Genomic DNA, 56,184 nt, shown 5'->3' on the forward strand with positions numbered 1-56,184 from the left:
AGAGTCACTGGCCTCATAGGGATTCTCATCCCTCCCTCTACGAAAGCGACTATCGGGATCACGACTTCACCCTCTCTCCTCCTAATGTACCACTCCCCTTCTTCACAGTACTTCAAACTCACATTATTGGGTATCCCATAGTCAATCATAAATTTGTTCATCATCTCGACGGACTCAACCAACTTCTTAAACTTACCCATCCCCTAAGGACGACTAAAAATTCCAGAAGAAGAAAAGAAGGAATAGAACCAAGGAAAATTTGGGGTTACTGGAAGAAGAAGACTTATAGAATTATGACGACGCTCTTCAGATAGTGTGCAAGTTGAACCAGACTCAAATCATATGCATCAATGGTTGTAAGCGCGAAAATGAGGAAACCAGGCGGTTCAAACAGGTACTTATACTCCCCCTTAGGTTCCCCAAATGTAACTGTTTGCCCATAAAAGCAGGAGATCCCCACCGAACAATTACCATCATACCGTTGAAAGTGGGAAATGTGGTGTCGCCAAAATTTAATGTGGGCACACATTAAGTCTTGAAACGCCAAAAACGCGCATCGGGCAGTCGAAAAGTCGCCAGCATTAACACGAACCGAAGTGGGGCGACTCGTCTAGAGGGCCCGCAGGTATCAAAACCCTCCTCCCCGTCCGAGGGAACATGCAGCAGGGTTTTGAGGGGCTATTGTGGGGCCCGTGGGCCTGATAGCCTCGGCCCATCGTGTAGCAGGCCCAAGGCCCACGCCGAGGAAGACTGACCATTCAAGACTAAATTGGGGAAAGCCTCTTTTCCAGATCCACGCCGAGGACCTCCTCGTCCTCGGCATGCCAAGGATGATTTTGGGAAAGACCAGGCCCAAAGTAAGCTGTCACCCTCACACTTAATGCATTCACCTAACCCCTCTGGCCGCATTAATGAGAATATAACCCCTTAGCAGGGCAACGTTGATCAGAGTGAACCACTTGAGTACTGATAAGACCTCTGAGGGGACGGACGGCCAGGAGAAAGGCGAATGGATGATCAACAGATGGAAGAACAAGATAGGACGATGAAGACTATATAAGAAAAGCGAGTAAAGTAAGGCAAGGGGGGGGGAAAGGGAGAAGAAAAAGGGCTCCTCGGACACGGGCCGAGGAGCATCCCCCCAGTTGTAAAAAAGTTCTAAGTATTTTTTAATAAAAGAATAGAGTTCATGCTTGGTGAACGACGGCCAGTGCCTAAACCTTCAATCCACTCTCTACAAATTTATTGTTTGGGCTTGTTAGGCTGAAAACTCATTCATACTCAGGGTCAAATCCAAATTGAGTCCCTACATCTTATAAAATAATTTATTTTAGTTTTTATATTTTTAGGTTTGTGTCAAAAAAATAGTTTTACCCTTAAATGTTGGATGAAAAAAAGGTAACGTGGAGGTTTATTTGAGTGAGCAAGAAGGCTTGAGATATACTATTTATTAGATTATTTTATTTTAGGATAAATTACAAAATTAGTCTAGGTTTGCTTGAGTGAGCAAGAAGGTTTGAGATATACTATTTATTAGATTATTTTATATTAGGATAAATTACAAAATTAGTCTTTGTCATTTATGTGATCTTTCAGTTTTATCTGTAACCTTCTAATTATGTTAATTTAATCCCTAACATTTTTTAGTGCAATGTCGATTTTTACAAGAATAAACGAGGGAAGAAAATGTGGTTCTGAACTATAAAGTCTAGCACAATTTAATTTATGTGCCATATCAATGGAAGAATGGATAATTTTCTCAAACAGGAAGGCAAACGAATAAAACCATTTTCAAATTCAATCTGACTTAATAGTAAGAATAGAATAAGGGTTGGCAGTTGGAGGATTCAAACTTTGAGAGAAGGGTAGTAAAGCTTGCCTTGGTGAAGCTTCCTGAGGGTGTCATCAACTTCTCATTTGTAGACTTGCTTGTGGCTCTAAACACCTTTCCAAATAGTTTATCAGTTTATCTTTTTTTTTTTTTTCTTTTTTTTTTTTTCTTTTTTCAGAGATGTGGTCTTTTGCTCATGGATGCATACCATTTTCCCAATAAATCTTTCACCAGATCAGTATGAGTGAGTTTGTATGAACAGTGCATGAGATCTAGATGAACTTAATTCATCTCCATTGTAGATGAACTTAATGTCAATCACTTAAATCCATATGTTTTTGTGTCTATTGTTTTTCAAAAATTTTGTTTGAAAGTTCAAAGTGAGGACATAATAAGAGAAGGAAGAGGAGAAAAAAAAATAGTTATCTGTATTTCTTTTTTGAAATTTGATGCTTCCTATATATCCTTCAAAACAAAAATTCTTTCTACATGCAAAATTCATCACTAACCTTAGCTTCAGGCCAGAGAACCTAATTGAAGTGTCCTTCGCACGTGTATGTGTATGTTTTTGTTTCTTCATTGCATGGGTTTCAAGAGTAATGTACAGTTGATTTAAAGTCAAGCTAATGTGCAAAAGGGAGAAAAAGCTTAAAATAACATTAATGAAAGTAATAAAAAAGAGCATATTAATTAAAGAGCTGAAAGAGATTATGGCTTTAAATACACTTGACCTACCATAATTATTAATTATCATTTTTTTTTTTAGTAAACAGTAATACTTATTAGAACATACACGAAAATAATAATACTTAGTGTTTTAAACCGGGTTTATAATATATTACATAACCAGAGTATAACTACAAAAGGACATAACCTTTATAGTTGTAGACTGGGGTTATAAACAGCAGACACTAAATACACACAACCAATGTGAGATAAACATCCCTATTTTTTTATTTTTAGTAAACAGTAATATTTATTAGAACACACACAAAAATAATAATACTTAATGTTTTAAACCGAGTTTATCAGTTATCTTAAAAGTTTAAACGGTTAGAAAATAATGAATTTAATCATTTAATTAAGTAGATGCCAAAGTTTTTAGAAAGGAGACAAGACTGTTATTGTTGTTTATACAACTGTTGCTACATGTGATTTGATATGTGAAAGAACAATACATGCAATAGCCAATAGCTTGTCTTTTGGCAATTTAAGTCATGCCCACAGGCTACCAAGTTTAGGTGTTTTATTTGATTTGTTTTATATGCCTTTATAAGGTGTTGTATTTGATAGTTGAGTGAACAAATCAGCCACAGGACTTGCATTTAATTTGGAAAAATTTGTCACTTAGTCTTTATAGCTTTGCCTAGATAGGTACTATTATAAACCTTTTTTTTTTTTTTTTTCTTTCTTGTGTTTTCCTTTCCACAAGTTGTGTCCTTTGTGTCGATGAAGTTTCACATAGATGATAGATGTCGTCTACTCGTCTTCGGTGTTAGTAGATAGAATTTCATTGGGCTGAATTGTTTCTTATTCTCAATATAATTGAGATCCCCACCAAATTTTTAAGTGCCTGAAAAAAGCGTCTGATAATTTTTTTTATTTTTTATAGACTTTCAACCTATGATGTTCGATTTTGATGATTGTAATCTTTACTATCAAACCAAGACATCAATCAAATTTTTGTGTAGATAGGAATTGAATCTCAGATATCTTATTCAACTATAAAAAACTTTACCAATTGAGCTATTTTAATTCTTATAAATGTATGTTTGCCATGTTGTAGCCCTAAATCGGAGGAAAATATAGAGATATTTAACGTACATAAACCTTTGTAGTAAAATTAGTAGTAACTTTTGTGACAAATTTAAAACAGTCAAAGAAATAAAGCGCACATTTTGCCATTGTTATTCAAGTAATTTATAGAGAAAAACCCACTGCTGATTACTTTATTAGAAGAAACGCTTATACGATTCTCACCCAAAAAAAAATGCTTCTAGTCTATGGCCTACACCTTGAAAACCTCTTTAATGGGCTTCTTTGTAAGGTTAGACTAGGAACCCATTCAATTTAACGGTGGTTTCCTTTATAAAGTCCTTCCATAAAAGAGTTTTATTGATGGTTATTTTTAAGTGATTGTTCAATGAATAAAATTTCACGAAAAACCTGTTCACAAATAGGGTCCTAATATGCTTATCAAACCAAAAAAAAAAAAAAAAAAAAGACTCTCAATATTATGAGTTTTATCTATCACTCTTATTATTATGAAACAAAATAAATCTAAATATATACTAATAAAAAAATTAGGATAATCTCTATATGAGCCACGTTAAATATCTTAATAAAGATAATCTTACATTTTCTCACTTGGCCTACATTGAAATTAAATAATTTAGTGAGTGATAGTGACTATGATGTGGTTATAATATTAGGGGTGTGTTTATCAAATAGTAGTGATTTCAGTTTAAAACATGTGTGTGTAAGTTTGTGTGTGTTAATATGTGTAAGAGTCATTTTTCATAATATTAACATGTATTGGTTTAGTTGGTAAAGCTTGAACATTTCGCCCAAAAGGCCTAAGTTCGTTGCAATGAGAAGCTGTCTTGGCCTTGGCTACGTGCCTTGGCCTTGGCTGCTTGCCCATGGAGGCTGCGTTGGCCTTGGCTGCATGCCCTAGCTTTAGAGCATGCTTATGGGAGGCTACCTTAACCTTGGCAACATGCCTTGGCCTTAGCTACTTGCCTATGGGGCTGCCTTGGCCTTGGCAGCGTGCCTTGGCCTTGGTGGCTTGCCATGAGAGGCTGCCTTGGCATTGGCAGTGTGCCTTGACCTTGGTTGCTTGCCATGAGAGGTGGGGCATCGATAGGACCTCAAAGCCATCCTCATGTCCCACGCGTGCCTTGTGGTCTCCGCATTGTCGCTGTGGACCACGTGGGTGTGCTTGTGGCCTCAGATGCAAAACATTATGTGGGTATGGGGCCTTTGGCCCCTTTGCCAACATACCAAGGGAGCATCATCACTCTACCTCGCACGATTGTTGCGCCTGTTTGCGCCCTTCCTTGTCCCTTGGGTGAGCCATGGCCTCCAGGCGACGTTGACATTGACGAGGAATGCAACCTGGTTGATCTTGCTAGTAGAGTTTCGCTGCTAGTAATCCTCCTTGGTGGGTGACCTATAAGTCTAATGTAAATCCTCTTTGAGGCTTGCAGTTTACCCTAACCATGATATAGGGTAGCCTCCTATCACCTAAACTTTTTTTTTTTAAACATATATCAACTAGTTGTGAAATGGACCCCACCAACATCAAGGGATTGGCTGGATACCCTCGCTAACAATAACATGTCAACAACAAAAATTGTGCTCGCCCATGCCTATATAAATATTTTGTTGCGTGCTTTGTTAAGCATTGCTCAAAAAATTTATAGAAATTTCTCTTTCTATTGTATTTCTTGAGACCCAACGAAAATCGGGTGAGCATTTTTGAAATAGAAGATGGTACAAATGGAGAAACTCTTTGTCTATTGGTTAGGAATTTTTTTTATTAGGAGATAAGAAAACTTAGCTCTTTTTGTTCACATACTTCTTGTATCCGTTATAAACTCAGCTCTCAATCGCAACAAATACTCGTATTTTCACTTCTAAATTATGTATGGATTGTAAGCTGCTAGTTTTCAAATTTTAAACTGTTGGATTATATATTGACCTTAGATAATTAACCAATTATCCAAATTGATTAATTAGATCAAATTACATGCATTTACCTGATTGCTAAATACGTTCATGATGTACTCTACTAATTACATGTTCTGGAATAGTAAGCAAAAGAATATGCTTTTTCTTTTTTGGGGGGGCGGGGGGGGGGGGGTATTTACTTAGTAGAAGTAAATTTAAGTAAATCAAGAAGATGGCAATGACAACGACAAAGTTTTTGATCCTCAATAAGACTAATTATCAAGATCAAGACACGGTAGAAGCCTAGTTTAAGATTCAATGTATGAATTGAGAAGTAGAAAGAGACTTTTTTTTGGGTGTTCCAGAAAGTCATGAGAGGGTATTATGATTATCTTTATTCCTATTCAAAAGTGGAGAATGTATTATGACTACTCATCTCTTAGGGCCCTTTAACAGCTGTCTACAGTTATTGCAACCCAAGGCTGCTTTGTTTTATTCCTCACATTCTCCCCAGCTCTTGCACATTGTGTCTCTCCTACTTCCCTCAATTATAGCCGTGTTTATGTGTGTGTAATAGTCTTCTAGTACTTATAAGTTATCAATAAGTCTAAAGACACAAAAATTTTCACGATTTTATTCACAATTGCTGAGATGACATGTTGTGATTAGTGCTAATAAAAGCGGTTTTAGTAGTGGATACGTGTGAAATATATGTTGCTTCAATCATTCTTTCCATGTCACTCAATACTAGTAGTAAAAAAATATTGTGAAAATTTGTGTGTCCCTAGCATTACTCATAAGGTATTACAAGCATTCTATATTTCTTTACATAAACACTTATTCATTTGACTTCAGTGCCTATTGCAAACAAAATCAAAGGTACAGCTGTTAGCAAATTGGTACTGATAAGGACCAAATAGGCAGCCAGCTTATCCTAGCATACATTACATTGGTTACAGACATTCACATGACCTTTTATTGTGTTTGTGTATTCACATCACTGACATCAGAATGATCAACAAAGATGAATCAAGTATAGCAGATTAAATATTGAGAAAAATCAAGAATGTGGCACACCAAATGAGTAACTTTGATGATATGTAGCAAGAGTGAATACCCATCACACATGATGGGCTGGCAATGCTTGCCATATCCTCCAAAGTAGCAATAAGTGAAGGGCAGTGATGTGATTTCACTCCCAACATACATACGAACATGTCTGTTACGGTTGAGATAATTGGAAATAGGAAAAAGAGGAGAGGACCCATGAAGCTGAAAAGAATTTCTCATTATTCATGTGAAGGCTCCTTCCATGACTACAAAGTGGCACTGCCTTTTTCAAGCGTTGCTTAATTAGAGGCCCACATATTGAACAGAAGAAACTCATCATGAAAAAGATGAAAAATTTGAATGATTGGATGAGCATGCAACACACATATACCAAAATTAATTCATTTCAACTGATAAAGTTTACAAACTTTTGGGTGTTTGTGATATCTGTTTTCCAAGAAAATTCTCCTCAGCATTTCCTTTTCCGGAATTTGATATTATAAAAAATGATTGATCAGAGTTCAAGGCTCTCTTACTTTCTCTAAATTTCATGAAAATAGTATCCATGTTGAAGGGAAACTATATTTCTTGATGTGGTGAATCTTGTTTGATTTGCTGACTATCGATATAATAGAGGAATCTGCAGATTGGTAAGAAACTATTTTAAATTTCATTCACATTCAACGAAAAAGTATTCTATTGACTCTTCCAAGTACTAATGCACAATTGCCATAACATTAATTTCTTGGCAATTTGAGAAACTTGACAAATGCTTCTGCAAAATGGTTTTAAGGTTCAAACTTATATATTTTTCTTAGCATCCAGTTTCAAATCTCACGTGGAGTAAAAGTTTACAAGTCAATTAAATTAGTTCACTGACTAATCTTCTCCATTACTAATCAACAGTACTCTGTATTGTTCTTGGTATTTTAACTTCTTTTTCTAAACTGATGCATATTCTACCAGAAACCGTACAAGCACAGTTGCAGAATCAATTAAAACCTTCTTAGACCAATGTGATTTATTGGTTCCCCAATGGCTAAGAAGAAGAGCTGGTTCGACATAGTGAAAAGGTTCTTTATTAGAGAGACAAACTCAAAGCCAGCAAAGGTAAAATGACTTGCTTCTTTGTTCAGTTTTGGTCTTTGATTCTGTTTCTCACTGCTAGAACTATTATCAGGATAGGAGAAGGAAATGGATTTTTGGAGGGCTTAAGATCAAAAGGTTAGCCTCACTCACTGCACCATCATCCTTAAATGAAAGAAGTATTGGTGAGGCAGAGGAAGAGCAGATCAAGCATGCTCTTACTGTGGCCCATACCTCCACTGCTGCTGATGAAGTGGCTGTTACAACCGCTCAAGTTGCTGCTGAGGTTGTTGAGTTCACTGGCAACCCTCAATCTGACTATCAATGTGAACATGAAGTGAAAGAGTTTTCAGACATTAGAGTTCAAGGTGAAGCAACTCAGTCCAACCATCAACGTGAGAGAGAAATCCTTGAATTTGCTGCTACTAGAATTCAGTCTGCCTTTCGGGGTTACCTTGTGAGTTTAAACAAGCACTCTCTATCTCATATCTCCTTTCTCAACTTTTATTTATTCTCTGCTAATTTACAAATGTCTGACGGTATATGATAAAGTATCAGGAATTTGGTATGGGCACAAATTAGACCTTTTTTTCTTTTTAGTTCTCACAGATTGCATAGTTTTAATCAACATATGCGGAGAGTTTTGCAGGCAAGGAAAGCATTGCAGGCATTGAGGGGAATTGTGAAACTCCAAGCTATTATTCGAGGCAGAGCTGTAAGACGCCAAACTATAACTACCCTAAAGTGCTTGCAGTCTATTGTAAATATTCAGTCACAGGCCAGCACAAGAAGATTTGGAACGGTGGAAGGCACTTGGAATTATGATGAAAGTAAAGAACTGCAGAATTGGAAAGACAAGATAACAAGGGTATGGAATGCAGAAAGAACTGATTCATTCTAATGTGAACAACATAACTCTGATAAAAAAGAAAAATCTGTATCCCATTCCTCTCTTTCTAGAACATTAGTCTTCTGCTGGTCTAATTAATAGCATTAGAATTATTCTGTCTTTAACATTTGGGTGGCAAAATGTTATGATCTTCAGATAGACACAAACAATCAAAGAAGGTGGAATGATAGTGTATTGTCAAAGGAAGAGGCAGATGCATTATTTATGAGTAAGAAAGAGGCCATAAATAAGAGAGAACGAATAAAGGAATACTGGTTTAGCCATCGGGTAAGCTCCTTCTGTTCTATAATCTTTTGATTATATATTTTTCGAGTTTTGGTTCAACTACTGATACTTTCAACTGAAAAATTATTCAGAAGTCAGCAGAAACGGATCGAAACAAGGTAAACGGAAGATGGAGATACTGGTTGGACCAATGGGTAGACACACAAATTACTAAAAGTAGAGAACTTGAAGATTTGGACTCAGTTTTGACTTCAAATCCAAGACAAACAGATGACTGCGGAAGAAGACAACTTAAGCTAAGAAATGTTAAGGGACAGAATAATTTTGAAGGATTGGATTCTCCAATATTTGTTCCCAAAAGATCAATTCATCATAGGAGGCAATGCTCATTGGGAGACCATAATACTTTGTCAAGCTCTCCTGTTCCAACTTACATGGCTGCAACTGAATCTGCAAAGGCAAAAGCGAGATCAATGAGCTCACCAAAAACACGGCTCGGGAATTTCGATACATGCTCTGAAAGCTATTCACCATATAAGAATAAGTTGTCTCTCATATCCTCTATTACTACTGAAGTGCCAAGTGGTGGCAGGATTGGCAAGACTAATGGTTACAAACAAAGATCTCCTAACTTGAAAGGCCTTCCAGGTCCTATAAAATCCAGACAGATGGTAAAGGATCTCAGCTTTAACTCAGAGTGCTCATTGCAGATTTGGGATAGACATGGTGGCTTCAGATAATTTTCAGATGTTTGGTGTAAGAAGAGATCTTGGTTAGTGTGTTAGGTTGGAGTGGAGAACATAGTCTGTAATTTAATAGAGTTTAATAGTTAAACAATGGGATGCTATTTCATCTCATCATTAAATGAGTAGCTCACAGTAATGCTACACAGTTGATTGACATACATAAAGTCTCTTTTCTTATCACAACTATAATTGAGCAAATTCTATGCTAACATGGATTAAAATTAAGGTTTTATCCATAGATGTGACTTTATGATTCTGTTTTAAGCCAGTTGTTCAGGACACTAGAGAATGGAGAAACAAAACAGCCATTGAACTAGTTGGAGGCAGGTTTAGTGACCGAAGTGAAAGTCATAACAAGGTAGCCGTACTAGAAGGTGTGGCTGGACACCTCTTTTTTAGGGAAAGCATTATACCAAACCTTTTACTACTTTATTTTATACTATTCTATATTTTCCACTAGACTTTGCACATAATGGAGCCTTGACCTTGATAAATTTTCAACTGTCTTAAAGTTTAAGATGCTAAAAAATGGTGAGTTCAATCATATAATCTAACAAATCTAATCAAATATTTCAGCATTATACCAATCCTTTTACTAACTTATTTTTTTACTATTCCATAATTTCCACTAGACTGCGCACATAATGGAGCGGAGCTTGACCTTGATGAATTATCTATTATCTCAAAAGTTAAGATGTTATAAAATGGTGAATTCTATCATTTAATCTAACGGACCTAATCAAATATTTTAGAATTATATCAAACTAGTTGGTTAGTCTAGTTTAGCAAATTTTAGTGATGCTTCCTTGTGTATATAAACGAAGCTAGTGATGGAATTAACACATATCAAATTTATCAATAATACAATAAGTTTACACACTATTTTTTTACAAGAACTTCCTACCAACATATTAATCAACTTAATCACTTTATCAGTTTATCTGATTCGAAAAGGTGGCATTAATCATGGTTGCATTTCAAAAGTCTTGAGCACTAATACCATTTGTGAATACTAATAAAGCAGTAGAACAAAGTAAGCCTCTTCAGAATTGTGCTGGAGATGGAACTAATTGATTCTTCAGTACACACAAACACCCCAACAAAACCCTTCTAACATTGACACCTCAAACCCTCTGCAACAAAAAGAAAACAAAGGAGGCCCAAACTTTGTAGAAGAAGACCCACTTGGTGGACCGGACCAGAGGGAATTGGGCCCAAATCTTTCAGAATATGCTACCAACATATTAAAGCTGATTCCATAACTGTTGAGCACTCAATAAAGCTACCAATAATGCAATCATACTCATTCTTGGCGTGGTCTGCTTTATCTTTCTTTATGTATTTGATTCCTTCCTATCAATAAAGCAGTCAAGATTGACGCCCTTTACTCTTTATGTAACTTTGGAAACTGTGAAGGGTGAAGAACACAGCCACACCACCAATTGAGAAATCACAAACACTATACCGATAACAAAGTTTTAATCTTTTCCCTCCTAACCCATTTTCTGAGGACTGTCTCTTTGTTTACTTCATTTCATTTCCCATATTTCCTTATTCCCACAAGTGAATCATGTCAGTAATTGGAGAGGCTGCTCTATCAGCTTTCTTTGAGGTGCTGTTTGACAAGTTAAGCTCCTCTGATTTGTTGAAGATCTTTCAGCAAGAGCAAGTTCATGCTGACCTCAAGAAGTGGAAGACAACGTTGCCGAAAATCCGTGCAGTTCTGGATGATGCAGAGGATAAGCAGATGACAAGCAAGTTCGTGAAGATCTGGCTGGATGACCTGGAAGACTTGGCTTATGATGTTGACGACATCTTGGACGAGTTTGCTACTGAAGCTTTGCGACGTAAGGTGAATGCAGAAGAACCCAGCTCAAGTAAGGTAAGGAAGTTCATCCCTGCTTGTTGTGTGGGTTTGAATCCAAGTTCTATCATGTTTGATGCCAATATGCGGTCCAAGATTAATGAAATCAATACAAGGTTGCAAGAAATTGTGAGACAGAAGAATGATCTGGAATTGAGAGAAAATACAGGCCTGGGAAGAACTGGAGCAACAAGATCAAGGGTGCCCACGACTTCTTTGGTGAATGAAGGTCATACTCATGGCAGAGAAGAAGATAAAAAGGCTATTGTCAAGTTGCTGTTGAGTGGTGAATCGAGTAATGCTCCACTCTCTGTGATTCCTATTCTTGGTATGGGGGGAATGGGTAAGACAACTCTTGCCCAACTAGTTTACAACGATGATGAGGTAAGCAATTATTTTGATGTGAAAGCATGGGGTTGTGTTTCTGAAGATTTTGATATTGTAAGGGTGACAAGAGAAATTCTACAATCTGTCACTCTTGAATCCTGCAACGATGATAATTTAGATTTACTACAAGTCAAATTGAAGGGGAAATTATCAGGCAAAAAGTTCTTGCTCGTTTTGGATGATGTATGGAATGAAAACTATAATGATTGGACTAGACTACGTTGTCCGTTTGAATTTGGGGCTCCAGGGAGTAAGATTATCATCACAACTCGGAATGATCGTGTTTCATCAATAATGGGCACTACTCAAGCTTACAAGTTGAAAGAGTTGTCAGATGAAGCTTGCTTGATTGTATTTATCCAAAACACATTGGGGACAACAAATTTTAGTGCATATCCAGAACTTCAAGAATTTGGTCCTAAAATTTTGGAAAGGTGTCAGGGATTGCCTTTGGCAGCAAAAACTCTTGCAGGCCTATTACGTACTATGCATTGTGATGAGTGGAAAAATGTGCTCAATAACAAGATATGGGAGATGTCAGAAGAAAATAGTGATGTTCTACCAACCCTTAGATTGAGCTATCTGTATCTCCCTTCACAGTTAAAGAGATGTTTTGCCTATTGTTCAATATTCCCAAAAGATTATGAATTTGAGGAACAAGAACTAGTCTTGTTATGGATGGCAGAAGGTTTGGTTCAAGAATCAGAAAAGCATAAGCCAATAGAAGATCTTGGTGTTGAGTATTTTCGTGATTTATATAAGCGATCACTTTTTCAACAATCAAGTAGGAAAAAATCACTCTTTGTCATGCACGACTTAATCAATGATTTAGCTCAATGGGCAGCGGGACGGTTGTGCTATTGGTTGGAAGATAAATCAGGTGGTAATATGCAACCCAAGATTTCTACAAAGGTACGTCATTTCTCCTATGCTCATTGTGCATATGATGGCATCACAAAATTTAAAGGCTTGACAAAAGATATGCATTTATGGACCTTCCTACCACTACCAACAAATAGCAAGAGCTACTTAACAAATTATGTTTTTAGTTGTCTATTGCCACAGTTTAGATGTTTAAGGGTATTATCATTATCTGGATATAAAATTTTTGAGTTACCAAGTTCAATCAGTGATTTGAAACATCTAAGATACCTCAACCTTTCTCAAACTTTGATTAGAAGTTTACCAGAATCAACAAGTTCTTTATACAATTTGCAAACTTTGATATTGAAATATTGTGGCTGTCTCACAAAGTTGCCGGAGAAAATTGGGAATCTAGTCAATCTTCGGCATCTTGATATTGAAGGGGTCCATTTAATCAAAGAGATGCCAATGGGAATAAAAGAATTAAAAAACCTACAAACATTGTCTAATTTTGTTGTGGGGAAGGAAACTGCATCTAAGATAGGAGACTTAATGAACTTGGAGTCTCTTAGGGGAACACTTTGCATTTCACGCTTGGAGAATGTGCTTAGTGTCGAGGATGCAGGAAGGGCCAAATTAAATAGTAAGAAGAATTTAGAAGCATTAGTGATGAAATGGAAACCTGAGCTTGAGGATTTACAAGATGCAAGAGCTGATCTGGATATTCTTGAGATGCTACGACCTTTCACAACGGTGAAAGAAATTTCAATTGATGGCTATGTTGGTGCCAAATTCCCAACTTGGTTTGGACATCCATCATTTTCTAATATTGTGCTTCTAAGGATTGAGAGGTGCAGAAAATGCACATTCTTACCTGCAATTGGACAATTATCATCCTTGAGAGACCTTGCCCTTGTAGGATTGTCTGCAGTGCAAACCGTTGGTCTTGAGTTTTATGGGGAAGATTGCCTGAAACCTTTTCCATCCTTAGAGACACTTTGCTTTAAGGATATGCAAGAATGGAAAGATTGGATTCCATGCAAAGTTGGGTACGAAGAATTCCCTCGCTTGCGCGAGCTTTCTATTTGTCAATGCCCTAAATTGCAAGGAAAATTGCCTCACCATGTTCCATTATTGGAAAAATTTTCTATTAATGAATGTGAGCAATTGGGCGTTTCAATTTCAAACTTCCCAAAGCTTCATGCGTTAGAAATTAAGGGATGTAAAGGGGTGGTGAGCAGAAGTACAGATGAGTTATGCTTTCCAAAGTCAACTATTCTCTCTATTCCACATGTGAAAAGCTTGACGGAGGAGTTCATGCATAGATTAGCTAAGGTAGAAAATCTTAAGATAGATCATTGTAAGGAGCTAACATCTTTGTGGCAGGATGAATTTGTATCCCTTATAACGCTGGATATAAGAGATTGCTCAAGCCTTGTCAACATCAGCTTGACATCTACATTAAGGACACTAAATATTGTGGGTTGCAGTGGTTTGAAATCCTTGTCAATCTCTAATTGTACATGTTTGGAAAAGGCAAGCATTATGAGATGTAATTCTTTAACGTTGATTTCAAGAGGTCAGTTGCCCCAAAATTTGAAAACGCTAGATATAAGAGATTGTGAGAATTTGCAGTTTTTGGTAGATGAGGGAGAGGCTTCTTCTAATTCTTCTTCTCTTCTTGAGGACTTGGTTATTCGAGGCTGTCCATCTCTAAAATGCTTATCATCAAGTGGCGACCTACCTACCACGCTTAAATGCCTTCAGATTTACTCATGCATGGAGTTGACATCCTTATCATCAAAAAACCGGTTACCTACAGCTCTTAAATACCTTGTTGTATTTATGTGTCCAAAGATGGAGTCAATAGCGGACAACTTACCCAACAATGCGTCTCTTGAATATCTTCGAATTGTAACTTGTGCAAAGTTGAAATCCTTACCGGTGGGCCTACACAAACTCTGCCACCTCAATTATATCGAAATAACTCGCTGCCCTAGTTTTGTATCCTTCCCAGATGGAGGGTTACTCCCTACCAGCTTGAGAGAACTTTCGATCTACGGCTGTAAGAAACTGGAGAGCTGGCCCAACTGCATGCCGAACCTCAATTCTCTTCGTATCGTCAATTGTCCAAGCATCATATACTTTCCAGAAGAGGGTTACCCCACCAGCCTAACATCACTCTTATCTGGCGGGGAGAATATCTGTAAGCAAGTAACTATGTGGGGATTGCACAAACTAACCTCTCTTACATCACTCCGTATTGATGGTGGAATTCCAGATTGGCAGTCCTTTCCAGATGAGCAAGATGGGAAGCTGACGATGATGCTTCCTTCCTCTCTAACCCGGCTAACAATTCAGAGCATTACAAATATAGTAATTCTATCTTCAAAGGGCTTTCAAAATCTCTCTTCTCTTGAAGTATTGTTCATCGAAAATTGCCCTAAACTCGCATCCCTCCCAGAGAAGGGCCTACCTCCCTCACTTCTGCGACTTTATATTCTCGAGTGTCCATTGCTGAAACGACACTGCAAGAAAGGCGGGTGAGAGTGGTCTAAGATAGCCAACGTCCCTTGCGTTGAGATTGATGGAAGGCCTGTCTATGCGTTGGAGGAGGAGCAGCAATAAAAAAATTGTAAAACAAAGAGCAATATTTACTCCTAGTAGTTGCTCCTTCCTTCCAGGTACAACAATATTTGGTTTCATAGTATTTCTCATTACATTGTTGACATTAAAAGCAGAATACAACAAAATCCTCTATGTTTGTATATGAACAATACAATTTTAATAATTCAAACCCTAACCCAGGCTAATTCTTGCAGTGTTGCAGCAGAGACTAGCTTCTGAATTGCTAAACGTTCTATTGGAATTTCAAAACATGGAGGTATGTTATATTTATTTGTTTTTTTCCTCTTTTAACAATTGAACTTCTGGAACTTTGAAATTTTAATTCAAGTAGTTTGTAATTTATTTGAATGACGTGAACTTTTTATGCTTGGGCTAGCAGCTATTCGATAAAATGCCTAAAAGAGATATTGTATCATGTTTCAAATTTTATTACCTCATAAATATCTCATATACTTTGTAATTTATTTAAATTATTGGCTTGGCTATCAGCTGTGATTTGATCGCAGGTTATATGTCATGTTCGACGACATGATGATCAGTAAAGGTGCACGTAATGGCAGGATGCCCTTTTAGTACTATGCTTGTGCAGATTGTCGTTTCAAACATATATCATGCCTTGCCATTTACTCATTTGTAGTTTTATTATGTGGCTTATGTATAAAATATGCAGGTGCATCCTGATGCTCGGTCAGATTGAAATAAATCCGTTCCCAGCTATCACAAATTATGTGTTATATATGGTGAAGAATTTTGTAATGGAAGATACAGCATTTTGACATGCAATGCAGATCTTGACAGTGAAGAACCAAATTTGAGGATTGGTAGGTTTTTTGTTTCAGCTACAAGAGCTTCCCAAGTAATTTAAGGAAGTTACTATCTGCTTATATATTGTCTTATTTTCTTTGTTGTGTTCTTAACCTACTATATCAAAGTCCTTTCAGTGCATTATTTCCTTTTCTTTCATTGCTACCCTAATTCTGATGACATAGAACCCACACAATTATCATTCTAAATATTTCTACACGGTTGTCGTGTTGACAATGCTGATCTATTTAACTTTGGCAAAAACGAGTATTACCCCAGCATTTAATTTTAAAAAATTAAGTAAAAGTTGTCTCATTGAACTTATCATCTTTGAAATACATATTTCTTATTGCATTAATTAACAAAATCTCTGGTTTATAATAGGGGATGATATCATTGCTACGCAAACAGTGGTTGTTTGGCAACAAATTGGACACCTCCAATGGATCGTTATCTCATAGATGTAATGCTAGAGGAAGAAGGGGAAGAAGACTGATTACACTTTCAACAATCAAGCATGGATAGATATGTTTATGTTGTTCAAGGAATGATTCTCATTACTACATGACAAAGATTTTCTGAAAAGTCATTATAGAAGTTTGGAAAAACAGTACTTTGATATGAAAAATCTTCTTGAACAGACAATTTTCATGGGATGAATCACAGCAAATGGTCACAGATTTTAATGATGTTTGGGATGCAATATTTGAAGGTGCTTTGTCAACTTATTTAAGTCTTAAATGTCAGTTGAGTATACATAGCTATTGGCTAAGACTTTGTTTATGTAGGAACACCCAGATGCAAAACCATATAGAATCATAAAAAAGCCAAATTATAATGATTTGTGCTTAATTTATGGAGATCCAGCTTCTGATGAATGGTGTAATCAAGACAAGATCTAGGATGTAATGGTGTTGGTGAGATTTTGGTTTGACAAGCTTATAAACAATCTCAAAATTTGCTTTTTTTCCCCTCTTCAAGTATTTGGTCTTTAGTCGATGAGCAATTAGATATATGTGTTCAATGTGTCTAGATATATATACCTGTGCTAATTCATACTGCATTGATCGCAATAGCATTTTGTCAAGAAGATGTGTTTAAGTGCTTTCTTGAACCAAGGGGAAAAAAGAAACAGAAAGAAAACAAGTTCCTACTGCCTGTTTAATATAAAACATAGTGATCATTGAAGTCAAAAGAAAATTTTTGTTTTTGTTTTTTTTTTTTAAAATGAGCACATAAAGATTACCTTTCCCCATATTTACGTTATTTTAGAATTTTCTGAAGGTGCCAGACTTAATAGCTATCATCGAAGAACTGATTGGACACCATCAGTGGACCGATATTATATTGATCTAATGTTAGAGAAAGTCCATTGATATAATTGTTTCCTTAATATGTGTACCCACCAAAGATCAGTATGATATAAATGATCTAGACTATTCCATAACTCATGTTGATCTTGACCACTTCATTCGAATGCAAGGCCCCTTTAGTTTGGATTAGATTTGAATTTATTGATTCAAATTCCATTACTAATTGGCTCTCTATTTGGGCAGAGAGATGCTCTTTGGATCCTGATTTTTCTTATTCTATTGTTGTTATTGCAGCCACTCTTTGGGCTATTTGGAAGTGGCGGATTATATAGTCATGCTTGAAGGAAAGGTTGTACACCTCCGTCTACAAGTGGACACTGTTTGATGATTGTAGGATCAAATGGGGGGCCAAATTTCGGATCATTGTAGAAGTTAGTACTAAACGAAAGAGTTTCTCTTGAGGTGCAAGCTTTGTATTCAAATTTGAAATGAAGAACCAAATTGTGGTACGCCATTATACCATACGCAACATATTATCTTAAGCGATGTGAAATATTTATTTCATATTTAAACCACAATGTAAATCATACAAGCACAATTATGATAAATGCTTACTAACCAAGAGCCTTGGACCTAAAATTGTGGTACTAAACTAAACTGGTTTTATAGCGCTCTATTATATTACATCAATGTCTTAGCGTGAAAATTTTTAAATTATATTGAAGCTTCAGTTTTTTTTTTTTTTTGGTGGGTTCCCTTTTCCTTTTTCTTCCAAAGAAATCATGAAACCATAAAGAAACTTGAGTTTTAGTTTTGGGTGAGTGGCACTTTGGATTGTTCATCAACGTGGGTTTATGGGAAAATACATTATGATATTGGTCATCATCAAATTTGGTTTTGTGGGAATCTATAAGATGTGGGGTTCATATTCGAGGTAATGGGTGTGAGAAATTAGGTCCTGTTTTAAGAGGCAATCAATTTTCAATCAATTATTTTTTTCTAATTTTTGGTTGAAGATTCTTTATCCTTTAAAGGAGTTTCATTTGTAGTTTTCATTGGGGACTATTCAGAATGTACCTCGCTCCATTATGGATTGTACTCTGGGATTATTACTGAAATAAAGAACAACAATGATTGGTTATTGTCACAACTGCAAGATGCTTTAGCTGGGACAGAAATTCCATATTCACACCTTTCTCCTCCTTTTGAGCCATGCTCTATGGACCTTGATGTATATGGGAATCCAAAGTTTTTTTCAGCCATTAAATAAAGAATCATTTGAACAGAATTAGTACACATTGTGCCTGAAATTGCAGCTTTAAGATCTACCACTATGGTTAACACAGTAATTTACTATCTCATTAGACCATCGTTTGGACAGCATTAGTACACATTGAGCACTGGTGTTTTCGCCTCTGATTTGTAGTTTTATCTAACTTGGTTTCTTTTCAAAATTTCAGCTACTTCTTGGTTGGCTGAAAAGAAATCCATAGTGCCTTCTCGGACAATTCATGAAGGCTCATCCTATGCAGTTATTAAAGGTTTGTTAGCTGCACTTGTACCTACTACCTACTAGTAGCTCTGAGGTTTGCAGCCTTTGTTGTGGAATGCAAAACACCATGCTGGGAGATTAGAGCTGTTAAGTAAGGCATTGTTGTCATGCAAGTGGGATTTTCTAAACCCTGGGTTGATCAAGTCCCAAGCAATTTCTCACAAATGCTTGTCAGCTTGCCAATTCTGCAGCTTCCTCTTTTATGCATGCAGACTGGTCCTCTTTTTTACCAGAATTTAAGGATTTCTGTCTGAATTTCATAAAAATAGTATCCATGTTGAAGGGAAATAAATTTCTTGATGTGGTGAATTTTGTTTGATTTGTTGAATACCACTAACAGAGGATTTTGCAGATTCGTAAGAAATTGTTTTAAATTTCATTCACATTCTACAACAAAGCACTAATTTAGAATTGCCATAACATTAATTTATTGGAAATTTGAGCAACCAGACAATTGCTTCTGTGAAATGGTTTTGAGGTTCATCCTTGTATATTCTTCTTAGCATCCAGTTTTCAAATCTTACATGGAGTAGAAGTTTGCAAGTCAATTATAAATTATTTCAGTGACTAATCTGCTTCATTACTAATCGATAGTATTCTGTATTGGTATTGGTCTTTTAACTTCTTTTTCTCAACTGATGCATGTATGAATTCCCATAACTCACCCTACCAGAATAGTTGCACAATCAATCAAAACCTTCTTACACCTCTATAATTCATTGGCTGTCCAATGGCTAAGAAGACGAGTTGGTTCAACATAATGAAGAGTTTCTTAATTCTTTATCAGAAAAACAAACTCAAAGCCAATCAAGGTAAAATAATTTGCTTATTTGTTCAGTTTTGGTCTTTGATTCTGTCCTCACTGCTAGAACCATTATCAGGGTAAGAGAAGGAAATTTATTTTTGGATGCTTAAGATCTTTTGGTTAGCCTCACTCACTGCACCATTATCCTTGAATGAAAGAAGTCTAGGTGAGGCAGGGGAAGAGCAGATCAAGTTTGCTCTTGCTGTGGCCCATGCTCTTATTGCTGCTGCTGATGCATCTATTACAACAACTCAAGTTGAGGTTGTCTGGTTCACCAGCATGCCTCAATCTAGCCATCAATGTGAAAATGAAGTGGAAGAGTTTTCTGTCATTAGATTTCAACGTGAAGCCCCTCAGTCCAACCATCAATGTTAGACAGAAATCCATAAATTTGCTTCCACTAGAATTCAGTCTGCCTTTCAGGGATACCATGTGTGTTTAAACAGCCTCTCTTTATTTCAGATCTCCTTTCTTAACTCCTGTTTATTCTCTGCTAATTTACAAATGTTGGAAAATTTGTATATTATAAAGTAATCCCTGAAAGGAAAACATATGTCAGGAATTTGTCTGCACATAATTTAAATTAGACCTGTTTTTTTAGTTCTCAAGGATTGCATAGTTTTGATGAACATCTATGGGGGTTTTGCAGGCAAGGAAAAGGTTTATGGGTTCAAGCTATTATTAGAGGTAGAGCAGTAAGACGCCAAGCTATAAGCCTATAACTACCCTAAAGTGCTTGCAGTCCATTGTGGTCGCAGGCCTGCACAAGAAGATTTGGAATAGTGGAAGGTACTTGGAATTATGATGAAAGTAAAGAATTGCAGAATTGGAAAGACAAGATAACAAGGTATGGATGCAGCAAGAACTGACTCATTCTAATGTGAACAACACAACTCCCATAAAAAACTTGTTTCTCATTTCTCACTTTATAAAACATTAGTCTTCTGCCTACCTAATTAACTACTTTACTTAATAGTGTTTAACTTATTTTGCCTTTAAGTTATGGGTGGCAAATTGTTATGATTTTTAGATACACACAAAAATCAAAGAAGTTGGGGTGATATTGTTTTGTCAAAGGAAGAGGCAGATGCATTGTTTATGAGTAGGAAAGAGGCCATCTGGTAGGATCCTTTTGCTTTATGATCTTATGATTATACATTTCTCAAGTTTTGGTTTAACTACTGATTTTTTCAACTGAAACTTTTTTCAGAAGTCAGCAGATACGGATCAAAACATAATAAATGGAAGATGGAGGCACTGGTTGGTCCAATGGGTAGATACACAAATTACCAAAAGTAGAGAACTTGAATATTTGGACTTGGCTTTGACTTCTACTCTAAGACAAAGATATGACTACAGAAGAAAGCAACTTAATCTAAAAAATGTTAAGGGACAAAGTAAGTAGGAAGGATTGGATTCTCCAACATTTGTTCCCAGAATATCAATTCATCATAGAAGGCAATGCTCATTGAGAGACCATAATCCTTTGTTAAGCTCTCCTGTTGTTCCAACTTACATGAATGTAACTGAATCTACAGAGGCAAAAGCAAGATCAATGAACTCGCCAAAAATAAGGCCCAGGAATTTCGATACATAATCTGAAAGATATTCATCATATAAGAATAAACTGTCTCTCATATCCTCTATTACTACTGAAGTGTCAACTGGTGGTAGGATTGGCAAGACTAGTAATTTCTAGCAAAGGTATCCAAAATCGAAAGGCCTTCTATGTCCTATAAAATTCTGTCAGAAGGTCAAGGGTCTTAGCTTTAACTCAGAGTGCTCATTGTAGATTTTGGATTGACATGGCCCCAGATAATTTCAGAAGTTTGGTGCATGAAGAGTTCTTGGTTAGTGTCTGGTTGGAGTGGAGAACATAGTCAGTAATTTGATATAGTTTGAATAGTTAAACAATGGGATGCTATTTCATCTCATCATTAAACAAGTAGCCCACTGTAATGCTGCACAGTTGATTGACGTACATTTTTATTTATTTATTTGAATAAGCTGGTCCAGATATTTTTTCATCCTTTCGCCTTTACACTCATAATCCCCATTTATCTGGTTGACCACGACCTGAGAGTCGCAGTGAATGATCACTCTTTCGGCACCTGCAGCTTTGGCGAGGTCAAGCCCCGTTATCAGAGCTTCGTACTCCGCCTCGTTGTTGGTGGTAGGGAACTCAAGACGGATCATACACTCGACCATGTCTCCTTTGGGTGAGTGTCGTGTGACGCCGGCCCCCCTAGCCTACCTGTTGGAGGATCCGTCTACATGTATGCTCCATTGGGGAGATTCTTCTGCCCCCCTGTCCTCACCATTTGTGAACTCAACTATGAAATCTGCAACGACCTGTCCTTTAATGGCAGTTCGCGGGCAGTACTGGATGTCAAACTCGCTTAATTCTATAGCCCACAGTGCCAATCGCCCAGCAGCTTCAGGGTTGCTCATTGCCCGTCGTAAAGATTTGTCAGTTAGGACGATCATTGTGTAGGCTTGAAAGTACGGCTTTAGTTTGCGTGCTGCCGTAACCAGTGCAAATACGAGCTTTTCCATGGGCGGATATCTTTCTTCGGCTCCACGTAGCGCCCGGCTGGTGTAGTACACAGGTTTCTGCACTCTCTCTTCTTCTCTGATCAAGGCAGCGCTGACAGCGGCTGGGGAGACGACAAGATAGAGAAAAAGTTCTTCACCTGGTTGCGAGGGACTCAGCAGTAGGGGGGAAGAGAGATAAGTTTTCAATTCCTCGAATGCTTATTGGCACTCGGTAGTCCACTCGAATGATCTCTTCAGTGTGTGAAAGAAGGGTAAGCACTTGTCCGTTGCCCTTGAGACGAACCTATTTAGTGCTGCTATCTTTCCATTAAGGCTTTGTACTTCCTTCACATTTTTTGGTGGCGCCATCTCTATTATAGCTCGGATTTTGTCCGGATTGGCTTCGATGCCCCTTTGGGAAACCATGAATCCTAGGAATTTTCCTGCCGTCACCCCGAATGCGCACTTTCCTGGATTCAGCTTCATGTTGTAAGAGCGAAGTGTGTCGAATATTTTCCTGAGGTCTTCCAAGTGATCTTCCTCCCTTCGGCTTTTCACTAGCATATCATCTACGTAGACTTGGACATTTCTCCCGATCTGTGGTGTGAACATTTTGTTCATAAGCCTCTGGTATGTTGCGCCCACATTTTTTAGACCAAACGGCATTACTTTGTAACAGAAGAGGCCTTGGCTGGTCACGAATGAAGTTTTCTCTTGATCATCTTCGTGCATCTTGATTTGGTTGTAACAGGAGAAAGCGTCCATAAAACTTAATAGCTGGTGTTGAGTTGTAGAGTCTACTAGAGTGTCGACCCTCGATAGGGGATAGCTGTCTTTAGGGCACGCTCTGTTTAGATCGGTGAAGTCTACGCACATCCTCCACTTCCCGCTAGCTTTCTTGACCATCACTACGTTGGCTAGCCAGTCGAGGTAGTAACTTCTCTAATAAAGTTTGCCTCCTGTAGCTTGCGGACTTCTTCAGCTATGGCTCGATCTCGTTTGGGGGAAAACACCTGCTTCTTTTGCCGGACGGGTGGAACAGAGGGTGACACATTCAGCTTATGCCCCATGACTGAAGGGTCTATTCTTGGCATGTCCTCGTGACTCCAGGCGAATACGTCCCGATTTTCTCTGAGGAAGGCTATAAGTGTTTGTCGGACCACGGGACTTGCAAGGGTCCCAATCTTTGTTGTTTGGTCAGGTCTGGAGTCGTCAAGGGATATTTCTTCAAGCTTCTCAACCGGCTCCGTCGTACTTCGATGCTCTTCTATGCTCATGGCTTGGAGGTGATCATCCATTTCCATCATAGCCATGTAGCATTCGCGTGTGGCCACCTGATTTCCGCGTAGTTCTCCTACCCCGTATTCGGTGGGGAATTTGATCATTAAATGATAAATTGAGGTCGCTGCCTTCCATGAATTGGGGGTGGGTCACCCTAAGATAGCATTGTAGGAGAACAAACAGACGACCACGAGGAACGTCACGTCCTTTGTGATCTGCTGAGGATAGTCGCCTGCCGTTACAGATAATGTGACCGCGCCCAGGGGAAATACCCTTGTTCCTCAAAAACCGACGAATGGGGCATTCGTCGGAATCAATCGTTCTCTGCTGATCCCCATCTACTGGTATGCCGGGTAGTACAGGATGTCCGCCGAGCTCCCATTGTCGATCAACACCCGGTGTAAGTTGTAGTCCCCTACTTGTAGGCTGATAACAAGCGCATCGTCGTGCGGATGGTGAAGACGTCGCGCATCTTCTTCGGAGAACCCGATGACGGGGCTTTCTCGTCGTGCTATTTTTGGTACTGAGCCCATCAGCTGGACGTTCTGGACCATCCTGAGGTACGTCTTCCGAGCCTTTTTGGATGACCTGGTAGCCGTCCCTCCTACAATCATCCTTATGTCGCCAATGGGAGGTCTAGGACGGTCATTATCCCATCGGGGGGGCTGTTCTTGAGGTGGTGGATCCGTTCTTTCCTTACTTACAAACTTTTGTAATTTCCCTTGTCTTATGAGGGTCTCAATCTGCTGCTTTAAGTCGTAACAATCGGATGTGTCATGGCCGTGATCTCGGTGAAAGCGGCAGTATTTGTCTCTAGAACATTTGCTAGGATCTCCCTTCAGCTTTCTAGGGAAGGTCAGAGCCCCTTCGTCCTTGATTTGCATTAGGACTTGATCTATCGGGGTGGTTAGCGAGGTGAAGCTTGTGAACCATCCTCTTGGAGGTTTAGAATGCCTCTCATCTCTTCGATCTCCTGTCCTCGGCCTCTTCCGCCCTTGATCTTGTCGTGCATCTTCCTACCTCTCCCTTTTTCTTGGCTTCTCTTTCCGGGCCTGCAGCGCGTCCTCAGCATTCATATACTTAGTGGCCCTGTAGAGTACTTCCGACATGGTCTTCGGGTCGTTTTTGTATAGGGAGAACAAAAACTTACCCTTTTGCAACCCATTTGTGAAGACTGCTACAAGTATTTTGTCGTCAGCTTTGTCAATCGATAGCGCTTCCTTATTGAAGCGCGTTATGTAGGATCTCAGTGTCTTGTCCTCTCGTTGCTTGATACTCATCAAGCATGCCGTGGACTTCTTATACATGTGTCCCCCAATGAAGTGTGTAGTGAACTGAGCGCTTAGCTCCTTGAAGGTGTTGATAGAGTTGGGCGTCAGTCGGCTGAACCACACCCTTGCGGGGCCTTTGAGTGTTGTGGGGAAGGCCCTGCACATGATCTCGTCTGCTACCCCCTGAAGATGCATTAGGGTCTTGAAAGTTTCTAAATGGTCTAGAGGATCCTTCACTCCGTCATAGCTGTCTATATGCGGCATGCGAAATTTGTGGGGTAGGGGGAAGAAGGTCACGACTGCAGTGAAGGGCGAATCTGTGCGGTTGACTAAATCGTCAAGATCACTAGAAACTCACCCCTTGAGCGCTATCATCATAACCTCCATTTGTTCCCTCATCGCCTGCATCTCTGCAACAATATGTGGTGGAGTCGCATCCGTGAGGGACGGCATGCTCAAGTTCTGCCTCTCCGGTTTACTTGGGGCATGGCTGCCCTTAGGTTTCTCCTGATTTTTCTTTGGAGCGCTGGTCCCTTCCTGATCTTTCGATTGGTCATTTGGTGCTGCATTCTTCTGGCATAGCTGTTCTTCCAAGTCATGGTTTTGTTTGGTGAGACATTCCACGGCTGCACCGAGAGTCCGCACTTGTCTCTCGAGGGTAGTCGTGGGTTGTTCCTCTCCTTGAACGTCATTAGTAGTTGTCATCGAGTGAGTGAGTACCATGCAACCCTTTAGTCCTGGAAACGATAGTATGGCTTATGGATCTCAACTATCGATTCCCACAGATGGCACCAACTGATGATGCCGAAAATAACACCAGTGAGTTGCACAACGCTCCTACTCTCGAAACGATACCTGCACAACAAAAAGGAGAAGACCTAACAGAGAGCACCGGTGTGGTGCCGGCCAAATACCCTCCGAATGTCAAGTTAGAACTTCTTTCAACTCTAGAGTGCTAGAGAGGGGTGAATTATGCGTACCTCGATTTGTAAGGGTATTGGGGCTTTTATAGTAGTAGAGCGTGGACCTCTCTTTCTTGGAGTAGAAGTCTTTTACTTATAGGAATCTTTGAGATTTTCTTATAGGACTAAAGAGGGGTGAATGCGGAATATATATATATCCAATTATAGGAATCTCAATAATTGTGCCGAATTATTGAGATTTTCTTTATCTATCTATATATATATATATATATATCCAAACATTTGTAATATTTAAAGTACTTCTACTTTGTTTTAAGTTAAAAACCTGATGAAAATCCTTTCCTTACAGGACTCTAATATTGAGCGTGGAATACAAGTCATCAATTTATTATTTATGCATGATGGCCAAGTCATGGTCTTATTACATCCGTCGGTCTTTAAGACCGTCAGTTTCTATTAGACCCTTCAGTCAGGAATGGTCGTCGGCCTCCTGAAGGAATCAGCCCTTTTATGGCTTAGCCCGTCAGCACGAAATGTAGGCTCCATTGAGTGAAGCCGACGGATTAAGCGAGGGTGCCTTGTGTATCTTATGGCCTGTTTGGATGTTTAAAAATGGAGGGAGAGTAGAGTAGAGGGAGGGAGAGTAATCTAATTACTTTGTTTAGAAGTTTTTTAAGGAAGGAGGGGGAGGAGTTAGGAGGGATTTGGAGAGGTTTCAACTACCTCCAAACCCCCATTTTTAATTCCCCCAAATTGGAGAGATTTGGAGGGACAGTGGAGCACATTAATTATTGAATATGTAAATTACCTCATTTACCCTTATTATATTAAAAAAATTACAAGGTATTTTAACATCCAAAAAAAAAAAAAAATAAACCGTAACCCACAAACTCTCTCAGCTCTCTCAGTTCTCTCAGCTCTGTAACCCACAAATTTCTCTCAAACTCTCTCAGTTCTCTCAGCTTACGCTGGCTCTCTCTCTCTCTCTCACGGCTTCTTCACTCTTGGATTGTCTTTCACTCTTCTCTCTCACGCCTAGCATTCTCTCACAAAGGTAAACTCTGCTTTAATTTCTGTTTCATGGGTTTCTTTTAAGTTGAATCAAGTAACTATGTTCTTAAAATTGTGATTTTATTGGGTAATTTCTTATTAATTGTGATTTGATGGGGTAATAACATGTTATTTGTGGGTGGGTTTCGGATCTGAGGGCTTTTTTTCTTAAATTTAAAAGTTTCAAAGTATTGCTCATTACGTGTTTGATAAAGTGCTTGAGTGAGTCTAGATTGTGAACTTGCATAAATTTGTATATTTTGGCTATAAATGGATCTGTGTTTCTTGTTTATTTTTATTTTGTAACTTCTTGTTTTTTGTGAATGGGTTTCTAATTTGGGTAATTTCTTGTTTTTTTTTTTTGTGAATGGGTTTCTGATTTGGCTCCTCCTTAGACCCAACCAAAATGGTACTCTCTCAGCTTTGTGATGTTCAAGTTTGAACTGGAAAATGGATCTGATTTATGTTTTTGGCATTTGGGTTTTGAGAAAACTGTTAGCTTTTAGCTTGAAATCGTATTTGCTTTCATTTTTCCTGTTGTTTGGTTGCTGAGAAAATAATAAAAGAGAATTTCTGTTTGTTTTTTTGTTGTTTATATGATATTATCCTGAAGTGGTTTAGTTACCAAGTTTGGGCAGAGTTCAACTGGGCTTGGCTTGTTTAATGCTCGGCTAGTTTCCATTGTCTTTTTTTTTTGGTAGCTTTAATTGTTGCTGGCCGTATACTCTCTGGTCAGACTTGGGATTATTCCAAAGTTACAATTAGGCCAAGTTTAGTGTAGACAGAACTGATTTTATGAACTTGTAGTGGAAATTGAAGTCAAGAGTTCTAGTCCAGGATTGAGAAATGAAAGGATTAACTGTAGGCGACTGAGTTATGCATTCTTAAAACTATGGTTTTGTCAAGAAGAAATTTGTTAAGGAGGGTGTATTAAATTAACTTAAGGGAAATATTTCTAGCCATTTTTGGTTTTAACTATGTTATAATAATTATTGTGGTACTTATTGGTGGTTACTATTTTAAAGCATAATTATGATTTACACTCAATATACTCTCTGGTCAGACTTGGGATTATTCCAAAGTTACAATTAGGCCAAGTTTAGTGTAGACAGAACTGATTTTATGAACTTGTAGTGGAAATTGAAGTCAAGAGTTCTAGTCCAGGATTGAGAAATGAAAGGATTAACTGTAGGCGACTGAGTTATGTATTCTTAAAACTATGGTTTTGTCAAGAAGAAATTTGTTAAAGGAGGGTGTATTAAATTAATTTAAGGGAAATATTTCTAGCCATTTTTGGTTTTAACTATGTTATAATAATTATTGTGGTACTTATTGGTGGTTACTATTTTAAAGCATAATTATGATTTACACTCAGACTATCTAGTCTTCTTTGTTTCTTTTGTCCTTTGAACTCCTCTTTTTCTTTTTCTTTTTTAAGATATTTTTAAGTTATCATTCTTCCCTTGTACTATTTTCCTATGGATGTGGATGGTCAAGCTTTATACTGAAATTGATCAGTTTTACGTAATTCTAGCCCTCAAGCTAAAGAATTCCTCTATGATATTGCTTAAAGATTATGGTACTTATTATTGAGGTTTCAAAAGGTATACCTGTAACTAAGTTTGGTTACTTTGTCTTGTTCTTTGAAGAGCATTTTGGTGCCTCCAAATAATAGAGAAGTTAATAGTGAAAAATTCATAAGCTGTCACAATAACAATTTTTCAAGCCATGCTATAAATTTTCCAGAATGGTTTGATAAATTCTTAACTTTGAAGTGACAGGACATTTTATTTGTTTTGATAACTCTTTATCTTTTCTTGAAAGATCAAATAATGTGGTGATATTGCAAATAGCTAAAGTTTAATTAGTGTCGTATGTCTTTATTTTTTTGGGTAAACAGAGAGGAAAATTAAAATGTTGCTATAGGATATGTTTTTGTTGTGTACATCTTGACTCCCATTTGTTATAGATCGTGCTCAAATCATACGGACTTTTACCACCACATAGTGCTTATTATGTCATTTGCTTTTTGGCTTTAATTAATGTCAGTAGCTGGTAAGGGTTAGTATATTAATCGCAGTTTCTACTGCAGCAATGATGTTCATTAAGTTATATTATGGTGATACTTTTATTTGTCTTGTAAAGTTGTTGATGCTGGCTATGAAGTTGTTTCTTTTATTTTAAATGAACATCATTTGAAGAAAAGAAACTTCAAATACTGATTCTGAGGGCCCATTTTGGTTGTGCGTGTGCTTGTCGTGAGAGGGACATAGAGAGGTCTTTGTTTTCATTTCTATTGAAATCAGTTATTGTCCAATTCTGTTGTTTTTGTGTTTATAGTCTCTTTTATGGTTATGCAATGCATGTTAGCCAGTCTGATTACCGATTTCTAAGATCCATTTAACTATTTAAGTCTATTGGAAATATGCGTGCGTGTGTGTGTATTGATATGATGGACATGAGTTCATTTGTATGATCTTTGATATGAGGACAGAGGGTAATATCTCTAAATTTGAAATGTTACAGTGGATCCTGAACTTGTTGTGGACATTCAAAATGGGGTAGGAGATAATTCAGCTGATATTGAGCTTGAACTTGGTAATGATGGCGCAATGATAGGAAGTTCATTTGAAACAACTTCAAATGATGGTCATTAAGTTATATTATGGTGATACTTTTATTTGTCTTGTAAAGTTGTTGATGCTGGCTATTATGGAGCTATTGTTCACAATGATGTTTGATCTTTAAATTTCTCTAACAGTTAGACAAGTAAATGTTCCAAGACAATTTCAGCTTCTAAAAACTTTTTCAATTGATCGTTGAACTGTAAACTCTTGGGATTAATTTTTTTAAATAGATTTGTCAGTTATTATTTAGACAAGTGGAGCTGTATGAGATGTATTGTAAAATGCTGTCGTTTGCACCAGTTATGTGTTAAAGTTAATGGTATTTGATGAAATATGAATTGTTTGTGTGTTTATCTGCCGTTGAATTAGTGGGAAATGGGAATAGAAAATAGGGTTTGACCTTGATGAGTGATGATGTGATGATAAAGTAAAAAGAAAAGTTTAAACTTTAAAGTTGTTTGTCCAATTTCTGTTGACAAGTGGGAATTGTGAGATAAAACTATAAAAGGATTGTGTCACAATGTTTAGGGGCACCTGGCTGATTGAAGTTGTCGGCATGTAAGAGAATTTGTTGCTTAGGGACTGAACAATTTATAGAGTCACTCTCTCTAGCTTTTTTGTTTTTTTTGGGGTCTCAATTCTTCTTCGAATCCTTAAAAAATTAAATTCACGTACCAAGCAAAATAAAAAATATATATATTAAAAAAAATAATAAATGAAACACTCAAAATTCAATATTTTGTTGAATTTTTTAATAAACAAACAAACCAAACATTTTTTTTCTTATTTTAATTATTATCAATTAAGAATGTTTTTTTTAATATAATAAAAAAGCAAAAAAAATATTTAATTATAGACCAATATTGATTATTTAACTCACATTAGAAAAAAAAAGTGTTTATCTGCTGTTGAATTAGTGGGAAATAGGAATAGAAAATAGGGTTTGACCTTGATGAGTGATGATGTGATGATAAAGTAAAAAGAAAAGTTTAAAGTTGTTTGTCCAATTTCTGTTGACAAGTGGGAATTGTGAGATAAAACTATAAAAGGATTGTGTCACAATGTTTAGGGGCACCTGGCTGATTGAAGTTGTCGGCATGTAAGAGAATTTGTTGCTTAGGGACTGAACAATTTATAGAGTCACTCTCTCTAGCTTTTTTGTTTTTTTGGGGTCTCAATTCTTTTTCGAATCCTTAAAAAATTAAATTCACGTACCAAGCAAAATAAAAAAATATATATATTAAAAATAATAATAAATGAAACACTCAAAATTCAATATTTTGTTGAATTTTTTAATAAACAAACAAACCAAACATTTTTTTTTCTTATTTTAATTATTATCAATTAAGAATGTTTTTTTTAATATAATAAAAATGCAAAAAAAATATTTAATTATAGACCAATATTGATTATTTAACTCACATTAGAAAAAAAAAAATATTGCATGCTATAGTCATAATTATTTAATATAACAAATTAATCATAGACCAATGTTGCAAGTCAATTTTCAAATAGAGGTAAATTTGTCTATTTAAATCATTTCCTCTCCTCTCTTTTCTAATTTTTAAAACATCCAAACAAGAAGAAGGTTAAAAACATCCAAACAAGGTAGAGGAGAACCACTTCCCTCAGCTCTCCTTCCCACTGCTCTACTCTCCTCTACTCCACTCTACTCTCCTCCCTCTCTAAACTCCCAAACAGGCCATTAATTTTGCCTTATCAGCAAAAATCCAGCAAACCACAAGCTACAACACAACCCACCACCCATAGCCCAGCCTAAAATCACCGCCACTCACCACCGGCCAAAACCACCAAAAAAATATTAAAAGAAATAGAAAAGGAGAGTAGAGAAGAGAAAGAGATAGATGGAGCTTTGGCCATGGAGGAGTAGAGGAGCCAAGAGAGAGAAAAGCCGATTTCGGGGCTGGAGCTTGGGCCATGGTTACTGAAAGCTTAGAGAGTAGAGAGAAGAGATAATGAAAGGAGAGAGTGGCTCTGTGGAGACTCTGTGATCATCCTTTACTATAAATTCTTTATAGTAACGAATCTCCTTTTATGGAAAGAAAAAAAAATACTACACTTTCGGTGCATTTTCGGCTCAATTTTTCTTATTCCGGACAACAAATTTGACTTGAGGTAGGCTGCGCTAAAGGTCAATAGCTATGCTGTTTCCACGAAATTTCCACCAACTTTAGTAGTGAAATCAGAAATGACAACAAATTGTGAAATTACTCTGGCTTTTTTTACTTTTTTGACCATGCAAAATACCGATATTATTTACGGGATTAAAATCTTCTAGATTTTTTAAAGTATTCTCGTAAATAGATTTTTTTAAATTTTAACTTTCATTTTATAATTTAAAGGTTTAGATTCTGTTATATCAATATTTCATTAATAATTATTTTAATTGTTTTGTTTGCCTTATTATTTTATTATTTTGAGAATATTGTGGGTAGAATGCTAATATGACAAAATCTAGTCTTTTAAATCATAGAGTGACTAGGATTTAAAGTAATTTACTGGAGAATACCTTAGGAAATCTAAAAGATTTGAATCTCCTAAAACTAACTTAATCCCTAAACATTGTTGAGAAAAATGACTAACTGGCCTAACAATATTTAGGAACTAAGTTGAATTTAAGGACCAAATTAGTTAGTTTTGAAAAAATCTTGACTCTAGTTGGCATTAGCCCAAACCTCATGATATGTTAATGGGATTTACAATATTTATGGCTATTGACATCTTTATATTTGTGTGTTTGAGACTAATTTATAAGCTAATTTTTTGGTTTTTTAGCTCTTATGTATAGTTTTCTCTTTTGAGAAATGTTACTGGCCTAACATCTTTACACTCTGGGGGTGTTTTGATTTATCTTGACATAAACAAGTGTAAGCATTTAATGCTGTGGATGGAAGCCTCTGCAGCTACTTGCATATTTGTAAGCTCGGTTGATTGGGTAACAGTTTCTCCTCTTTACTTTGGAGTCCAGGTGCCCAATTATTATTATTATTATTTATTTATTTTTCATGTTTTATTTGATGTCATGAATTCTTTGTTTGCTCAGGCATTAGTACATTACTAGATATATCACAGAGGGGCAGATATACATTGACAGGCAGTTTGCACAAGTGACAGGTAAAGTCTTAAATGGATTTCATTTAGCATAGTAGTTCAATGATGGGTAATAAATTTCAGGTGGATGTGGGTTCCTTATTATAATAACTCAAACAACTCTCTCACTCTCTCAGGTCTCACCTTCTCACTCTCACTGCCACTGCACCAGCCACAGTCAGGTAATGTCTCTCTCTACACACACACACATATATATATATATATATAGAGAGAGAGAGAGAGAGAGAGAGAGAGAGAGCAATTTGACTTAGGGACAATATGAATTGTGCAAGTTTTATTATATAAAAATAAAATTTATAATAGATTATTAAAATAATTAAAAATATATATTAAAATTTATACGGTCTTGAAATTTTTGGTAAAAAATTTTGGTAGGATTACAATTTTAAATATCTTGAAACTTAAATAATATAGTTCACCTAATTAAAGCATCCTAACAAATAATAAGATAAATAGAGTTTCAATTGGAGGAGTGGAAAGTTTCTTGGAACTTTAGGTAATACTAGAATTTCTTCTAAAAAAAAGAAGGTAATACTAGAATTGTACGCAAACATTGATTACTATTAGATCTAAGGGTCAAAAAACACTCATAGTAATGCCATTATTACTCCATAGAAATTAGTGATTTAGGCATTAACTCTTTTTATTAAAGGAAAAAAAAAAAAAAAACTACAACATTAACTCTCCATTCTCTTCCATATCATCATCTTCTTCCTCTAATCTTTCTCTTTGCACTACGTACTTTCAGGCCTTCACCATTCATAAAATGCTCAAGATTAAATTGTAAATCCAAGCTGTCTTTATTTTGTTTTAATAAACATGATTACCATTTTGCAAACTCATTTATTATGGAAGGTGTATTGTTTTGCCATTAATTAACCACAGTATATGGTTTGAAAAAAGGAGAATTTTTTTTTCATCCATTGAGTTTTGTGTTTTGGTAGTACCTAGAGTAAAATTTGTAATGAGAGTTTTAGAAATACTTAGCCTCAACAATCGTTCTCTAAAACAATTGTGACTTTGGCCATATATTTCTAAAATTTGCAAGTACCTCAAGACAATATTGTTAACAAATCAATGGTGATGGCCTGAGAATACATAGTGCAAGAAGAAAGATGTGAGAGAAGATGAGAGGAAGAAGTTGATGACATGGAGGAGAGTAGAGAGTTAATGCAGTCTTTTTCCCCTTTAATAAGAATAGTGAATACCTAAATCACTAATTTTTAGAGAACAATTATGACATTACCATGTGTCCTTTTTCACCCTTAGATATAAAAGAAATCAACAATCTCAAAAAGGTGTAATTTGAACTCATCTCATATATATATATATATATATATATATAATTTAAGGTGAAGATAATTTAAAAAAATAAAAATAAAATTAAGGTGAGGACATTGGGTAGACAAAGTTGTCCTTATCGGTATGCTTAATTTTTTTTTTGGGTGAGCTATATATATTTCCTTTCAAATTTTTTTAACTTTTTTATCCAATTGTTGAGAATAAAAATTAATTTTAATCTTAATCATTGAAAAGTATTGCACTTGGTAAGTACTACACCAAACCTTAATCTCACATATATTCTATCTAAAAGAAATGCTACGCTCTTGTTAAGCCACCTCATTCTTCACATCATCATCACATCATTATTTTTTTCATATTTATTTTTTAACTTTAATTTTTTGACAATAATAAATATATAAATATATTAATTTTACAAATTCATCTTAAAAGTTTTAAATTTACATATTCCTCTCACGAGGTTTATGTGGGACGATTCACCAAAATCAAAAATCCACAAACTTGTTGAAAGCCCACAAACAAAGTGCACCGACCCTCCCCATCTTGTTTGTTCCAGGTCGCCGGCGATGGTGAGATATCTGCTTCAACTTGATAGCGGTGGCTCGACGGCGACAAAAACCCACCAACAATCCCAGCAACAAAAACCCTAACAAATCCAAAACCAAATCCAACAATGGCAAGAAAAAAGCAAAGAAGAGCAAGCGCAAAGAAACTCGCCATTGTTATTGGTATTTTAACTTCTTTTTCTAAACTGATGCATATATGTACTACCAGAAACCGACAAGCACAGTTGCAGAATCAATTAAAACCTTCTTAGACCAATGTGATTTATTGGTTCCCCAATGGCTAAGAAGAAGAGCTGGTTCGACATAGTGAAGAGGTTCTTTATTAGAGAGACAAACTCAAAGCCAGCAAAGGTAAAATGACTTGCTTGTTTGTTCAGTTTTGGTCTTTGATCCTATTTCTCACTGCTAGAACTATTATCAGGATAAGAGAAGGAAATGGATTTTTGGAGATCAAGGTGAAGCAACTCAGTCCAACCCTTGAATTTGCTGCTACTAGAATTCAGTCTGCCTTTTGAGGTTACCTTGCGAGTTTAAACAAGCACTCTCTATCTCATATCTCCTTTCTTAACTTTTATTTATTCTCTGCTAATTTACAAATGTCTGACACTTTGTATATGATAAAGTAATGCCTGTTAAAAGAAAACATATATGACCTCTTTTTTTCTTTTCTTTTTAGTTCTCACGGATTGCATAGTTTTAATCAACATATGTGGGAGAGTTTTGCAGGCAAGGAAAGCCTTGCGGGCATTGAGGGGAATTGTGAAACTCCAAGCTATTATTCGAGGCAGAGCTGTAAGACGCCAAGCTATAACTACCCTAAAGTGCTTGCAGTCTATTGTTAATATTCAGTCACAGGCCAGCACAAGAAGATTTGGAACGGTGTAAGGCACTTGGAATTATGATGAAAGTAAAGAATTGCAGAATTGGAAAGACAAGATAACAAGGGTATGGAATGCAGAAAGAACTAACTCATTCTAATGTGAACAACATAACTCTGATGAAAAAGAAAAATCTGTATCCCATTCCTCTATTTCTAGAACATTAGTCTTCTGCTGGTCTAATTAATATCATAAGAGTTATTCTGTCTTTAACATTTGGGTGGCAAAATGTTATGATCTTCAGATAGACACAAACAATCAAAGAAGGTGGGATGATAGTGTATTGTCAAAGGAAGAGGCAGATGCATTATTTATGAGTAAGAAAGAGGCCATAAATAAGAGAGAACAAATAAAGGAATACTGGTTTAGCCAATAGCCATCAGGTAAGCTCCTTTTGTTCTATAATCTTCTGATTATATATTTTTCAAGTTTTGGTTCAATTACTGATACTTTCAGCTAACAAATTATTCAGAAGTCAGCAGAAACAGATCGAAACAAGGTAAACGGAAGATGGAGATACTGGTTAGACCAATGGGTAGACACACAGATTACTAAAAGTAGAGAACTTGAAGATTTGGACTCAGTTTTGACTTCAAATCCAAGACAAACAGATGACTGTGGAAGAAGACAACTTAAGCTAAGAAATGTTAAGGGATAGAATAATTTTGAAGGATTGGATTCTCCAATATTTGCTCCCAAAGATCAATTCATCATAGGAGGCAATGCTCATTGGGAGATCATAATACTTTGTCAAGCTCTCTTGTTCCAACTTACATGGCTGCAACTGAATCTGCAAAGGCAAAAGCGAGATCAATGAGCTCACCAAAAACAAAACTTGGGAATTTCGATACATGCTGTGAAAGCTATTCACCATATAAGAATAAGTTGTCTCTCATATTCTCTATTACTACTGAAGTGCCAAGTGGTGGCAGGATTGGCAAGACTAATGGTTACCAGCAAAGATCTCCTAACTTGAAAGGCCTTCCAGGTCCTATAAAATCCAAACAGATGGTAGAGGATCTCAGCTTTAACTCAGAGTGCTCATTGCAGATTTGGGATGGACATGGTGGCTTCAGATAATTTCAAATGTTTGGTTTAAGAAGAGATCTTGGTTAGTGTGTTAGGTTGGAGTGGAGAACATAGTCTGTAATTTAATAGAGTTTAAATAGTTAAATAATGGGATGCTATTTCATCTCATTATTAATTGAGTAGCTTATAGTAAAGCTACATAGTTGATTGACACACAAATAGTCTCTTTTCTTATCACAACTATAATTGAGCAAATTCTATGCTAACTGGCATTAAAATTAAGGTTTTATCCATAGATGTGACTTTATGATTCTGTTTTAAGCCAGTTGTTTAGGACACTAGAGAATGGAGAAACAAAACAACTATTGAAATATTTGGAGGCAGGGTTAGTGACTGGAGTGAAAGTCATAACATGGTTGTTGTACTAGAAGGTGTGGCTGGACACCTCCTTTTCAGGGAGGGCATTATACCAAACCTTTTACTCCCTTATTTTTTTACTATTCCATAATTTCCACTAGACTTTGCACATAATGGAGCCTTGACTTTGATAAATTTTCGATTGTCTTCAAGTTTAAGATGCTAGAAAATGGTGAATTCAATCATATAATCTAACAAATCTAATCAAATATTTCATCATTATACCAAACCCTTTACTACCTTATTTTTTTACTATTCCATAATTTCCACTAGACTGTGCACATAATGGAGCTTGACCTCAATAAATTATCTATTATCTCAAAAGTTAAGATGCTATAAAATGGTGAATTCAATTATTTAATCTAACAGACCTAATCAAATATTTTAGAATTATACCAAACTATTTTTTTTTTTTTTTTTTTGAGAAAGTTATATCAAACTAGTTGGTTAGCCTTGTTTAGCTATTTTTAGTGATGCTTCCTTGTGTATATATAAACAAAGCTAGTGATGGAAATTAACACATATCAAATTTATCAATAATACACTAAGTTTATGTGTTACACACTATTTTTTTAAAAGAACTTGCTACCAACATATTAATCAACTTAAACACTTTTTCAGTTTATCATATTCTAAAAGAGGGCATTAATCATGGTTGCATTTCAAAAATCTTGAGCACTAATACTATTTGTGAATACTAATAAAGCAGTAGATCAAAGTAAGCCTCTTTAGAATTGTGCAGCAGGCCTGTAAACGAGCTAAACTTTGTCAAATAGTGCATTTTCAAGCTTGGCTCATCAAGAAAAGTCAAAAGATCAAGCTTGGCTTAAGCTCGTGATAAGCCTAAAAATAGTGTTTGAGCTTGAGCTTGTGGGAAAGCTAAAAAGCTCAAGCTTGGCTTGGCTTGGCTTGGCTTTGCTTAGCTTGATTAATTAGTCAAGCTAAGCTCAAACTTCATATCAAGTTCAAACTCGAGCTTAGGTCAAGCTATTGAGCTTGAGATCTAAAAAAATTACATTATCAAATGCTTCAATCTCTAAAACTAAGAAGAAGTAAAAAATAGTATACTCATTTTATCATGCGTCTAGTCTTACTTATGATTAATTATTATTCAAATTAAAATTTTACATAATTAAATTAATTTAATTAATCATTCCTTGTCTACTACAATTTTAGCAAATATTCAAAATACAATTTTTACATTCACGTTAGATGGTGAAGAACTAAAAAAGTACTTGTTTGTAACTATTATGAACAAGAAAATACTAACATGTTTTATAACTTTACTTTAGATGATTGATGGGGAAGGATCATATGTGGCCTACTTAACTAACTAATTTATTTTTAAATGTAACTATAGTCTAAAGTGGTTTTTGGTTAGTTTAGAGGGAAGGAAAAAATTAAGGTAATGGGTAGTAGTCCCATGTTGGTCATGGCATTATTAAGATATGTGTAAAAATTATATTTAACTAATGCATATAAACTTATAAATGAGTCTATGCTTGAATTATTTTCTATCAAGCCTAATAGCTCACGAGCTTATTCGTGAACAAGTTTTTTTGCTAGGGCTCAGCTTGTTTAGTAAATGAGCCTAAAATTAAGGCTCAAACTTGACTTATTTATAAACAAACAAACATGAAAAAGTTTTTTATCGAGCTAAACCTGAGTTGTTCACAATTAGCTTGGTTCATTTACCACCCTAATTGTGCTGGAGATACAACTAATTGATTCTTCAATACACACAAACACTCCAACAAAACCCTTCTAACATTGACACCACAAACCCTCTGCAACGAAAAGAAAACAAAGGAGGCCCAAACTTTGTAGAAGAAGACCCACTTGGTGGACCGGACCAGAGGGAGTTGGGCCCAAATCATCTTTCAGAATATGCTACCAACGTATAAAGCTGATAGCATAAGTGTTGAGCACTTAATAAAGCTACCCCTATCAAAAATAAATAAATAAAGCTACCAATAATGCAGTCTGCTTTATTTTTTTTTGAGACTTTGGCGTGGTCTGCTTTATCTTTATGTATTTGATTCCTTCCTATCAATAAAGCAGTCAAGACTGACGCACTTTACTCTTTATGTAACTTTATTCTAATATCACTTTTGAAACTGTGAAGGGTGAATAATAATACAGCCACACCACCACGGCTGCTGTGATATATTTTATTTTTAATTTGTTGTAGACTAGTATAATTGTAATTAAATAAAAAATAAAAATTCCACCAAACCCTCTTCTCTCTTTTTTGTCTTCTTTTCATTTTTTTTTTTTGCTTAAATGCACTTTTAAAATGATAAATTAAAATATAGAGAACAGTATAGAAAAAAAAAAAATGTAGAAAATAAAATTACATTTACACTTTTTTTTTTCCTTTGTCTTTTTTTCTCATCCATCCGTTTGTTCCTAATCTCATCAAATATCTTATCTTTTCCTTTACTTTCCTCCACCAAGTCTTCTGTGGAAAAGTCTCTCACTGCAAGACCTAAGAAAACACTGTGAACAAAGTAAACCTCTTTCAGTCTTCTCTCCGAACTCAATTTTCTGATCAGAAGTGTCACTTTGGTTACTTCATTTCATTTTCAGTATTTCCTTCTTTCCCACGAGCGAATCATGTCTGTAATTGGAGAGGCTGCTTTATCCGCTTTCTTTGGGAAGCTGTTTGACAACTTAACTTCCTATGATCTGCTGAAGTTCTTTCAGGAAGAGAAAGTTGATGCTGACCTCAAGAGTTGGAGGACAACGTTGATGAAGATCCATGCAGTTCTGGATGACGCAGAAGAGAAGCAGATGACAAACAGGCTCGTGAAGATCTGGTTGGATGAGCTGGAAGACTTGGCCTATGACGTGGACGACATCTTGGACGAGTTTGCTACTGAAGCTTTGCGACGGAAGTTGAACCCAGAACCCAGCACAAGTAAGGTACGGAAAATCGTTGATGCTTGTATTGGTTCGAATCGAAGTTTTGCTACCTCAATGCGGTCCAAGATTGAAGAGATTGATACAAGACTGCAAAATATAGTGACTAATAAGAAAGATCTGGAGTTGAGAGAAAATGCAGGCCTGGGAAGAACTGGAGCAACAAGACCAAGGGTGTCCACCACTTCTGTAGTGAAAGAAGGTGATACTCATGGCAGAGAAAAAGATAAAAAGGCTATTGTCAAGTTGTTGTTAAGCGGTGAATCGAGTAATGCTCAGCTCTCTGTTATTCCCATACTTGGTATGGGGGGAATGGGTAAAACAACTCTTGCCCAACTAGTCTATAATGACATGGAGGTGAGCCATAATTTTGAGGAGAAAGCATGGTGCTGTGTTACTGAAGATTTTGACATTGTAAGGGTGACAAGAGAAATTCTACAATCTTTCACTTCTGAATCCTGCAACGATAATAATTTAGAGTTACTACAAGTCAAATTGAAGGGGAAATTATCAGGTAAAAAGTTCTTACTCGTTTTGGATGATGTGTGGAATGAAAACTATACTGATTGGGATAGACTGCGTGGTCCATTAAAATTTGGGGCTCCAGGAAGTAAGATAATCATCACAACTCGAAACGATCGTGTTTCATTAACAATGGGCACCACTAAAGCTTACCAGTTGGACGAGTTGTCAGATGAAGCTTGCTTGATTGTATTTATCCAAAACGCATTGGAGACAACAAATTTTAGTGCATATCCAGAACTTCAAGAATTTGGTCCTAAAATTTTGGAAAGGTGTAAGGGATTGCCTTTGGCAGCAAAAGCTCTTGGAGGCCTATTACGTACAATACATTTTGATGAGTGGAAAAATGTGCTCAATAACAAGATATGGGGTATGTCAGAAGAAAATAATGATGTTCTACCAACCCTTAGATTGAGCTATCTGTATCTCCCTTCACATTTAAAGAGATGTTTTGCCTATTGTTCACTATTCCCAAAAGATTATGAATTTGAGGAACAAGAACTAGTCTTGTTATGGATGGCGGAAGGTTTGGTTCAAGAATCAGAAAATCATAAGCCAATGGAAGATCTTGGTGTTGAGTATTTTCGTGATTTATATAAGCGATCACTTTTTCAACAATCAAGTAGGAATAAATCACTCTTTGTCATGCATGACTTAATCAATGATTTAGCTCGATCGGCAGCGGGACAGTTGTGCTATTGGCTGGAAGAAAAATCAGGTGGTAATATGCAACCCAAGATTTCTACAAAGGTACGTCATTTCTCCTACACTTGTTGTGATTATGATGGCATCACAAAATTTAAAGGCTTGACAAAAGAAATGCGTTTACGGACCTTCCTACCGCTACCAACAAAGTACACGGGCTGGTTAACAAATTATGTTCTTAGTTCTTTGTTGCCACAATTTAGATGTTTAAGGGTATTATCTTTATCTGGATATCAAAATTTTGAGTTACCAAGTTCAATCGGTGATTTGAAACACCTAAGATACCTCAACCTTTCTCGAACTTTGATTAGAAGTTTACCAGAATCAACAAGTTCTTTATACAATTTGCAAACATTGATATTGAAATATTGTGGCCGTCTCACAAAGTTACCGGAGAAAATTGGGAATCTAGTCAATCTTCGGCATCTTGATATTGAAGGGGCCTATTTAATCAAAGAGATGCCAATGGGAATAAAAGAATTAAAAAACCTACAAACATTGTCTAATTTTGTTGTGGGGAAAGATACTGCATCAAAGATAGGAGACTTGATGAACTTGGAGTCTCTTAAGGGAGCACTTTGTATTTCACATTTGGAGAACGTGCTTGATGTCGAGGATGCAAGAAGGGCCAACTTACTTGGTAAGAAGAATTTAAATGTATTAGTGATGAAATGGGAGTCCGAGCTTGATCAAAGAGCTAGTCTAGATATTCTTGACATGCTACAACCTTCGACAACGGTGAAAGAAATTTCAATTGATGGCTATGTTGGTGCAAAATTCCCAACTTGGATTGGACATCCATCATTTTCTAATATGGTGTTCCTAAGGATTGAGAGGTGCAGAAAATGTACATCTTTACCTGCAATTGGACAATTACCATCCTTGAGAGACCTTGTCCTTGTAGGATTGTCTGCAGTGCAAACCGTTGGTCTTGAGTTCTATGGGGAAGATTGCCTAAAACCTTTTCCATCCTTAGAGACACTTTACTTTGAGAATATGCGAGAATGGAAAGATTGGGTTCCATGCAAAGTTGAATATGAGGAATTCCCTCGGTTGCGCAAACTTTCTATTTCTCAATGCCCTAAATTGCAAGGAAAATTGCCTCACCATGTTCCATTATTGGAAAATTTTTCTGTTAATGGATGTGAGCAATTGGACGTTTCAATTCCAAACTTCCCAAAGCTTCATGCATTAGAAATTAAGGGATGTAAAGGGGTGGTGAGCAAAAGTACAGATGAGTTATGCTTTCCAAAGTCAACTATTCTTTCTATTCCATATGTGAAAAGCTTGACGGAGGAGTTCATGCATGGGTTAGCTAAGGTAGAAAATCTAAAGATATATAATTGTAAGGAGCTAACATCTTTGTGGCAGGATGAATTCAAATCCCTTATAACGCTGGATATAAGAGATTGCTCAAGCCTTGTCAACATCAGCTTGACATCTACTTTAAGGACACTAAATATTGTGGGTTGTAGTGGTTTGAAATCCTTGTCAATCTCTAATTGTACATGTTTGGAAAAGGCAAGCATTGAGAGATGTAATTCTTTGACATTGATTTCAAGAGATCAGTTGCCTCAAAATTTGAAAACGCTAAATATAAGAGATTGTGAGAATTTGCAGTTTTTGGTAGATGAGGGAGAGGCTTCTTCTAATTCTTCTTCTCTTCTTGAGGACTTGGATATTCAGGGCTGTCCATCTCTTCTTAAATTCCTTACTGTATATAACTGTCCAAAGATGGAGTCAATAGCGAACAACTTACCCAACAATGCGTCTCTTGAATATCTTCATGTCGAAAGGTGTGCCAAGTTGAAATCCTTACCGGTGGGCCTACACAAACTCTGCCACCTCAAAAAAATCGAGATATGGAACTGCCCAAGTTTTGTTTCCTTCCCAGATGGAGGGTTACTCCCCACTAGCTTGAGAGATCTTTGGATCTACGGCTGTGAGAAACTGGAGGCCTGGCCCAACTGCATGCCGAATCTCAATTCTCTTGGTATCGTCAATTGTCCAAGCGTCATATACTTTGCAGAAGAGGGTTACCCCACCAGTCTAACATCACTCTCATTTGGCGGGGAGAATATCTGTAAGCAAGTAACTGTGTGGGGATTGCACAGACTAACCTCTCTTACATCACTCCAAATTGATGGTGGAATTCCAGATTGGCAGTCGTTTCCAGATGAGCAAGATGGAGGTGGAGGAGGAGCAATAAAAAAATCTTAAAACAAGGAGCAATATTTTCTCATAATAGTTACTCCTTCCTTCCAGGTACAACAATATTTGATTTCATAATATTTCTCATTTCATTTTTGACACCAAAAGCTAAAGACAACAAAATCCTCTGTGTTTGTGTATAAGCAATACGATTTTAATAATTCAAACCCTAACCCAATCTAATTCTCGCATTGTTGCACCAGAGACTAGCTTCTGAACCACTTAACGTTCTACTGGAATTTCAAAATATGGAGGTTTGTTAATTTTTTTTTCTCCTTTAACAATTGAACTTCTGGAACTGAGAAATTTTTCATCAAATAGTTTGTAATTTATTTGAATGATGTGAACACTTTATGCTCGGGCAGGCAGCTATTCGAAGAAATGCCTAAAAGAGATATTGTATAGTGTTTGAAATTTTATTACCTCATTAATATCTCATATACTTTGTAATTTGTTTAAATTATTAGCTTGGCTATCAGCTGTGATTTGATGATTGCAGGTCATCAGTAAATGTGCAGAGAATGGCAAGATGCCCTTTTAGTACTATGCTTGTGCAGAATGTCGTTTTAAACATTTGTCATGCCTTGCATAGATTGATCAAAGCATTGTCACCTATGCTGCAGATGGCAGGTATTTTATATATTGTAGTCCATTAATATCATTGTTTCCTTAAAATGTGTACCCACCTAATATTAGTATGATATAAATGATCTAGACTATTTCATAACTTATGTTGATCTTGACCACTTCATTAGAGAAGGAGGAGCAGCAAAAAACAGAGAGGAAAAAAGTTTAGATATTTAATTGGTTTCATAACATTGTTCATTACGTATTTACATGTCCAAAGCTGAATACAAGAAAATACTCTGTGTTTGTATTTAAAATACAATACGATTTCAATAATTCAAAATCTAACCCAAGCTAATTCTTGCATTGTTGCAACAGAGACTAGCTTTGGAACTGATAAACCTTCTATTGGAATTTCAAAACGTGGAGGTATGTTAAATTTTCGTTACCGTATGTTCAATTTTTTTTACCTCATCAATATCTCTTATAGTTAGTAATTTATTTGAATTATGCGAACCCTATATGCTTGGGCACACAATAGTATGATAAAATGCCTAAAAGAGGTATTGTATCACGTTTGAAATTTCACCTCATTAATACCTCTTATACGTAATAATTTATTTGAATTATTGGATCGGCTATCAGCTGTGATTTGATGATTGCAGGCTACATATCGTGTTCCGCAACCCGATGATCAGTGGATGTGCACAAAATGTCATTTCAAACAAATATTGTGCCTTGCATAGGTTAATCAAAGCATTGTCACCTGTGCTGTAGGTGGCAGGTATTTCATTATTGTAAGTCCATAAATATCCAAATTTCAGTTAAATTTTAAAATTTTATTATTAAATAACTGAATAGTAATAGTTATTTCATTTTAACTTCTTATATTGCATGCATTATTGATTCATATTCTCTGCAATGTTTTGTTTTTAACTGGTTAGAAATCTACCCTAAAGAGCCCCCCCTGGAGCTCATTTTACAGTACTAATTGGCTCCTATTTGGGTGGAGAGATGCTCTTTGGATACTGATCTTTATTATTCTTTCATTGTTGTAATTGGAGCCATTCTTTGGGTTATTTGGAAATGCAGTATTGTAGAGCCATGCTTGAAGGAAAGTCTGTCAATGCTTCTCAAGCGCTTAATTACTGCAAGCACATGGTCACAATCTGTCAAGAAGCAATGGCTGGGAATCATTCCCTAATGTAGCTTTAAACCTCCTGTCTACAATTGGAAACGATTTGTTGAATTTAAGATCAAATAGGGAACCGAATTTTTGATCAATTCATGGTGACTGGTCCTCTTCTTGACCAGAATTTAAAGCTTTGTCTCTGACTTCGTATGCATGTTGAAGAGAAAATGAATTCCTTGATGCGGTGAATCTTGTTTGATTTGCTGAATACCACTAATAGATGATATTGCAGATTGGTAAGAAATTATTAAATTTCATTCACATTCTACAAAGATGTACAAATGTACAATTTCCAGAGCATTAATTTATTGGCAATTTGAGAAACTAGACAATTGCTTTTGTAAAGTGGCTTTGAGGTTCTACCTTATTCTTATTAGAATCCATTTTTCAAATCTTACATGGAGTAAAAGTTTACAAATCAATTGTCATTTAGTTCACTGAGAACCATTTTAGACCAATGTAATTTATTGGTTCTCCAATGGCTAAGAAGAAGAGCTGGTTCAACATAGTGAAGAGGTTCATTATAAGAGAGACAAACTCAAAACAAGAAATGGTTAAGTAATTTGCTTACTTGTTCAGTTTTGGTCTTTGATTCTGTTCCTCACTGCTAGAACAATTATCAGGACTTTTGGAGGGCTTAAGATCAAAAGGTTAGCCTCGCTCACTTCACCATCATCATTAAACGAAAGAACTCTTGGTGAGGCTGGGGAAGAGCAGATCAAGCATGCTCTTGCTGTGGCCCATGCCACCACTGCTGCTGCTGAAGCAGCTGTTATGACTGCTCTAGTTGCTGCTGCGGTTGTCCACTTGACCTGCACCCCTCAATATAACCATCAATGTGTATAGAAGTGGAAGAGTTTTCAGTCATTAGAGTTCAAGGTGAAGCCCCTCAGTCCAACCATCATTGTGTGAGAGAAATTCATGAATTTGCTGCCACTAGAATTCAGTCTGCCTTTCAAGGTTACCTTGTGAGTTTAAAGAAGGTCTCTCTATCTCATATTTCCTTTCTCAAATTTATTTTTTCTCTGGTAATTGACATATGTTGGAAACTATGTATATGATATAGTTCTACTGGTTAGAAGAAAACATATATCAGGAATTTGGTATTGACAGCAAATTTATGTCAACTTTTAACTCTAATAATAGCAGGGGGGGAAAAGCACAAATTAGACCTGTTTTTTAAGTTCTCACAGATTGTATAATTATGAATATATTTGCGAGAGTTTTGCAGGAAAGGAAAGCTTAGTGGACTTTGAAGGGAATTGAGGCAGAGTTGTAAGATGCCAAACTATAACTACCCTAAAGTTCTTGCGGTCCACTGTAATTATTCAGTCACAAGGCTGCGCAAGAATATTTGGAATGGTGGAAGGCACTTCCAATTATGATGGAAGTGAACAATCGCAGAATTGGAATGACAAGATAACAAGGGTATGTGATGCAGCAAGAACTGGCTTATTCTATTGTGAAAAACGGAACTCTCATAAAAAACATATTTCTCATTTCTCTCTTTCAAGAACATTAGTCTTCTGCCTGTCTAATTAATCATTTTACTTAATAGTATTTTAACTTATTTTGTCTTTAAGTTATGGATGGCAAAATGTTATGATTTTCAGATCAACACAAGGAATCAAAGAAGGTGGGAATGACAATGTTTTGTCAAATGAAGAGGCAGATGCATTGTTTATGAGTAGGAAAGAGACCGTGCTTAAGAGAGAACGGATAAAGGAATAGTGGTTTATCCATCTGGTAAGGTCCTTTTGCTTTATGATCTTATGATTATATATTTCTCAAATTTTGGTTCAACTACTGATGTTTTCAACTGAAATTTTTTTCAGTAGTCAGCAGATATGGATCAAAACTTAGTAAGTGGAAGATGGAGGCATTGGTTGGATCAATGGGTAGATACACAAATTACCCTAAGTAGAGAACTTGAAAATTTGGACTTGGCTTTGACTTCAAATCAAAGACAGAGATGACTATGAAAGAAGGCAATTTAAGCTAAGAAATGTTAAGGGACAGAGTAAGTTGGAAGGATTGGATTCTCCAACATTTGTTCCCAGAGGATCAATTCATCATTGGAGGCAATGCTCATTGGGAGATCATAAGTCTTCATCAAGCTCTCCTGTTGTTCCAACTTACATGGATGCAACTGAATCTGCAAAGGAAAAGGCAAGATCAATGAGCTCGCGAAAAATAAGGCCCGAGAATTTTGATACGTGCTCTGAAAGCTCTTCACCATATAAGAATAAACTCATATCCTTTATTACTATTGAAGTGCCAAGTGGTGGTAGGATTGGCAAGACTAGTGGTTTCTAGCAGATCTCAAAAGGCCTTCCAGGTCCCATAAAATCCAGTAGAAAGGTAAAGGATCTCAACTTTAACTCAGAGTGCTCATTTCAGACTTTGTATAGACATGGCTTCAAATAATATCAGAAGTTTGGTGCAAGAAGAGAACTTGGTCAGTATGCCAGGTTGGAGTGGAGAAATAGACTGTAATTTAATCTAGTTTGAATTGTTAAACAATGGGATGCTATTTTATCTCATCATCAAATGAGTAGCTCACTGTAATGCTGCATTGTAATTTAATCTAATTGAGACTCTACTTTACTCCCTCTCCCTCCAAACTGGCCATTAAAGTGTATTGAGATTTGGGTTGTATGACAGGCCTTTTTTCCTCTGCTCAATACCAATGGATAAGTGTGTTTAACCCCCAACATGCAAAAGAAATAAATAAATTTAGTTTACATAACCAAAAGCTACTTTATTTATTTTAACAACCCACTTTTTAACAAATCATTTTTTTTTTATAGGCAACTTTCTAAACACATCTGACATCTCTCTCTTTTTTTTTTTTTTTTTTTTTTTTTTTTAATACCGCTAATTAAAATAATATTTTTTTTCTACCCAATTCCAAAACCCAGCAGCAAGTCAGCAACTTCTATCCATTAAATTAAAAATAATAAAAATAAAAACACCAAATCCAATAGCAACCACCCTCACAAAAACCCAACTACCGCTAAAATACATAGAAATTTTCACACAAAACCTAACAATCACAGCCACTGCACCACAAAGTCCAACAACCACTCAAAAAATCACTTAATAACCCACGCAAATGGACAATGCCATCGCTCTTGACCCAACAACCTTCCACAAAACTCATCAATCACAGCAAAATCTGGGCTTGTTTGGTTGTTTTGTTTAAATAACAGTTTTCGTTATTTAAACAACACAATATGCATTTCCACAACACTTTTCACCTACACATATTTTCACATCACCTAAACAACGTTACTAGAACAACATTACTAAATAAGCCCTCAACTTGCAAACTCACACCCAACTTTCCAATCGATTTGCAAACCCACACCCACCACAACGCCACCTCCACAATCTCCCCAATTAGGTTGTTGGAACCCCTTAGCCTTGCATGATGCAGAGTCCTATTTCCTCCATTGCTAGCCGAAAAGATTTTTGTGGATGAGAGAGAGAGAGAGAGAGAGAGAGAGGAATAAAATAAGGGGGGAAATGATTTGCATATTGTACAATGGACATTTATTTTTAAATGTTACCATATCATTTTGTAAAAACTTAGCACATTGATGAATTACCTGATGTGTTGAGGGTGAAATTGTGATTCTATGTATTTGGTACTTTATTTTACACAAACAAAATCTAAGACAACTGTATTTGTCCACTGCATTGAAGAAGGAAGAAATACTCTCATCCGAAAAGAGGTAGTAGCATTATGCAAGGTACTCGAATTACTGGCAAAGGAGCATCCACATCCATGTGCATATGAAGCACATTGTCAAGCGTAGGGTAGTGCATTACAATATCAAATGTTATAAATTGTGCTGGATATGGGGCCTAGGCCTGCCCAATCAGGGAGCAATTATGAGCCCAACCAAGCTTAAGGGAGCATACTCTTCCAAGCTATTGTAATGGAATAGGAAAACCACATCATTAAACACGGCAAGTTCCTTTCAAGAAGAATTTACTACTACAACAACTTGATTAACTGAGATACACATCCTAATAGTTTCGGAAGTACTTGCATTTTCACTCACACAAAGATCACGCCACATATGGCCACTGCCCCAAGATACTTGACATTAAGTCTAGTACATAAAACCAGATCATTAACTTGAAATTAATGCACAAAACATAATGGGCAAAATAATATCAGAAAGAGAGAATCAAATTAAGGCTCAAGTTAGTCTACCCTCTCAAATAAGAGTTAAACTTCCTATAAGAGCTACCCACTCTGATCTGGAATCTAATTTCAACATCAAGACGTCAATAAATTGAGATGTGGCAGCTCATGTACACAACAGAAAACAATTATAGTAGTCCTCACTCCTCACAGAAGCTTTTGTAAATAACAAGTGAAAACTCAATAGTATCTACGAAAACAAACTCAATACTTTAAAATAGCTCCAGCATTTCAAATCTGCCGTCTTCAGCAATGCTTAAGCATAATAAAAGCAATGTAAAAGCCTACATATGTGTCTATACTATGCTCATAATCCCGACATATCAAGATTCTTCATCTCAGACTGAGAAAATGAAAGGCAGTTTAATAGCAGTACACATATGTCCATCCAATTCTCATCATCTTTTCTTAAAACCATATTTCTTACGTTCATAGAATAGGTCCGTTTTGGCACTCCCTAAATTGACAATTTTTGGACATCCATCCCTATCTTTCTCCTGCTGTGTACACTCTTTGCAATAGTAGGCATCAGAAATACCCACTCCTCCACAAATAACACAGCGACCTTGAAAGGATCCATAGTTGCATTCATCACAAACTCGAACAAGTGTGCAAGGGCGCACATAGGAATCACATATTACACACTTTCCATCACATTTTTCACAAAGTCGTCCAATAGCAATTCCTGGCTGCTTCCGGCACATAATCAAATCTGGATGATGCTTGGCCATGCTTTCCGCTACACGATCTTAGTTCCTCAACAAGAATAGGAAAAGAGAATGTTAAAATCCATGCATGGCATATATAATCAGGATATTTCATCACAAAATCAGAAAATCTCAAGTATAAACATGAAAGAAAACATATAAATATTAAATTAGGGGATAATTGTAGCTAGAAATTATGATGTCACTAGTAGATCTCGAACCTAAACTATGATCAGTTGCAATGTCCACCCTAATCTATAATGTTTTGTAACAAACACACTAATTTGAGATCAATTTGCAATGGGCATTGTGCACCCACGTTTTAAACTAGTGGGATAGGGCAGGATGGATGATGGATCTACAAATTAATGTGCACAAATCGTTTAATTGTGACAGATTACAGCACCCACCTTTGAGTTGGACGTTAGCAAGGACACTACAAATTAATCTAGGAAAATGATATTAATTGCACAAATTTATTTGATAGATTCCATCAAGTGAATTATCACTTTGTTACATTTATTCAAAAGTAAAGAGATTTTTCTTCTAATTTCCACTTCCCCTCTCTATGACCATACAAATACAATTAGACATGAAGTTGGACTAAGCCTATTAAAATTTAAATGTGAAGATTAAAATTGGGATATATGTCAATGCTCTTTAACTTTCTGTTTTCTTTTTTTAATTATTTAATCAGTTTGTCATAGAATCAAATACAATTAAGCAAGTTGCATGTTCCTTAAATTCCAAAAGAAAACGGAAAAGAGAAAATGAATATGGCAGATTTACAATTGGTGTCAAGATTCTTCTCAAAAATAAAAAATTAAATTAAAAAGAAAAGGTGTCAAGATAAACTATATACATTTCCTGATAAATAACTGTGCATGGGCAACAAGAGAAAAAAACCATTGCAGTGCCTAATAAACACAATTTCAAACATTAGTCCAGGATGGAAAAATCCTACAATTATATAAAAATTGGCAGAAAAATGAAATTAAACAATGACATTTACAAGCATGCTTATGTTCATGTTCATGCATGACTCAGGTTTTCAAACAAATTCAAGAATGGCACAAAAAAAATCCACTTCAGGGTATGCATCAATCATTCCGCTTCCAAAACTACGCAAGCTACCAAATCAAGTTAGCTAGACAAATCAGGTCAGAAACTAGTTAGGAATGCAATATGTTACCATTTTTCATTTTCATTTTTTCTAAGTAAACTTTAGGCGGAATATGTTTCAGTATACACATTACACATAATTACCAACTGGTCAAAGTTTTTCCAGTCCTAACCAAAATTAAGGGTTACATATCATCACTACAGCAATAACTGCCTAAAACAATCACCATGGTCCAAGAGCCAAGTCCTACAGTTATGAAACCAATATGCGATATGGAGGATTAGGCTATTCTTCATGTTTATCCTAAGTCCATATGACATATAATGGGTACCAAACTCAAAATATCAACTGCTTGAATTTTGGGCCACTAATGCAAACCAGGATGTTATCAGGTCCTCAGGTTCCAAGCAGTGTATAAAATCCAAAGACCCACTTCAAAACTAATTAAACAAGAGTAAAAATTCCATTTAATTAAATTTGCTTCCCAATATTTAACCCAAACAATCATACCACCCACCCTTGTCAGTGGGATGGTACCTCCCCATGCATGAAGTGCTTGGGGGTTAGTGGGGGAGAGGTTCAAGCTGCAAGGTCAGCAGCACATATTAATGTATATATTTCTAACAGCTCAAAAATTTAACCCAAACAATTGGGTTTCTTAGTCATCAGAAGGCCAAGTCACATCAACAGCATATCCTTATTCTGCATATAGAAGAAATCCATATGGACCATATCCCAGGTAAAAATGTTAAGATATTAACAATTATTGTCATAAATAAAACAGAAACTCACAACTAAAGGACATATGAAGAGCAAGATGAAGCCTAGTGACACATAGGCCATCATCAAATAATTTCTGACAGTTCATAGAACTCCATAATTTTTTTTTTTGGTATCAGATTAAAAGAGCCCTAAAAACCTACCTTGTTCTACAACAAGTATTTGCACCACTAGTTTACCTATATATATATATTTGCACCACTAGTTCCCTGACACAAACCCTTCATTTCGAATAATTTAAAAAATTATAAAATATGAGAGTGACCAACTCAACAGGGTAAGGCCTCCTAATAATCAATTCGAGGATGATTAGCATCCAAAGAACTTGAGAATTTTATACAACAATAAAGAAACCTATATCGCATCTACATCTTTATATAGGGCTCAAAACCAAGTTCATAAGGAAACCCTAACACAAAAAAGGAAATAAGGTTAGGACTAATGAGACTCCTATAACATTTTCTCACTGCTAAACCAAATCAAATAGGAAAAAGTACAAGTATTTTTCATTAGTAAGTTACACAAGCACAAGGTGGATCTTGAACTCACAACCTCACCCTCCACCTTGCTCTTGCAAACCAAGAATTGCCATTTGAGCTAAAGCTCATTAGCCCAAAAATCACTCCAATGGTATCCATTTACCATTCCCAAAAGAGATAAAATCAATGCAGCCTAAAACCTCATATTGTAGCTCCAGAATAACCCACCCACAACCATGTTTTTATCTTTACACTTTCTTTGGGGAATTTCATCAAACACTTAAGCGGCACTTTCCCTATGCTATTACTTTTAAACAAATTTGATAACTTTCATAACCCATCTAGAACCCAGACAAAACCCCACAAAAAGAATCAAACTTCAAAGAGAACATTGAAAATAAAAAGTGTACTAATGGTGAAAGCATCGAAATATTGAACAAAAATGGATGTGTGGGCGAGTCACTAATCACTATCACAGAAGCAAATGCAAAACCCCAAATCCGAGAAGAAAGAGATGAGGTACTGTAGTACATACCAGGAGGATTGATCGATCTCTTTTAAGGTTTTATGATTTTCTCAGCCTCTGGACTCTGTGGTCTGCTGTTAGTTGTTACTTGTTAAACCGAACAACAACTGTCCTCCTTATAGTTTTTTAGGGATTTTTTTTTTTGATAAAATAATTTTTTTATAAATAATATTGTTAGCAAAAAAAAATTATTACAAATATATCACATGAATATGATTTGTTGTGTCAATACAATTACGTGAATGAAATTAATTATAAAAAATTAAATTAAATTATTGTACTTTGAAGAACTATATCTAGATTTTACTATGCTGGCATGGACATTGGTTCAATTTCATAAGTAATTTTAATGCATATTTATTAGGGACTTAACTAGATACTGGATATGAGTTTCTACATTTTTTTTATAAGGTAAAAATATTACGGATTTTTTCGGTCTCTTATTTTTGTATAAAAGACTAAAGTTTGAATCTCATTTACATAATCCATTAATGTCTTTTCTTAATAGTAATAAATAGCAATCATTGTATATTCAAATTAACTCAATTAATAAAATATTTTATCGTCAAATAAGAGGGACTTTTGTTTTTTTTGTTTTTTGGAGAAAGTTTTAACCTATGCATCCGCTCTTGATGATAGTTCTTTATCATTAAATTAAGATATCAATCAGTTTTTGGTGTAGGCAAAAATTGAACCCCATATCTTTTATACAACTATCAGAGACTTTATTAATTGAGCTAACTAGAACTCACATCAAATAAGAGGGACTTGATATTTAAGCTCTACTTACAACACCAAAATTAATTAGTGTTTTGGTTTAATAATTAAAAAAATCATTATGACGTGGACTTTAAATTTGAAAATTTATTAAAAAGATTTTAAAAGTTAAAAAAGAAGAAGAATAAGAAAGAGGTCGAATCATCAAGCAATTGACACCGTACATTTCAAATCATATAAGATGAAAGTATACTAAGATTTGGATTTACTTTTATTTTAATAAGTAAATTTTGAAAAGTCTATTTCCAATTTTAAAAAAATTTGTAAACATATCAAATAGTCATTTGGGTTAAATTCTAATTCAGTAGTTGAAAATTTTAATTGAAAAAAAAATGTAAACATTCCAAGTTTTCTTTTGAAATTGAATAGTTATTACTTATTTTTACTTTAAAAAAATGTAAACATACCAAGTTATTTCTTGAAATTGAATTCTTCCAACTCAAAACACGTAATTTTTCCCTAACATTATACTCAATCTCCTATTCCTAATGTCACTTTTACCACTTTCAAAATACTGTTAAAAAAGAAAAAAAGAAAAAAGGGACAATCCAAATATAATAGCAAGTAATCTTTCAAGTCTTGTTCAAACTTTCACTAAGTTGAGTACTTAGCATCACTAAAGTAGATGTCATATTCATGTAACATTTAGCCATTATCTCTATATGTCATTTAATGAACTAAGAATTTTAGAGTTCGTTTGAGAACAACTTATTTAGCTGAAATTGAAAATTTTTTGCTGAAAGTACTGTAAATAAAGTTAAAAGGTACCTGAAATAGTACAATAAAACCTATAAATAGTACCAAAAAGTATAATGGAACTCATAAATAGTAACAAAAATAAGCTGAATAGTAAAAAAGAAAAAAAGAAAAAAAAAAGCTTTTTAAGCAAATGCCAAATGCACACTTAATCTTATAAGTTTGAATCATTTTATCCCAAGCTTCTTCATAGTCACTTTGCATTATGTGCCAAGTAGATAATCTCTGCAACATCTCTAGCATCACCTTAGCTAATACCTTTGCAATTATAGGATATTGATCAGTAAAAATAAATTTAGGCTTTTTACTCTTTGAATGCATTAAAAATGCTTCATGCTTGAATGATTTAGTTATTTCATTGTATAAAAGTGCAGCCTCAAAAATTACCATCTTTTTTTATTGGTGAGTAAAACTTATAAACAAAACTAATAGACTCAAATTTTTATTTTCTTCTTGTATAGTGTCATAAGTCATAACACTATCAATAATAAACTATCATTTTAGTATCAACCCAAACTATATTAGCTATCTATTTTTGGCTATCCAATCGTACACAATATAATGATGGATTATGAATCAATAAATACCATAATAAATTACTAGCACCAACACTTAGCAAGTCTTTTCCGTCTAATTCAAAGATGGTTATTCTAATCATTTTCAATTTAGCCAAGATTAGCACTTTCACTAGCTTTTCTATTTATTAACCGTGTGTTGCCTTAGCCTTAATTCATGTGCTAAATCAACAATTGAAGCTCAGGCTTCAATCATTCTTCACTGTGATTGCATCATGGAAGAAAATTTTGGAAAATATGGTTATGCTCAAATACAAAATAATATGCCTTTTAATTTTTGTTCTCTCAAACTAATGAAACACTAAACCATTCATGATAATTAATCACCTTTTCCAATCAAGTATGATAGTCTAGATGATCTCATTTGTCTGCTTTTCGAGTACATTATTTAGTACCCAAAATTTTTCTAGATGCTAATTCTTTGTCTCTCTTACGTTTGGTTAAATAGTGATTTCAAACCACCGTACACCCTTAGTGCAATTGTCACTCCACAAATATAAGTGTTTGTGGAGTGTGAGGGCAAAAGTCGAGGTTCAAGTCTCTAAAAGGGAGTTTCATACATATATACACTTAGATTAGACTAAAGTAGAATTTATATCTTGTATCAAAAAATAATAATTTCAAACATTAAGGGCCTGTTTGTTAGTGTTGTTTAAACAACAGTTTTTGTTGTTTAAAAATACAACACGTATTTCCACAAAACTTAAACAACGTTACTAGAACAACATTACCAAACGAGCCCTAAATTCCATTCACTATCCATAACTTTCCCATTACTTCTACAACGTCCTTAATGTATTAAACTTTATATCAAACTGTGAGTTCCAGTTAACTCAATTGGTAAAATTTCTTATTGTTGAATAAGAGATTTAAAATTCGATCCCCCCGATTATACTAATCAGTGTCTTGGTTTAATGATAAAGAGTCATCATTAAATGTCCATTTGGTTGGGGTGAAACATGGAAGATGAAAAATAGAAGAGAGAAAAGTGGAGAAAAAATTGATTTTATGGGTAATTTGATGGAAAATTGGTGGAGCCTATACGTGTTTTATTCCCTAGCCCACCAAAATTATATCTCTCCAATTTGAGGAAAGAAATAGTTATAGTTTATGGCTGAACTACCACATTTTATTTTTACATGTTGGACTTGGATATGTTGTTGCCTATTTTCTATTTTCTTTCTTTCTTTTTTTGTTGTTGTTGAGAAAATCGTGCTTTCTTGGATAGTGGACATATTGTTTGCGCCTTTTTTTTTTTTTTTCATGCTTTCCTAGGCCAAGGGCATGATTTTTCTTCTTCTTTTTTTTTTCCCCCCCCCTTAAACTAGAAGTGATTTTTTCTTTCACTTTTTTTATAGGGCATGATTTTTCTTTTTTT

The 56,184-nt window shown here is 35.8% G+C and overlaps 5 protein-coding genes, 3 long non-coding RNA genes and 1 pseudogene across 29 annotated transcripts; 7 read left to right on the plus strand and 2 right to left on the minus strand.

Moving 5' to 3' along the window:
- Positions 1-6,825: 6,825 nt before the first annotated feature.
- Positions 6,826-9,718, plus strand: LOC112006716 (protein IQ-DOMAIN 11). The gene is made up of 6 exons (XM_024039028.2): positions 6,826-7,203; positions 7,520-7,663; positions 7,734-8,096; positions 8,289-8,507; positions 8,685-8,816; positions 8,906-9,718. Exons 2-6 carry the CDS (start codon positions 7,589-7,591, stop codon positions 9,512-9,514), a joined length of 1,398 nt encoding a protein of 465 aa, XP_023894796.1. The 5' UTR covers positions 6,826-7,203; positions 7,520-7,588; the 3' UTR covers positions 9,515-9,718.
- A 1,101-nt stretch (positions 9,719-10,819) lies between these two features.
- Positions 10,820-21,747, plus strand: LOC112006714 (putative disease resistance RPP13-like protein 1). 8 transcript variants are annotated; one of them, XM_065769624.1, is made up of 12 exons: positions 10,820-15,319; positions 15,458-15,519; positions 15,934-16,084; positions 16,452-16,779; positions 16,856-16,984; positions 17,675-17,886; positions 18,841-18,921; positions 19,606-19,744; positions 19,814-20,169; positions 20,387-20,584; positions 20,768-20,858; positions 20,948-21,747. In XM_065769624.1, the coding sequence occupies exon 1, from the start codon at positions 11,091-11,093 to the stop codon at positions 15,180-15,182; it is 4,092 nt and encodes a 1,363-aa protein (XP_065625696.1). In that variant the 5' UTR covers positions 10,820-11,090; the 3' UTR covers positions 15,183-15,319; positions 15,458-15,519; positions 15,934-16,084; positions 16,452-16,779; positions 16,856-16,984; positions 17,675-17,886; positions 18,841-18,921; positions 19,606-19,744; positions 19,814-20,169; positions 20,387-20,584; positions 20,768-20,858; positions 20,948-21,747. The 8 variants fall into 8 exon arrangements, with proteins under 8 accessions (XP_065625696.1, XP_065625702.1, XP_065625710.1 ...); XM_065769630.1 differs by having other exon boundaries at positions 16,866-16,984; XM_065769638.1 differs by lacking the exon at positions 16,856-16,984 and having other exon boundaries at positions 20,738-20,858.
- A 2,144-nt stretch (positions 21,748-23,891) lies between these two features.
- On the minus strand, positions 23,892-24,437 carry LOC136066230 (uncharacterized). Its single transcript, XM_065770197.1, has one exon. The coding sequence runs from the start codon at positions 24,435-24,437 to the stop codon at positions 23,892-23,894; it is 546 nt and encodes a 181-aa protein (XP_065626269.1).
- A 1,963-nt stretch (positions 24,438-26,400) lies between these two features.
- Positions 26,401-29,756, plus strand: LOC136065872 (uncharacterized). Its single transcript, XR_010627482.1, has 2 exons — positions 26,401-26,801; positions 29,324-29,756. It is a non-coding gene; the product is annotated as an uncharacterized LOC136065872 (long non-coding RNA).
- A 1,182-nt stretch (positions 29,757-30,938) lies between these two features.
- Positions 30,939-32,733, plus strand: LOC111984886 (uncharacterized). Its single transcript, XR_002879970.2, has 4 exons — positions 30,939-31,560; positions 32,312-32,380; positions 32,489-32,559; positions 32,673-32,733. It is a non-coding gene; the product is annotated as an uncharacterized LOC111984886 (long non-coding RNA).
- A 1,583-nt stretch (positions 32,734-34,316) lies between these two features.
- Positions 34,317-35,231, plus strand: LOC136061271 (uncharacterized). Of its 2 annotated transcripts, none has more exons than XR_010627486.1 (3): positions 34,317-34,775; positions 34,846-34,940; positions 35,151-35,231. It is a non-coding gene; the product is annotated as an uncharacterized LOC136061271 (long non-coding RNA). The 2 variants fall into 2 exon arrangements; XR_010627485.1 differs by having other exon boundaries at positions 35,101-35,179.
- Positions 35,232-35,325: 94 nt separating this feature from the next.
- LOC112006717 (protein IQ-DOMAIN 11-like) lies at positions 35,326-36,591 on the plus strand (annotated as a pseudogene).
- Positions 36,592-39,134: 2,543 nt separating this feature from the next.
- LOC112006720 (putative disease resistance protein At3g14460) lies at positions 39,135-47,551 on the plus strand. Of its 11 annotated transcripts, none has more exons than XM_065769680.1 (10): positions 39,135-43,162; positions 43,309-43,362; positions 43,608-43,738; positions 44,054-44,104; positions 44,341-44,472; positions 44,768-45,420; positions 45,491-45,850; positions 46,099-46,295; positions 46,481-46,613; positions 46,703-47,551. In XM_065769680.1, the coding sequence occupies exon 1, from the start codon at positions 39,365-39,367 to the stop codon at positions 43,115-43,117; it is 3,753 nt and encodes a 1,250-aa protein (XP_065625752.1). In that variant the 5' UTR covers positions 39,135-39,364; the 3' UTR covers positions 43,118-43,162; positions 43,309-43,362; positions 43,608-43,738; positions 44,054-44,104; positions 44,341-44,472; positions 44,768-45,420; positions 45,491-45,850; positions 46,099-46,295; positions 46,481-46,613; positions 46,703-47,551. The 11 variants fall into 11 exon arrangements, with proteins under 11 accessions (XP_065625752.1, XP_065625762.1, XP_065625740.1 ...); XM_065769690.1 differs by having other exon boundaries at positions 43,312-43,362; positions 44,321-44,472; XM_065769668.1 differs by having other exon boundaries at positions 43,312-43,362.
- Positions 47,552-49,147: 1,596 nt separating this feature from the next.
- On the minus strand, positions 49,148-52,841 carry LOC112006712 (PHD finger-like domain-containing protein 5A). 4 transcript variants are annotated; one of them, XM_065769724.1, is made up of 3 exons: positions 52,708-52,817; positions 50,653-50,707; positions 49,148-49,839 (listed from the first exon to the last, which is right to left on the minus strand). In XM_065769724.1, exon 3 carries the CDS (start codon positions 49,812-49,814, stop codon positions 49,482-49,484), a length of 333 nt encoding a protein of 110 aa, XP_065625796.1. In that variant the 5' UTR covers positions 49,815-49,839; positions 50,653-50,707; positions 52,708-52,817; the 3' UTR covers positions 49,148-49,481. The 4 variants fall into 4 exon arrangements, with proteins under 4 accessions (XP_065625796.1, XP_065625791.1, XP_023894782.1 ...); XM_065769719.1 differs by lacking the exon at positions 50,653-50,707 and having other exon boundaries at positions 49,148-49,831; positions 52,708-52,841; XM_024039014.2 differs by lacking the exon at positions 50,653-50,707 and having other exon boundaries at positions 52,708-52,836.
- Between the last annotated feature and the right edge of the window lie 3,343 nt (positions 52,842-56,184).

Source organism: Quercus suber, unplaced genomic scaffold, assembly GCF_002906115.3.
Source record: "Quercus suber isolate HL8 unplaced genomic scaffold, Cork oak 2.0 scaffold_28, whole genome shotgun sequence".
In the NCBI taxonomy this organism is placed as follows: Eukaryota; Viridiplantae; Streptophyta; class Magnoliopsida; order Fagales; family Fagaceae; genus Quercus; species Quercus suber.

Bases quoted from the DNA above. Each gene is read 5' to 3' on its own strand.
- LOC112006716 (XM_024039028.2), top strand. From the start codon at position 7,589: ATGGCTAAGAAGAAGAGCTGGTTCGACATAGTGAAAAGGTTCTTTATT. The intron at 8,097-8,288 runs GTGAGTTTAAAC...AGAGTTTTGCAG, and splicing joins CTGCCTTTCGGGGTTACCTT to GCAAGGAAAGCATTGCAGGC. The intron at 8,508-8,684 runs GTATGGAATGCA...TATGATCTTCAG, and splicing joins GGAAAGACAAGATAACAAGG to ATAGACACAAACAATCAAAG.
- LOC112006714 (XM_065769624.1), top strand. From the start codon at position 11,091: ATGTCAGTAATTGGAGAGGCTGCTCTATCAGCTTTCTTTGAGGTGCTG.
- LOC136066230 (XM_065770197.1), bottom strand. From the start codon at position 24,437: ATGCAAATCAAGGACGAAGGGGCTCTGACCTTCCCTAGAAAGCTGAAG.
- LOC112006720 (XM_065769680.1), top strand. From the start codon at position 39,365: ATGTCTGTAATTGGAGAGGCTGCTTTATCCGCTTTCTTTGGGAAGCTG.
- LOC112006712 (XM_065769719.1), bottom strand. From the start codon at position 49,814: ATGGCCAAGCATCATCCAGATTTGATTATGTGCCGGAAGCAGCCAGGA.